We start from the raw sequence: 66,574 nt of genomic DNA, 5'->3' as shown, positions 1-66,574 counted from the left end.
TGCACGAAGAATTTGACTTTGGCGTACACATTGCACGAGTGTAAACCCGTGTTATTTGTACGCTTTTGAGTGAGACCGGGTTGGTCATTTAGCATACTGGAGGAGACTCATTGGCCCAATCCCAAAGTCCGGACTCACAGACTCACGGACTTTGGTGCGCGTTCTCGCGAAATTTGTAAGGGCTTAGGGTTGTCCCAATGTGGAATTTCAAAGGGCGTGAGGGTTTGAGTACACACTGACCGAGTCCTATCCGTGAGTCTGCATCGATGCAGACTTCACCAAAGGGAATTACCCACAGTTCAAAGCGTTGTGACGTTTACCGCGGAGACGATAGGGAAATCCGGAAATTACGAAGGTAAACAACAGCACGACACACGACCACGGAACGGACCAACCGGTTGTCCAGCTTGTAAAACAAGAGTTTGGAATCAGGTAGCTGTCTCCTGGGCCTTGGCCGTGTGGAAAGCAACAAACTTAAAATGAAAATTCCCAAACCGGCAAGTGTCAGCAACATCTTTGTTATTAAACGTCGCCAAGGTAACATGTGATCTGGTGAAGTGCTGTCCCGATCCCCTTTCTACCTATCTGAGCCCATGTGGCCTCACACACTCACTCACTTAGTACCTGAGATCAATTAAGTCTGTGAGTCCTTAGTCCTTAGTCCTCAGGGCTCACTTTGGGATTGGGCCATTGTATCCTCAGGAAAGGTAACTGTTGTCTCTGCTTTTTGGGGAACCATCCCCTGTTGGGCCAGACTTGATTAGAACAAAGGAAATGCATATCTCTGTAAACTTGAATAGAATCGGCACTACCATGATAAACGACCTTTGTCTGTGACCTGGAGTAAACCTGAAATTCAGAGGTGTGTCCTTAACCTGAGAGACAGGAATATAATTCGGAAACAGAGATGATTTCAGGACTGCGGACTGTGGCCTCACAAGGGAAGCATGTCTTGCAGTCCACTGCTGGCAGTGTTTTCATGTTTTATGTTTTGATTGTTTTTGTCATGTCGTTTTCATCATGCTGTTTTATTAAACCTTTTGCTTAACTTTCAATTCGACCCAAGCCTCTCCTTCCTCCTCAGAAATCAAACGAACACGTCTTTTAGATTTCTTAACAGTATTTCATGTATCAATATTACTACCAGAGCATTAACACAGGCTTGACTATATAGGCTCTAACACGCACTTGGCAGTCGTTAACTGTGATAAACTCTCAAGAGTTAAAAAAAATAAATAAATAAAAAATGACAGCTGACAGCTGAGATGTACAGATCTAAACAACAAAGCCAAAGGGGAAACCTACCAGACATAAACTAACACCATCAAGCAGTTAACCATTTCACATGTCCTCATGCAAGCAGATTAACTGAACCGCTCTTAATGCAAAGCCAACACATATGCTAGTGACAAATAATACAACAATATCATCTCTCAAGAGCCATTCACCGGCCATGGAGGGCATAGAATTAACGTTAGTGCTTTATCTTACCTTGGGTGGCTTGTGGGGAGACGCTGCCACATCGCAAGGCGCAGGCGGCGTGGCTTGGAGTTGAATATGGAGATGATTTCGGCCAGGTACATCAAGTTGTAAAAACGAGCGTTCGACATTGATGGCCGCTAGACGCCTGTCTCTCCACACTGCAAGATGTCATTGGAAGTTTGGCAATGACTATTATGAGTGAATTCGTATTATAACTGTCAAGTACATCCATGACCCAAGAACAGGTGAAATCTCCCTGGCGGTGAAGCCGAGTTTGCCTGAATTGTTGCGGGCGTGATGGTGGCAGTTTCTAGCCTGCTGTTTTTAGCTTCGTTTAAGCTAGCCAAATCCTCACCTGTTTCATGCAGTTCTTCCTCCTCCAACCGTGGTTTCTTTAAATATATTGCCATGGATATTTGCTTTAACATGTTATTTATATAACTTTTAAGCGGACTATTATTTATTTCACTCCAAAGCCTGAATATTTCCCAACAAAAGGCGAAGTACGCACACGGCACACAAACACAAACTTTTCCCACGCAACGGTCGGTCAAAGGTCAACCCCGCCCACGCTGGTATTACCATATGGGCAGAGCCATGTCTTTCTCTATCACTCTGTATATAGGTATTCCCTCTTATTATTACTTATTATTACCCCTTTTATATATGTCAATGGTATTACCATAGACAGTGTCGGTACACGATCCGTTCTGCACATGCGCAAGATAATACTGTTTAACCGAGGATACGACCTGCACGATCTGTTGCATTCTAGCCTATGGCTAGTCCTTATATGTCAATGGGCTAGCCTCCACCGGGAAGCTAACGTTAGTTTAGCTAACATCTAATTCGGCTAACCGCTAGCTGACTAGATTCTGTCTAAAAATAACGTTAATTCAAACTTAATGGGAGAAGCAGGCTACAGCTAAATTAAGACTTTACAGTAATAACAATAAAGACAAATATTGAGTGATTGTATTTTAAATGAGCACAAGTAAAGTAGAACTGACGTAACAGCTGTTATATATGTTAACGTTTATTTTCAAGTTTTATTTTGAGGGTCTTGTCGGTACACGATCCGTTCTGCCTGCACGATCCGTTCTGCACATGAGCGATCCATTCTGCACATGCGCAAAATGTTCGCGCATGCGCTGTTGTACGAGGATTTACGACACTGCACGATCTGTTCCAAATGTCTCAAAGAATTTCCATAGACCGGCTTTGAAATGTCTGTTCCACGCTTCCGGTCGACAGCCAAGCTAAAGTTAGTTTAGCTAACAGCTAATTTGGCTATCCGCTAGCTGAGACAGCATGTAATAACTTTAAAAGACCCTCAAAATAAAACTTGAAAATAAACGTTAACATATATAACAGCTGTTACGTCAGTTCTACTTTACTTGTGCTCATTTAAAATACAATCACTCAATATGTGTCTTTTTTGTTATTACTGTAAAGTCTTAATTTAGCTGTAGCCTGCTTTTCCCATTAAGTTTGACTTAACGTTATTTTAGACTGATCTAGCTGTCAGCTAGCGGTTAGCCGAATTAGCTGTTAGCTAAACTAACGTTAGCTTCCCGGTGGAGGCTAGCCATAGGCTAGCGTGGAACAGATCGTGCTGGTCGTATCCTCGGTAAAACAGTATTATCTCGCGCATGCGCAGAACGGATCGTTGTAAGAAATAAAAATAATCAGTCAAGCTGGCTGTTCTGTATGAGGATACAAATTATAGTTGAATAGTATTGTGTGTTTAGTGTGTTTAGTGGAAGAGCACTGTGATAGCTTAGTCATGCAAAATGAGAAAAGGATACTGTTGTACGTGCAGAAAGCAGCACTGTATGACGGTGGTCAGAAAGCAACAAGAGTGCAGCAACGAAGTTAATATCAGTTTGATATCAGTTTGACCATGAAAGTAAGTTACTTCTCAATCTGTGACGGACAACAGTGGCACATTGTTCTTTCTGACCATCAGCATAGTTAAAGTCTGCCTAACAACTGATGAAGAGGGCGTGTGCCAAAAGACTGGGACCAGTCTGTGCACCAACCAGGGGAGGCTAAATCTAAACCACGGTACTCCTCCAACTTTTAATAAACAAATCAAAATGCTCTTAGAGACTGATATATGAATTCATGTATAAGCCAGGAAGTTCAGTCTGATGAAAGAAGCCTGTGTGCCTGCTCAACTCAGACCCGTGTACACGTTTATGCTCTTATGATTTTACTTAAAAAAATACTTGTTAAACTTTTAAATCCTCTCCTTGCCTACTTAGTGGATTTTGAAACGCACAAATCGTGCAGGCAGAACGGATCGTGTACCGACAGGTCTTTTAAAGTTATTACATGCTGTCTCAGCTAGCTAGCGGTTAACCCAATTAGCTGTTAGCTAAACTAACGTTAGCTTGGCTGTCGACCGGAAGCGTGGAACAGATCGTGCAGTGTCGTAAGTCCTCGTACAACAGCACATGCGCGAACATTTTGCGTGTGCAGAACGGATCGTGCAGGCAGAACGGATCGTGTACCGACCTTATATACTGTCTGTGGTACCGACAGACAGTATATATTACAGACTTTTGATTAGCCGGAAGCGATATTATTTTCCCACTATGGCTACGCCAAGACCCGCCCTTCAATAGCATTCACACACTACTATTGGCCAGGCGTCCATGCTTTCATGTACAGGTCCTATCCCCTGACCAATCCCCTAACCCTAACCTTAACCACTCGAGGTGAAATGCCTAACCCCAACCAATCAAGCTGCTTTGTAGGGCGGGTCTTGGCGTGGCCATAGTGGGATTCGTAATTATGAATTTTGCTAGCCGGAATGTACTACTGACTTCACCAGAAAACAAACCAACATCTCAACAGTAATGGTTCCGGGCGCGCCTGGGTAATTCACCTAGTAGAGCTGTCGCCCATATGCAGAGGCTCAGACAGTTCTCGAAGCAGCGGCTAAGTCTAGGGTTCTAGTCCGACCTGTGACCATTTGCTGCATGTCTTCTCCATCTCTCTCCCCCCTTTTCTGTCTACAGTTGTCCTGTCTATTAGGCCTAAAGGCTAAAATGCCCCAAAATGTATCTTTAAAAAAAAAAAAACTGTGTGGTTCCGGAAGTAAAAATCCCATTGATTTTTCCCAAAGATTTTTGATTATCAGCCATAATGTCTAAACCATCCGAGGTAGACTGACCACGAGCTATGAGGTTGTGAAATGAAAGTTCCTGTTCCTGAAAAAACTAGAAGTCTGTAAGAAATCAACCTTGTTTTAAGAAAAACATGTTTTATCCATGGAAATGTTTACCGTACCCACAGAACTGGGAACACCGGCAAGAGCGAGCTTCTACCATTGAAGTCTATGATAGTTTCTGTACACAGTCTTGTACCTTTGCCTTTTCTGCCGTTTAAAAAATTATGTATATATATTTGTGCCAAACACATCAAATGTTTTATTTTTGATTCCTCTCGTAGCTGGTTGGTTTGGTTCCAGACATGAAACTCTTTATATAGGCTAAGCAATGGAACAAATGAATGGGGCAAAAGACTTTCAGACCAGAGCCATTTATACACACGCCCCATCATAGTTTATCTTTTGGTTTTGGTTTGTTCATGCTGTGCTGTTTACATACTGAATGGCCAGTAGGCCTAATATTTCCAGCAGATATTTCTCTACATTTATATGCACATAATATTCCGGTTTTTGCCCTTATTCCGAAAAAGACGATATTCCGACTAAGCTGTTTACATGGCTAATGAAAGTGAATATTCCACTAATATTTCCGTTTACATGTAGCCGTGCAAAAATACGATTTTACGAAAGTTTTCCAGCAGTGGCGGACTTGCTGTACCATGCAAACACAGCTTCCCCCTTTCACGCCTTCAACCAGCTTCTTGAAAAGGTCAGCTTATAGCGATGTGTGCGCAAAACCTGTTCATATCCAAGTCTTTGATAATGTTTAAAAGTAGCTGTGTTTCTCCTTCTTATCGGGTCTGCAGCCTTGCAAACTGTTGGCTGGTTGGTTTGTGTACAACAACCATAGCAACGCACAGAGCTGACCATAAGCCACAAACAGGCAAGAGGCCATAAACTGTGGTAAAAACCCTGATTGAAACGCATAATCCAAATGTGCTGTATACATGATCAAAAGAATGCCTCTAAAACCCAAATAATACCGGAATATCCCACGTCTTAATCGTAAAATGCTATATTCGGAAAAAGACCTTTTTCGGAATATCCAATCGGAATATGCTGTTTACATGACCTGTATCAAATTCGGAATATTGTCATATTAGGAATAATAGTGGAATATTGGTGTGCATATAAAGGTACTATTAATCTTGCCTCTGGGCCCCCTAGCAAATTAATGCAGCCATGGCAGACACATAGGGACACTCCTCCTGTTTGGTGTCTTCACCCCTTTTTCCACGACAATTTCTGTTTTCATATTAACTTGTCACTTTGCAATTATGTAAATAATTAATTATCCTACTGATCCCCTTTCTACGGCCCTATAGGTCAAGACACAACAGCATTTCACAACAGCAACAGCCGTGTAGGAGCCTGTTCCCACTTATTGCAACCGGTGCACATCAATTTCCCTCAGGAAAAATTACGTTTTTTTTTATTTTATCATATCATCCCTACCTGTGAGAGGCAGCAATGTGTTGCAAGGTATCCAGTCTGCCAAAAATCCAAAAGAAGGACTTCCGTTTGTCGCAGACTGACAGATGTGCATCCAATCAGCGACGAGGAATCATTGTCCAAAACATACGCAGGCCTACCTTTTCCAGTTTGAGTCTCACCAAATGTTGTTTTGTTTTCTACTTTTGCCAAATGTTGTGTTTTGTAAAATTATCTTGTGTTTTCTGAAATGTTGTGTTTTTTTTAAATGTCTTGTTTTCGGAATTGTTGTTGTGTTTTGCGAAATGTCAAGTTCTGTGTGAAATTTTGTTTTCCCTTTTGCTCTTGTGTTTGGTCCTTCAGGGCCACCGTACTTTATGGTTAGCTAGCCCCATTAATCGACTAACCCCTAACCATATGTCAATGCCCCGCACCCCAAGGTCAGTAGCTGGGGCCTTTTATCATATCAGCTGATGGGAGTATGCTCACTTGCCATGGAACTGTATACTGAAATTTCCAGTTTTTATGAGCACTTTTGCATTCAAGTTATGTGAGAAAAAAAATTTAATTTTAACATTTAAATTACAGTTTCATGACAACTCATATGATCGAAAGCTCCAGAGCTGCTGTTAAAGAGACCTTAGGTGGGATTGTTTAGTCAACTTCTGTTTCCAGGGTCAAGATTGAACTTTAAGACTCAATGAGTTGCAGCATCCAGTACAAATATGCGCAGCTGCGTTTGCAAAACGAACTTCCAAAGAACAGTTTGATTTAATTCAACTCGGAAGGAGCTGGTTTCCGTCATCTCACACAGTAGGATCGAGGAGGAGCAGAATTGAACTCGGTGCTGCGTCTGCTGTCAAAAGTAGTTGTAGCAGCGCATGCGCACAATCGCACCACTGCAGCAACAGAATGATGTCACCCATTCAAAACAAGCCCAGACACACACCGACCGATTGCTGGACAGGCGATGCACGGTGTACTCATCCGACCCACAGGACTGGACAAACTGACGAGCCGGGGACGGTTGAAGACCCACCGCCACACATCAACGACACAGCTGTATATTATTCGACACGCGCTCTTTGGTGTTTTTTGAGCCGTTCCTGTTCCTCCAGTAGTCATCATCAAGACTACCTGTCAAAACGACAAAAGTGACAGATTCACGATCGCTATCGCTGCAGATTTCTGGACACGACAATGACTCTGGAGGATGATCTGACAACAGCCGCAGCGATGGGAAACACGGCAGATGTGGAGTATCTCCTGCGGGCAGGAGCTGAAGTTAACGGCGTCAACTGTTTCGGTCGAACCGCTCTACAGGTCAGTCTATCTCCACAGATGAGCTTCGTCCGCAGATAGAAGCGCATTACCTTACTTAAATGTGTTTCCGTAACAGCATTTACATCATTAAGCTCCTCAAATGACAACCAGTTTAGCCAAGTCGGGAGACATTTTCATCCAGGCTATTTAAGATATTTTCTTTATTTAGGCTACCGAAAAAGCAACCCACCTAAATATGACGGGCAGTCGCGTGAGTCGTTCGTGGACTGTGATTAAACTTCGGCTATACTTTATTAATCAAAAACGCGTTCCTATCGAGGTAATAGCCTATGCCTAATATATATTTCCCATCTAGCTAAATAAAATGAAACTGTTTGTATGGAGCCTTTATACGGCTAGCCTACGAGTTACAAAAGACAGACTGTTGTTGCTTTGGATTATTCATTTTCGCACTGTATCAATCAGGCTAAAAACGAAACATTAGTGTAGGCCTATAGGACAAGCATAGTAGGGGCAGGCTATTATGGTTGCGTTAAAAGTAGAACATATAGCCTATAATATAGGGCCCTGTTCTTAATCTCTAAATAGGCTATTCCAGCAACAAGTGATCAGAATTATATACACCTTCTAATCTATCTAATAATAATAATCTAGTTTTTATTAGGCTATTTTATGGCCTAATTAAAACGGCCGATGCCTCTTTAGGATAGATGCAGTCGAAGTGCCTTCGTATCATAACATAGCCTAGTCACAGAGATTGTACTGAGGAAAAAAACAACTCTCCTGTCCTCAAGTCAGTTTCATATAGCGTAGCATCATAGCATTTCTCTTTAAGATGAAAGGAAAAGAAACTAAATTCGAGGAGCTTCTAAAAGGCTGCTGCTCAAATCACTCGCCTACAGACGGGTTTTTTAATCAGTTTATCGCATTGTTTTGGTGCGTTAAATGTGCTTACAGTGGCTCATCATTCTCCTATTTCGACTTAAAAATATGAGTGGAGATAAATTATATTGTAGTCCATGTGGGGCAATATCCTATGTCACCCTGCTGCATCTCTTTGCAAGTCTATTATCTCCAGCGTCAGTCGACAAGCTCATAATGGCGAGGTCCTTGTAATGTGGTTTCCCAAATATATTTCCAAATCCGATTGATGAAATATCTGGGTGAAAATTGAGTAATTATTTGGTCAGCGTTTTTTTTTAATTAAATTGCAGGTCAAACTCTATTCTTGTCCATGATGCTCTTCTAGTAAGCATATCCTAGGCCTAAATAATTGATAAAAAAATAAAAAATAATTATTTTTTTTACAGTAGTAATCGAACCCTATAGCCTATTCTAACTGCGGGTTCTATTCTTCTGAAGGTGATGATGATGGGGAGCACGCCGGTGGCTCAGCTGTTACTGAAGCACGGAGCGGATCCCAACGTGGCGGACACAAGCACCGGGACCACCCCGCTGCATGACGCGGCCAGGACGGGCTTTCTGGACACTGTGCGGTTGTTGGTGCAATTCCTGGCTGACCCGCAGACCAAAGACAATACAAACAATCGGGCTATCGATTTGGCCCGACAGAACGGCCATTTAGATGTGGTCGATTTTCTGCAGTCTCTGTAAAATACTCCGTGATATTTTTTGTTGCAAATGGGGGCTCTGAGAAACGGGGCATGACGAGGCCTGCAGCCAAAATTATGCATTAGAATGTTTTGCTGAAAAACATTTTTTTTTTTATTTATTTGTCAGATTATTTTATTTTTTTGCTGATAGGCATCTTTTTTGTTGTTTGAACGAAATCGGGGTTAGGCTCAGGGTCGTTTTTATAATATATATAATATAATTTAATATAATATAATAGCCAGGCTATTGGGCTACTGATATTATACAGCGACCTTAATTAACACAATTTGTTGTAGATTTATCTTCCGTGGTATAATTGAAATATAGGCTATCGATTAGCTTATAAGAAACCCCACTTTATATAGTGTACAGTTTTAATGTTTGTTAAGTAGCCTAAATTGTATTTTTAAAATAAAATTTAAAATATTTAACCAAATATTTAACCAAAGCCATTCAAAATGTTTTGCACATTGCACATTAGTGTCTAACGTATCCTGTGAGCATTATCTTTATTCTGCATAGACTTCGGGTCCCACTTGCTGTTTGTACAAATGCTATTTCCGGACTCGCATATATTATGCACTTTAATAAAATCGAGATTTAGGCCTATTTTAAGTGTTTTAAGATTAACAGATTAGAAACAGTAATAATATGGTTATGCTTTACACATGGTCTAAATGATGGATTAGGCTATGGTACCAGAGAATAAAATAACAATTAAAAATCAATCAAGCGATTATTATTTACCTGGCATTTAAATTCAGTAGGGAGTTTAACATTGCTGAATAACTAGACCGAACGATTAATAGGCTATATCGCCCCAGGGGGAACATTTCAAACGTTAGGACTTCTCCTTGGATGAACAGATTTTGATGAATATTTACAAAGAGAGATACAGAGCGAATGTTTTTCCTGACACCGCACGGTAAATATCAGGCTACAGGCTCATGATCAATTAGCTCTGGTCTCAGGTAAACACGCCAGTAAGCTCAATGCTGATGCAATAATTCATTGATTTATATTTCAATGAAAAGTTTTGACGCGATATTTTTTTTTGTTTTGGAATTGATATCCCTAGAACATTTGACAGAAGTTAGTTGACTTAAAGCACCACTAAAGTAAACGTGTATGTACATTATTTATGTTTAAAAGTGATGACTCATAAAATAGGCCATGCATCTACTTCTGGCGAGTTAAACATTAGCCTGGTTTAGTTTGAGCCTGGCTGTGTTTATGGCTTTATGAAACCAAAGTGAGGTTTGACAACACACAGAAAGTCCCCAAAACCACTACAGGTGTAAATCACACGGTGTTGTCTCTTCTGAAACGTCAACGGATGGGTCCAGTATACTTCCTGCCATGGTAAGCCATTTTTATCCCAACAATAAATTATGTTCATCACATGTCAAACAGGAGACCGTTTTTACATTTTTTTTTTAATTAGCATATTCAATGAAATCATTGGCAAAATTGCTTCAAGACCGGAAATTCTGAATTCAGAGGAATATATAAATACACAAGTGACTTTACCCTCCACATGTATTTTTAACTCGAATTCTTTTTCTGTAATGGACAATAGCCCTTTAAAAAGACAATCTTTGAAATTGAACTAAGATACATTTTAAAAGTAGTTTTGAGATTTTAATGTTTTATTAACAACTTTAAAGCATGATTTCAAATCTCCATAGGTTTTATTGAGCCAATGTATGCAGCATAATGCATTCATGTTTTTCAGACAAGGTAATATAGAGGAAATACAAGGTACCAAGTATTTTATTTTTTTTAGATACTGTGCAGCGTGAGGACAGTCAGATGCAGCAAATGCAGATAAGAAAAGGGAAATGGCAAACATGAGCGGTAACAGAAGGCCCAGCACTTCAACAAAATGACCAATTTTACAAGATGATGAATCTTACAGTGTCAAAGTTTAAAAGTGTGCAAAATGTCTGTCATCTCTAAGTGTCAATAAATGCAGTCATATTCTCAAAAGTACTCCAAATACGGTCAATTAGCTGTTTTAATAACTGGAAAACAATTTTCATGTACAGTGCAGATCCTATCCTATTATAATTGAATGCGGTCGGGGTCGTGAAGAGCAAATCAAAATATTTCAGAAAAAAAATAAAATGTGCATGTGAAAAGCAAAAGATTTATTCCCAGTATTAATAACCAGACATTTTTTTGTAGTATCCAGGTATTTAAAATATTTTACTTGAGTACATGCAATATATTCAAGACATCAGATTCTACTTTAAAAAAGGTTTAGATTACTTGTAACTAAGGCAGTAACAAAGTACTTATGTGCTAAACTTGCAAAGCATTTTTATTGCCATAACAGCAATAAAAAACCCAAAAGTTTACAGGCAAATATATACATTTTAAATGTTGACAGACCACATAAAATATAAACGCACAAAAAAACAAAAAAAACAAAACACATCTAGTATACTCCTTAGAAGACCTAAAATCTTTGTTGCTCTTTTGAGACAGAAAAACTGCTGCTGGAGTGACAATACTCATGGCTGTTCCAGAGAAAAACACTAACCTGAAGAGGCAGTTATATATATATATATATATATATATATATATATATATATATATATATATATATATATATATATATATATATATATAATTATTTTTATTTATATATATATATATATATATATATATATATATATATATATAAAATTTTGATGAAGACAGAGCACATGCATTATTTATGTGAGGCACTTTCTTGTGATTCACTGATGACAAATCCACAGGCAGAGTTGAGTCTAGTCGGTGGCGATACAGGTGGTGTCTGGTTTCCTTTTCTACTTCATATTGTTCTGCACGCTTAGTGTTTCGGTAACATGACTGAAGATTGGGCCATTGACTGTAACAGAAGGAACAAAATAGTTTTACACCCCCCCCCCGTGGATGTGTCAAAGACATACAGCAACAATAGCTACATTTAGATTGTGAACGTTGTCTAGTGTTTCAGTCTAGTCTGAGGCCAAAAGTGAATTACATTAGAAAGTTGAAGAGATAAACAGAGGACATAATGAATCAGGACGTTTTATTAAAACTGGTGTGCCGGTTATCATTACCATAATTCAGATAAATCATTTTATTTCAAAGTGTGAACCTTTCCAATAAACAAAGATACATTTTGAATAGAAATGTACCTACTTAACTTCCTGCAACCTTAACGTACTTCAAGCATATTAAAAAAGTATTGTTGCAAATGGATGTACCAAGTGTAAAAACACTTATGGGATTGTCTTAAGTGCAATTAATTATGATACAAAAATGTGTTTAACATTTGTATTAACATTTGTTAAACATGTGCACTGTTAATTATGCATTTCATATTTTTATTACCACATATATTGGGTTAAGACGGTAATACAGTATTACAGTCATGGTGTGTTTTCATGCTTAAATGTTTCCAATTTTTTTTTTCTCCATTAAAAGTTAAATCAGCTGACTTGGATTTTGTATAATAAAAAGCTGCAATACAACACAATGACAGTGTCTAAGTCAGCCTCGCAGACGGAGCGATCATTGCTTTTTTTTTTTTTCGGCACTTGGGCCTCATGGTGATAATCACGTTCATGAACGGCTAGTGTCTGGAGAGGTAATGCTCCAGATGGTTTGATTATTCCTTTGAAACACAGTTTAAGATGTGGCTCAGTGAGACGGGAGGCAGAATAAATGAGACCTCCGTTCAAGATAGCCAGCTATAAAAAGGTAAACAAACCCTCTTTCACAACCTCTTCAAACACTTAGTGAATGGAAATGAATCATCATAAAGTTGACAACTTACTTTCAAGGCCTTCATTGTCTGAGCCCAGTCCATCTGACTAATCTGAGGTATTGCAGTCAGCAAGATACTGCTGGCTTTGTTGGCGTTCTCCTTCATCGTCTTCAGTACGTTGTCAACACAGACCTAGGACAAGGGAAGAAAACAGCCGGCATGTGATAAGAATCACTTACAGAAATGCAAATTGCACTTCCTTTAAGTGTCTTGTCACTTTGTGTTTCCCTAAAAAAAAAAAAAAAAAAAAAAAAAAACAGATGTGAAGGTACCAGCTCGATACCGGACAGCAAGGTGAGCTGCTCAAAGAGAAATTTAGTTTGACCTCCAAGTTTATTCAAGTCACAACAGAACCTGCACGTCAGCCGCGGAAATAGCCAACAGTGCAGATGTGAAAATCAGTCGATACCAGCTGGGCCTTGTACGCCAATGAGTCATTACGTGGTATTCATAATACACTTAAGTCTTTGAGCAATTTCACCTGCCATGTCTATGACACTGGCAATCACAACATTATTCACCTGATGAACATCGCTACAAGAAGAGGGGAAATAAAAATCATAAGCATGCTTATTCATCAGCTGTATTCACGTAGAGAAACAAAGGCCTCAGTCACATGGTCAAGATAAATATTTAAGTATATCTGCATGAAATGATGTTGGTGATAATATTAACATTAATAACATTACTCAGCCACATGTACTGTACAGTGTACAGTAAGTTACATTATTTCCGTCCTGTGCTTGTGTTTTCTCCTTTAACCTCAATTAACCCCTCCCTTGAGTGCTTTGTTTTCATGTCACATTCAATGACTGGGTTCGTGTTTTTGTGGTGTTTGCCAGGATGAAGACAGTGAAGCTGATGACTCAGTGTGACTCAACCTCCTCTGGCAGGGCTTCCACCGGAGGCTGGCAGGCAAGCCGACTGGGGGGGAAGGATGTGGCGAGCCTTCTGCGACAGGAGGGGGAAGAGGTCAGCTGCAGGAACTCGGAAGTGGAGTTGTGAGTTTGGCTGGATCAGTGACAAATAAACTGAAACTCGCCCACACACAGTATATCAACTGCATTATCCAGAGTGTCTGACAGAGAGAAGGTCAATCGGAAGCCAAGAGAAGCCACAAATACTCTGTTCTGCTTACGGAGCACAGATGGCGAAAACCTTTGTTGAGAACCCATCATATGTTTAAGTTTATTTCATTTATAAGCAAACAAGTTTGTAACAAAGTGCTTCAGAAAGTTGAAAACATATGTATACAAGCATAAAACACACACATACATAGATATAGTGGAAATACAACACGATTCAAGTAGAAACAAGTTGAGACACAAATTGAAACCCTTGAAATCAGATAAACAGAAAACACACACATACATAAATACATACATACATAAAATAAAAAAAGGAAAGAAAATCAGATGAACAACTAAAATTAAAAGCTAGAGAATAAAAGTGAGTCTTAAAAACATTTTTAAGACATATGGTCTAGAAATGTTTTTCTTCTTAATGTAATGGTTCAGTGATGTGCCAACTTTAAACACTGCAGAAAAAAAGTCAATACGGTAATTGAAACTTTTATCATTATAAAAGCAAAGATTTGCTCTTTTGTTCCCACCTACAATTTAACACTCCTCTTAAAATCAGCTCCAAGAGGAAAGCATAAAGTTAACTTCTGACAGAACTGCCTTAAAAGTGACAGAGCTATTACCAAAAAAGTTAATTTATGCTATCCCTGGAAAAGTACACATTCACTTTTTTTAAGGAAGGAATTCCGAAGTTTGTGAGACAGTGAATGTGTGCCCCAAACAATATGTGCCCGTTTATATAAATCGATCAATTTCAAGTGATCAACACCTAGCGTGCTCAGTGACAAAAACTGAGGAGGACATCATGAACCCAAAGCTTGTTTCCTGCTACAAGAAGACACTGATCACCGCAGTTTACAGTAAACAATGTCCCTTTTGTTACAAGCACAACAAGAGTTGCAGGAAGTGAGGAGAAAAACAAGCTAGGGATTACTGTATTGCATCAAGTTAAATAAAAATTACTTGAATAACTTACCAGGCTGAGTAAATGAAAACTGAAATAATGAGTCCTGTTACAGAAACCACAGATGTCCAACTATTGTTTTGCTTATAGTAGAGAGACTGATACATATTTTTTTTTAAAGATTATTTTTTGGGCTTTTCCCCCTTTAATTGAGAGGACAGCTAGATGCGAAAGGGGAGAAAGAGAGGGGGAAGACATGCAGGAAATTGTCACAGGTCAGATTTTAACCCTGGACCTCTGCGTCGAGGCATAAACCTCTCAGTACATGTGCGCCTGCTCTACCCACTGAACCAACCCGGCCACCGTCTGGTACATCTTTTTATAGACGTGACCATCTGGCTGCCATCATCAACATTTTTCTTTGTGAGAGCAATGATTACTACCTTGATGATGTGTCACAATCGCACTTCTAGCTCAGAGCTAACGTGGAAAGATCCGATACAATTGTGCAATAATTGTTTTATAGCACACTTTGGCACAAGTGGTCCAGCAAGCAAGATGGATCTGGGTCAAGTGTAAATCACCAGCTTAGTAAAAGTAGAAAGGTTGAAAGTATATAACCTGATGACAAGTTAGATAATAAAATGCTACAGTATATTTTGTTATTAGCCTGCTGGGACCCAGCTCATAGCTTTTATCCAAAAGTTCTCCAGTGATGGTAAGCTGAATGCTAAGGAAAGAAATCTTAAACAACTAAAAGCAAACAGATAATAAAAAAGGTGATACTACTGGCTGCACAGACAACAAACACAAAAAGGAAGGAAGTGATGTCACCCAAAATGCACCAAACGTGCATCCCACTCTGCCGATACTGACTCACACAAGGCACAAACAAGGACAGAAGAGACATCAAAGTAAAAAAAATGCTTTTAGGATCTCCAGCCTGCCACTTACCGCCTCCTCATGCTCCTTCCAACAGTCATAGTCTGTTGCCATGGCGATGCTGGCATAGCACAGGCCGGCCTCCTTGGCGAGGACCACCTCTGGCACAGTGGTCATATTGATGACGTCAGCACCCCACTGGCGGAACATCAGGCTCTCGGCCCGCGAGGAAAAGCGGGGGCCCTCAATACTCAGCATAGTGCCTCGCACATGGCACTTGACCCCCAGGCTCCGCGCCACCTCCACCAGGACCTGCACCAGGACAGAGAGTTAGTAACCGTCTCCATACAGCTGATGGGATGGGAGAACAGGCGGGACCTGTTGACGTGGTTTTATTAGCTGCTCAGCTTGTTCTCTCCGCTGTAGTGTTGAGGAAATAAAACACTGCCCGCTATGCTCCGTTTCGGTCGGTTGGAGATCAGCTCTAGCGCTGTGGAGGTAGGTCTGGCCACGTGAGACTACGGATCAGAAAATATTTATTTTAAAAGTTAAAGCTGCCCTCAACACAAGATGTTTTTTTGGACCTACCATTTTTTGTGACTTATTATTTTCAATATAATAAATTATACATTTTGTTTATATAGCGCTTTACATAGTACTCAAGACACTTTACAGTACCAGCACATTAAAACAGATGAAGCAATAGAACCAGCAACTAACAGTGAATAATATGTGAAACTATAGTAAGTGGAAGGCTAATCTGAAGAGGTGTTTTTATGAAGGATTTAAAAGTGCTCAGGTCAGTACAGTCAATATAAACAAACAGGACATTTAAAGAAACTGCAGAACAGCAGCAAACTCACAGTTTGTACTATAAAAAATAAAAAAAACAAATCTTCTACAAATCATTTCCAAATAATTAGCAACAATATGGCAGCAATACAAGTAATATAATCTATATAATAATAACAACAACAACTTACATAGTCAGAAAAAACAAACCAAATTTGTTTTTCATAAATGTGTTTTATACCATGGAAAATACTTGACCTGTGCCTCATGCATTATATTTGTATATCACCGTTCATAGAGTTTTGTTTATGGATGCTTTTTTTTTTTTACATAGTTGCAAAGGCAGGGAGGGAATGAGTCCTTACCCCAAGTGAAGGAGTTCAAGTACCTTGGGGTTTTGTTCGCGAGTGAGGGGACAATGGAGCGGGAGATTGGTCGGAGAATCGGCGCAGCGGGTGCGGTATTACATTCAATCTATCGCACCGTTGTGACGAAAAGAGAGCTGAGCCAGAAGGCAAAGCTCTCGATCTACCGGTCAGTTTTCGTTCCTACCCTCACCTATGGTGATGAAGGCTGGGTCATGACCGAAAGAACGAGATCCAGGGTGCAAGCGGCCCGAAATGGGTTTCCTCAGGAGGGTGGCTGGCGTCTCCCTTAGAGATAGGGTGAGAAGCTCAGTCATCCGTGAGGAGCTCGGAGTAGAGCCGCTGCTCCTTCGCGTCGAAAGGAGCCAGTTGAGGTGGTTCGGGCATCTGGTGAGGATGCCCCCTGGGCGCCTCCCTAGGGAGGTGTTCCAGGCACGTCCAGCTGGGAGGAGGCCTCGGGGAAGACCCAGGACTAGGTGGAGGGATTATATCTCCAACCTGGCCTGGGAACGCCTTGGGATCCCCCAGTCGGAGCTGGTTAATGTTGCTCGGGAAAGGGAAGTTTGGGGTCCCCTGCTGGAGCTGCTCCCCCCGCGACCCGACACCGGATAAGCGGACGAAGATGGATGGATGGATGGATGGCAAAGGCAAGTGGGTAGAATAAAAGTGACTGTACAGACAAGTTTGCAGCTATGCCTATAAGTGTTTTAGGTTATAAAACTATTAAATAAATCTTGTTTGGATGCTTTTACATTTTGCTTGCTCAAAAGACAGATGTACCTAAATCTTAAACGCTAATCAAAAACTGTAGCTGCATCCTGAATATCAGATCCGAGCAATTTATGACCGATTGCATACTTTTTCCTCACACAATTAAGCCCCAATGACACATACTTTTGCCAAAAAATGTTTCATGTATGTAAACAATATTAATTTAACATCCTTAAAGCTATAGTGCGTAGTTTCTGCCGCCCCCATAAGGAACTCTACTGTAAGTAATGACAACAACACTGTCGGCGCATCCACATGACACAAGCCTTCCGTGACCGTGCACAGCCCCCACCCCTCCTCCACGCAGTTGCTAGTAACAAAAGAGGAGACGGAGGATTAAAAAAAAAACATGATGGAAGAGATCATTATCTTCACTCGAGCTTCTGCGCGGGAAAGTCACCGGACGCCACAATCTTCTGAACATAGCCATACTGAGAAATACAGAGAGAGTTGTGTGAAGCTGATAGTCTCGATTAGCTTTGTATCAACTCATTTGGCGATGGCTTCACACTTTTGGTCCATTTTGGCCGAGCCAACGCATATTATTGTACAGGAATTATTATTAATTATATCCTGACATATGTTATGTTAATGTAATATGTATGCACAATTTAAAAATAAATTGGGGTAAATGTGAAGTAAAAAAAAAAGAAAAAGAAAAGAAAATTACATAATTACATAAATGGTATGTACAGGTATTTGAGGACTCACCTCTCTGGTTCTGTTGCAGAAAGGCTCAGCCATGGGGATGTGACTCACTCCTGGAGGACTGGTTGGCTGCCCATCGTACAGCGTCTGAGCTCTCTTGGTAGTCCTGGCAAAAAGAACAGGAAGTACTGAAAGTTAGTATCAAAACACATATTTTAAGAAACACTGAACATGAACACATCAACCAAGCAGCAAGTAAAAGTTAATTGTCACAAGGACTATGCAAGCATTAACAGAACAGCAGCAGCCTGGTCTCCTGCACCATGCCGATAACTGTTGTTTAATTTCCAGCTCTGTGGAGTCAGCGGGGTTCCACCAGGCACAGCGCCAGCCTGCCTGCAGCTCTTTATGGAGCCGGGTCGGGAGTATACAAGAGGCTGACTTAGCCCAGTGGCCTGAGAACATTGGGGCTTTTGCGTATCCCTGTATGCCCTCAGCTTGTTTTGCAAGGACTGAATTATTTTTGAGCATTTGGTTATATCATGTGTAGATCATTATGTAATGGGGTACTAAAAAACAATTAATAAATAAAAGATTTCTCAGTGGTGCTGATTCATGGTATAACTTTGGTTCTCTTCTATTTTCCCAGGGATTGCTTAGTCATAACACAATTATCTCAGACATTCAAATTTCCAAAAGAGTGAACGTCGCATCGGCAGTATCTTTTAAGCTGATGCCCAACCCTATCTCTTACTCATAACTCTGGCATTGGAAGACTAGTCATTGCTTAAATAGACTGAGCCAGCTGCAGCTCCACCCTGCTGAAAATCCATAACAGTGGTGTGTGAGAAAAACTACGGGCTCAGTACAATGCCCGTTTATGTTATAGAAATCAAATTATCTGGGCCTGGCATTTCATTAGCGACGCCATTACAGGATCATTGTTGCAAAGCCTAAAATTAAATATTGAAAAATTCCTAAAATGCAAAAAAGATGAGCTATGGACTACTAAGCATTAGGTATTTACTGAAACACAGTTCCATCGTTGCAGGTCTGACGTACAGCTCGTCACTTGAAAGATCTAAAGCTTGGGGGAAAATCATAGCACTGTTCAGATTTTATTACCAATGATAGATGGTGCCACGAAAAACAGATCAGAAGTGAAAATCAAAACAAGAACATCTAAATCAAGGGTCAAAATAGGAGGATTTTCGACCAAGTGTTTGGTGTAGCCTTAAAAAAAACAAGGTTACGATTGTTGAATCAATAAAGTGGAGCCTTTACAAACATGCTGTCACATGCTGCAGGACAAGTCTGAACTAGTCCCAACAAGCAACTTCCTCATTTCTGATAAATAGATCTTGTCTGTGCTTGATGCTGGAACCTTTCACTTACATGGCAAAAACAAAGCCACGGGCAACGTGACGCAGTGGTATGCAAGTGTGCAGGAGAACACACTGACACGACTGTTGGCAGGCAGTTCAACTCACTGGAAACAAATAAGCGATCCTACTTAAACAGCACCTCTCACTGCACATATTGAGTTATTTAATGGAATTTGTGCAATCAGCTAACTGACAAACTCGCACACTCCCACAGGGTCAGGCTACACATAAAGTATATGTATATGCCTGGAGGTCAGACACTGCTGAGAGAGTATGCTTTCCCATCAGTCAATAAAGCAGAAAGATATTCTCAGGTTTACCAGCAAGTTTGTTTGACTCTTCAGGAAGACTAAGCATGGATTTCTAGTGATCAAAAAACAGAAATACAAGACTTTGTAAGGGTTTTGTTGCAACTGAAGACAAAATAAATATGGGTATTATAGATCCAAATAAACATGAATCAGTTAACCTAGTTTAACTATGGGCAACTTGCACCAAAAATCACTTCAAAACCATAACAGCACTGTCAATAATTGTCAATATCAACTCTTATTCCAATGAGGAAATGAAAGTATGTCTTCATGTAAAGAAGAGCTCTCCATTATAGCCATTAAAACATGATGGTGGCTATTAGCTCAGTAAATCAAATGAATGAGAACTGAAGGCTGAAGTTCTCACAACTCAAAGAGATTGATACACCAAAATGAAACCGACAGGAAGGAGCCTTGACGGCTTACAAATATATCTTTGCAATATCATATAGGTGTCAACCGTTTCCATGGCAGGAGCGTCACAGTGACAGTGGCATTTTTAATTCTCGCTAAAGCCGTTGGCCAACTATGACACTTGAGAGTTCAACCAAACCTCAGGCAGAGGTTAACAATTCTTCCCACTGAACGTGACAGTAAACAAATATTGGCTTTGACAAATGTGTCAAACGTGATAAGTCGAGTCCTTCGCCTCTCTCACTCAGCTATCTGGACACTTTTGTCCCACAGTAACGTGAATCCTGTCAGTGTGATGTGTGGGAAGAGGACTTGACTTGTTGTGCAAGAGACTTCGTGTACAGTCATAACAACCAACAACAAGCTTTGTCAGAAGGTCAAATTATTTAGAGGAACACATTAAGACGATTAATACATTCTTAATTGATGTTGTTTACTTTGTAAAACAATGAATGTAGCCACTTTACACATAAACCTCATACTGTGGCACTCTTTGTTGCTTTCTGGTCTGAATTAAAATCGGTTTAAATAAGCAGCAACACACTTCAGGGTGTGCAAGGTCATAGATTATGATATGACATGAATGCTGTATCTTATTAGCTGCGTTAATAAGACTAAGGCTGTTCTGTGAGAATGCCAGTCGTATATATTAAAGGAAGTGTGATTGGACAGTCTTAAAGTGCCTGGTATCTGTAGCGATTTCATGTTATCACTTTTATAAAATAACTTCCCCTCACTAAAATGACCGGCTTTTCACCCCACTTAGAAAAAAACTTTTTTTTCCCCCCCATGTTCAGTTTGAACACAGAAAACAACTAAATTCAAGAAAACGTACTCTGCTAAATCTATTCTAAGAATACAATTGAAATGCTCTGACATTCTCGGTTTTACTATACGTCCTGAGTGTATGTGGAAAGAAGAAACAAATAACTGAATCATAACCTGCTGTTGTAGTCAAATCCCACTTACCTGTCAATGAACTGATCTATGATGACAATGTCTCCTGGCTGAATCTCCTCCCGGAGTGAACCACAGGCCGTGGTAACCAACAGATGTGTGCAGCCCTCTTCTCTCAGTGCCCAGATGTTGGCCTGGTAGTTCACATTGGATGGCATAATGGTGTGCTGTCTCCCATGCCTAAAAGATGGGAACAAGCAGAACTCAAGATACACATCGTTTCATCATGTTCACTGAACTTTAGGTCAAGGGCAGAAACAAGATAATATAGCTCGGCACTTCATTGTTAGACGCCGTGAAATATTGAAGACATGCAGTACGAGTAAATATCCACTAGATGGTGCTAATAGAGAACAATAATTCACATTTTGACAGTACAGTAAAACACCCTTTCTTACCTTGCAAGGAGCACACATTCCACATTTTTTATTTTCCCAAGTATCAGAGCATCGGATGGCTGTTCAAGGAGAACAGAAATATCCAATTATAAATTAAAAACTCTACTGTAAGAAATAATTTACAAACAAAACAGGACAGAGTGTCAACAGAGCTTATCGTTTACACTGCTCTATTTGACAAGAAACAGGTTAAGGCCACAAAACACAACTAACCTTTCCATACGGTGTGTCAACATAACGCTCAGTCCTTCCCTCCAAGATATCTGGGTCATCAAGGCCTGAACCACCAATTATTCCAATCTAAACAAAAATTAGAAAGTCACACAACTACACCAGAATCAATAGCTGACCAAAACTCTTCCATTTGCATACACATTTAAAAAACACAAATACATAAAACTTTCCATAATTTGGTTAACATACAGGGTAGGGGAATTAGGAAATGGATAAAAACACGAAATAGAAAAGAAATGCAGTGTCTATTAACTACGAGGACACATTCAAAATCGGTCACTACTTGTTACCAACAGTATCCAAGACCCCAATGACAAGATGTGGTAATTTCCTCCTCGGGGAGAAAGCTGTCTGTGTTTGTACATACAATACTGCTTAGGGTAAGAATATGTCCTCAAGTACTGTACTTCTGCTGTAGCTTTACTAAATTTCAGAGGTAAATAAATTACTTTAATTTTTTTTAAAGATTTTTTTGGGGGCTTTTCCCTTTATTAGATAGTGACAGTGGATAGACAGGAAAGGGGGAGATGGGGGATGACACGCAGCAAAGGGCAGCAGGTCGGATTCGAACCCAGACAGCTGCAAAGGACTCAGCCTACATGGGGCGCACGCTCTTACTGGGTGAGCTAGAGGTCGCCCCAAGTACTTTTTTTTTAAACTCCACTACATTTATCTGACAGCTGTATTAGTAAGTAGTACTTTGCAAAAATAAAATGAACAATATATGATCAGATTCTAAAATATGATGCACAGTAATGGATTAAACTAACGATATGTTAAATTGTTAAAATTAAAATAATCAATGCATTAATAATAGCCTAACAGAGTTGCTGTTGTTCTATACAGTAGTACATTTTGATAATATTGTAGTTATGTAAAGTCTGCAGCATGGTATTGCTACTTTAAATCAAGGTAAGTGGTGAAGTATTCTGATCCTTTACTTAAAAGGTCCCATATGTTCACACTTAAACTTATAGCTGTATGTGTCTCACACTTTTCTGAGAGCCTTTTTTTTTCTCCCCTCCCACAAACGCTTGGATTCGCTGCTGGATGGAATGTTCGGCCCACAACTAATTAATATTCATGAGCAGAACGCTCTGATTGGCTAAGCACAGATCTACATAGAAGGCGGCCTGGAATCGATTTTGTTGGAAGCCTACCATAAACCGCCATAAACATGGCAGCGGGATATGCAAAAAGTACTATACCATTCTGTTACAAATAAAAGTCCTGCATTGGAAATGTCACATAAGTAAAATCAGGAAAAATGTACCTATTAAAAAGGTATAAGTACTCAATGAAAAAACTGGTCCATGTGTCTGTTAATATTATAACTCTAAGAGTAATATTACTCAAGCATTAGGCCTAATGTAAAAGCAGGTTTTTATTGTTGTAGTTGGTTAAAGTAAAGCTAATTTAACTATTTTGCACAGGACTGAAACGAATTATGTTGTGTAGTTTAACAATACATCATATGTTATGAGGTGTTTGTTTTATAAGCAAAACATTTAATCTTTAATGTAACAAGTAACTAAACGCGTCCAAGATTGTAGTAGTGAAGAAAAAAGTATTATACACTTCCCTCTGAAAGGTAACGTTAATGGACTAAAAGCAGGAAGTATATTGAAAAGAAAAGACTCAAGTGAACTACAAGTACCTAAAATTTGTACTTAAAGTACAATATTTGAGTAAATGTAGTGATTACCTCGTGCTGACAGCTGTCACGTAACGTTCCAATGAGTGAGGTGCACTCTGTCTGCAGTGGCCACGTGCTAAATCAACTACACCTGAGATGGTTCACCTTTAATGCTAGCTGTTATAAACCGTACCACGTACAGTTATAGAGCAACCTTGCAGTTAGCATGCAAAAGCTAGTGTTTTTTCGCCATGACCGTTTAAAACTGCAGACTATAAGTAACGTTACAGCTTTGCTAATACAGTACGATGCTAACAGATTCTTTACAGTCTCTGGTTTTAACCCACAATGTTCAGTTAGTAAGACTTTTAACGTGACATTACATTTTAGGTTATTACCTTAATGGGCACCGTGGAAGCCATGACGATAGTTTTCTTGCCTGTAAAAGTGAAGATTTTTAAAAAAGAAGTTGTGAGGAAGACTGTTTATAGCCACAAACTATGGCCACAACCGTTAACAACATCCGTCAGCACCACGGACATCAGACAATTCTCTTCCTGTTTGATTTGTTTGCCTTCAAAATAAAGGCGTGTCGAAACCAACATTTTAGATCAGATAAATGGCCTAGTGGTTTTAGGCTATTCTGGTGTATTTACTTTATCGTTTTTAAAGGCAATCAATGTGTTTAACTTTCTCCTTACCTTGCAGGAGGCCGCTGGTTTCCAGTCAGAACACACGCAGACACGTACGGATAATGCTTTTCCTAGCTTTATAGTTACTCGAAATTCACCATCTTGTTTCACTTCTTGTGGCCCTGGGTTTGAGAAAAACATGAAAGGCCTTTTCACACTTACAGAGCCTTCAGAAGTGTTCCCTCAACACTTAGAGATAAATATTACACCGTTTATTTTTGTCGACTGATTTTTAGAATTAAATACCATTTTTTTGCATCCTTCTACACTGAAGCAGACAATCAGCCCAGCACTTGGCATTATCTGTATTGTGGGAGGCAGAGAGCAAAGGGTATGTCTCATGAAATAGAAAGTGAACTCTATAGCTACAGAAGTAGGTTTATTTTAAGAGATACAGGAACCAGATTGGTTTGAATTTGCATGCAAAATTATGACTACTCCTCTTTTTGTGATGCTACAAATATGCAAATGAATTTACAGTACATTTTCAGCTTCTTACATTTTCTATCTTTCACCTCTTACCTCCAAATTACTTTAGACCTTTGATCTAGTTTGAAGCTCTAACACAAAACAAAATGTACACTAGTAAAGAGGTTGGTTACTCCCCCAACACAGTACATCTGTACATCAGATCTTCTTATCTTGGATATAGTGTTGTAAAATGTGACACGGAACGCAATTCTTTCACTCAATCTCCTTATCTCTATTAAAACCATTAATCAATGGTTGCAAACGTATGGCGAGTATGGCCCAGCTATTACTAACATGAACCCAACAATACTGCAACACATGGAAGAAACAGAAAACCAACAGCACACACAGTTGCTCATTACAATTTATTTTAAATAAAATTGAATACAAAAGAGCCAAGTCTGAAATCCATCATCCGCGGATAATAAGTACTATTCCATGTGCAAGGAGAAATTGTTTTGCATTAAGAATATAGCTGAATTGTGATGACGACAAAAAAAACAGAAAAATCACTGAAATCAATATTATCCCTGAGACCACCTTAAAATAAAATACATCCATTAAAGAAAATTAATATCTTGAATAAGTATTGACACTTAAAAAAGATGTGCGACTCCCAATGATTCCATTCTGCTTGTTCCTTGTTCAATGGCACTTTGCAAATAAAATAAGATTATTTTAGGTGTTAGCTAACCCAATCGTGTAAGCCAGTGTCCAATGAATTGTTGCAGTAGAAAACACTTGCGGTGGCATTTAAAGGGATATGTGTATTCACTATATCTGTCAAGGTCGGGTGACCTACAACATATTGAACATTGTTTTGATGTAAAAATACTGCTGGCAGGCATTAGCTGCTAACGGTGAAGCCATCTGAACCTCCATAAGGGGCGGGGTCATCTGTGGTACTGTCCCATGGTTGTCCTCGTTTAGTGCTGCTGGCCTGGGTGACACCGTCATTCGCAAAAAGAGTCGCTGTCACTATCAATGGTAATGACAGTGGGTAAGTGTTTCTCTGTGCGTTCGCTATTCTTGTGCCTTTTACTTTTCTTCTTGTGTTTCTTCTTCTTCTTATGGTGATGCTTGCTCCGCTCATTAGAGTTTTCCTCGTTGACGAGCTCCACACTGAGGCTCCTGCTGGTCTTTCTTGACCTGTCTTTGGATTTTTTACGATGCTTCTCTTTGCTCTTTTTCTTGTGTTTTGTCGGTAACGCGGGGGAGTCGCCGTTAGCATTTGAGTGGGGAGGTGTGCTTTTGGATGCCTCTTCCAAATGTCTTGTTTTGTATTTCCTCTTCCCACCAGGCTTACTGTTGTGAGATCTACTTTTTGTTGAAGGGGAGCGACTGCTGGAACAAGTCCTCGAACGAGAACGCCCCCTGTCCCGTCTCCGCGAATCTCGGCTGTGGCTCCTGGAGCAAGACTGCCGATCTGAGTAGTTGCGAATACTGTAATAGTAGGACCGCTTCTCTGTGTAATTCATCCCACTATTATTTCTCTCTTGGCTGTAATGCCTGTTTGATTGATAGCTGTAATCACGGTCTCTCCTTTTATAATTACGGTCACATTTTGAGTAGTCTTTGCTACTGGAGTAAGAAGAACCTCTTTCTCTGGATTGAGTTCTGCTGGGGGAGATCACCGGGCTCCTGCTAGAGTGCCTGCGCTCTGCACTTCTTGACCTCCTCTTTCTCCTATGGTCTCTGTCCTTAGACAAGTGCCTCTCCCTAGATCTATAATTACTGTCAAATCTTCTACCGGTGTCTTTTCTGTCTAACTTACCGGATGTGTTGTGTCTGCTAGATGTTGAAGAGCTGCACCTGTCTTTTGAATAAAACTGATGATAGTGGTCCGTTTCTGCATTTTCTGACTGTCCAGCACCACTTGGATCACTACTCTGTGAAGCTATGGGACTGAGACTGGAGAAGCGGATGTGTTGAGGTAGAAGAGGCACTGCTTTAATATCTTCACTGGCAGACTCATCAGAGTCAGAGGAGAGCTGAACCAGCTCAGGAGTCCTCTCTGCTGTTGGCTTAACGAAACTTATAATGACACAGTCGTCGCTGTCATGGGACAGACACTCTTCATCGTTAACGCCACCGTGTGCCACGTCCGTTTGGTTATGAGGAGTCATTTGCTGCGGAGAGGCCCCAAACTCCTGTGTCTCCTCCTCTAAACTGCTGTCTGAATCGGAGTCTAAGTCGAGGACCGACAGACACTCGGCCCTGCTCTGCTCCGCTGTCGTAGAATATGATGGCCCAGGCGTCTCATCATCCCACGCGGAGTGGCTCAGAGTAGACGCGGAGTCTCCTGGGGGGTCCAACTCCACTGAGTCTTCCTCATCCTCTGAGATAGCTATTACAGATGAATTGGAACTGCTGTCTTCATTTGAGGAAGGGGCGGGGCAGTCGTAGGCAGCGTGCTGGTCATAGGCCTCCATATTGAAGGGGGACTTTGCAAAGCTGATGAACTCATGCAAAAAGTGCTCCGTGCGCCCCTGGAGGAACGGCCTGAGCTCTTCCTGAATAGCTCCATCCTCCATATCATAACGTGTAATGCGTGACATGATGATGTGTTGAACTATGTTGACCAAAGAGCCATGGGCCCCATATAGCACAATGAGTTCTCTTTTTAGCCAGGGGATCAGTCTATGTAGGCAGGCAGGATTTCTCCTGAAGAACTCAGCGGAGGTGTCTCGGGAGCGGCCTCCATCCCGGATACTCCGAATCCTCACCCCCCGTCGGTACAGTTCCCTCCTGAAGTTTACCATTTCCTGCTCTCTGACACTGTTCACCGCCCTGCCTTCACTCGCAGCTCTCCTCTTGGCTGCCAACCTCTTCATCATCCGCCGGATGTAGCGGTCCTGGGGCTGTTGTGGAGGGTTTGCTGAGGCTTCAAACATTACTCCATTGTCTGGAGGTGGAGAGGTCCTTCCCCGCATCTGCCGATGGACGCCAGTAAGAGTTGTGCGGTATCTAAACCGCACTCCCCCAAAAGTCCCGAAAGAGCCATTATCCACCGGCTGCAGGTCATACTTCTTAAAGTCTTGATCTGATTTTATACTGTGATAGATTGAATTAAATGGCTGTTTGCATAGAGGGCACTCAGCTTTGTTCTTCGACCACTCCTGAATACAGCGGAAACAGAACTTGTGTAGGCAGACGTTCAGGTACGAAATGTTGTTAAATATGTCCAAACAGATGGGACACTTGGAGTCTGGGGACACCTCTCCAGACATTGCTTCCGAGGTTTTCCTTCTGCCCTTTTTCTGGCTCTGCTGCAGGGCAATCTTGATTGCTGACATGATCTAACAAGATAAGAAAAATAAGGTTTAAATTATTATAAAAATTGGGAATGTTTTGCCCTTACAAAATAAGAATGGTAAGGCAGTGATAGAGTAACCTGTAAAGTTTTACTGAGGTGCTGCAGTTAAGTCTAAAATCAGACCTGTAAACTTAAGTAGCATCATTTAAGAGTAAACCAAACAACTGCACAAAATACCTTCCTGTTTATTGAGAAAATATGCTCTTCAAGTAAATCTGACATCAGATTCATTAGGCAACTAAAGGTTTGCACACTGTGACTTGCACAGAAAATATTAATGTGCTAGATTAAGCACATGATGTAGCATAAAAAAGATATCAGTATTATTCCTCCTTCTCATCATAACAATTAAATATGACTCTGAACAATTACTTGTTTAACATTATACATTATTATGACATATCAGCTTACTTTCTATAATAAGAACAAGGCTGTCTCCACCATTTCAAATGCATATCTACATAAATAACCTTTACATACATTCAAGAACCATACACGTACATCATAGCATATAAGTATCTTGCAGTTACAAGAAAAAAACTATTTATAAAATCAAACATGTCTTGTATTAAAAAAAGAGAAGAATAAATGACAGAAATGGCGGCCTAACTCGGATGGAACATGGATAGTGTTATATGGTTATGACAGTCCGTGATACATAACTATTATTACAGTCCTAACGTTACATCGGATCTATTCGCGCTGTAACGTTACATATGCCTTTCATATGGAGAATCTTGATAAACATTAACGTTACCACTGAGAAGAACACGTCGGATTAATCCTACTATTAAATCTAGACTCGTTTTTGTCCTTCGGTTATGTTGTTGTTTTCTGTTAGTTAACCTAGCAGGTTTGGCTAGGACCGAGTCTAGCGCCGTCTGTTTGTAGGGTGAACACTCAATGAGTAACCTTACCGTTCTTGTCGGTAAACAGTTGGAAATACGTCGGATTGAAGTGCTGGTATTATCTCAACAATCCTGACATTCTTACAAACTATTCTGTCGAAGGTACATTGGCGCTACCACTGATCGAAACTGCGAACTCAGCCCACGAACTGACGAACATGGTTAGCTAAAGTTAGCACGCTAGCTAAGTAAGCTAGGGCGTTATAGCATGGATGTATTGCGTTATAGCTATCTAGCGTTAGCCAGCTAGCTAGTTAGGCTAGGACCTCTACAGTTAGTTGGGACGTTCGAGAAAAGTTGAACAATATTTACTTTTGGCTTCCTCGGACACGTTTGCAGTTGGAAACTGATTAGATCTCTTCGTCTTGAAGAAACCCATTCATTTCTACATAACTGTCAATCAGGAGCAAGTCTTTACAAGCCCAGCAGCCTAGCTTCATAACACTCCTTCCATATCCCTACCCAACATTCTGAGTATTTTTTTTAAATTCAAGCTAGTCAAGCCACTTCCGCCCTTCAGAATAAAAGTGCCATCTTTTCATTTTGAAGAACTACCAAAATAAGAGTTCGTACACACTAAATCAAATCAGGATAAACCCCATTGAAATTATTTCCTATTTACATTTTTATTGATTATAGCTATTCTACAGTGTACATACTGTAATGTAAACATCATGAAGCACACTGCCGGTTAATAGTTAACAGAAGAGTCTTTAAGGCCTTGTTTTTATGCTACATGATACCACATACTGTACAGCTAATAGTAGTCTGAAACACCACTGGAGTCATATAAGAGTAAAAGTAATATTTGCCTCAACTTCAACAATAGGTTCAAATTTGACAAACATTTTATGCTCATTAGGCTATGCTTGCCATTTGGAAATCCAGTGTATCTTAAGTGGTTACCTTGTGTTGTACCAGAGCTGGTATTAATCTAAACTTTTAAAACAACATAACATTTTCAATTTGGATCCCACCTATCTGCATTATATCCCCACCCCATTACCCTGCTCAGAATTTAAAAACATTAAATAAGTGGAGTAACATCTTATAAAAATGTAATTTACAGCCAACCGCTACACTAATAAGGTTGATTTTACTAACATTCGTTTTTTTTTGTTTTTTTAAACCATGATGATCTGGCAGTTAACTCGAAAAAATGTTTCTCTAAAAAAATACTAAAGCCTCTTACTGGAAACATTCATTAATAATCTCATCATTAAATAATGTCATTATTTACATTCATTTGTGAAATTATACATACTCATAAATAACTTTGTAATATTTTATTGGCATATACACAGTTTTTACAACAGAAAATGATTGAAACTTCAGTGATGACCATGGGTGTTGGGAAGATCTGGAACAACTTCACCCGTCTCCAGAATGGTGTCACCCTTAACAAAATGACAAGGACAAACTAATTAGAAATACTCTTTTCCTCCATGAAGACATCTCAAAGAACAGCTCTTTTATGCTTTTGTCAGAGCATCTCTGGACTGTGGCCTGTTTGTGTGCAATCAGACTGCAGGACAATCAGGTCTTACTATGGCTGGTAAAGCAAGCTGATATGCAGCTGTACATACAAAAAAATACAAATAACGATTATAGTGATTACAGGAAGAACAAAGGTGCAATGGTAGAATTAATAAATCATACTTACAGGGAACAGCTTGGGCTTCAAATCCACAATGCCATATGGCCTTTGCTGTAGGGGACAATGACATTGTCAATGCTGCATTCAAAGTACTCCTGCTTTCTTTGCAAGTGGCCCTACTTGTATGCTACCTAAAGAATACAATAACACTCTAAATAGTTAAACATGTATGTTATTATTCAGGAACTTACATGTGCAAATGCAAAAAAAAAGCTCATAGCGGTCATACACAACAGTAAAAAGAAAATAAACCAATCCGTGGCTCTTCAAAGACTTAAGCATTCACACAAGTGAAGGTCTAACTCCATTGCACATTACATGTAATAGTTACTTCTCATTTATTTCTTAGTATCCCAAATAATGTTTAAAATTTCGGTTGACTTACAGCAACATGGTATTTCACACAGTAGTGAACAATCCAAGCAGGTATCAACAGCCGTGTTAATGTAAAAACTCCACCTGTGTATGCTTTGTAGGTCTGTGAGGAGAAGCACATTAGAGACAGGTTATTGTATATAGAAGAGAAGTACATCATGAATCACAGAGTTTATTCTGACAGCCTCACAAAAGATAATACATACTACAACATAGGGATCATGCTCTTTTACTCTGAGCAGGTGAGGAGTTTATGCATGTAAAAAACTCAGCTGTAAAATACTCTTATGCTGAGACATAAAGTGGACCAAAGCAACTCAGAGACAAGAGAAGTTTCAAATTTACAATCTGTATGGCTGGGCAATATATCAATATTAAATCGATATTGTGACACAAGATTAGATATCATCTTAGATGTTGGATATTGTAATATGGCATAAATCTTTTCCTGGTTTTACAGGCTGTATTACAGTAAAGTGATGTAATTTTCTGAACTTACCAGACTGTTCTAGCTGTTCTATTATTTGCCTTTACCGACTTAGTCATTATATTCATATTACTGATGATTATTTTCTTAAAAATCTTATTGTGCAAATAGTTTGTGAAAGCACTATTTTTCACTAGGCCTACTATGAAATAGTCAACCCTACAATATTGTTGTGAACTCTATATCTAAGTATTTGGTTTAAAAAAACAAAAAACGTGATATTTGATTTTTTCCATATAGCCCAAACCTACAAACAAGTAAGATAAAGTCTGACTTAGGGCTGTGCAATTAATTGAAATTTAATCGTGATTATGATTTTGACTCCTAACGATCACAAAAACAGAATAATCGAGAAAAACAATTATTTAGCTCCTTACGTTTTGCAAGTAAACTCTTATTTTCTCATGTGTTCTGAATGAAAAAATAAAGTTTAAATAGGAAAAGTATTAAGGCAAATTTCACATATTACTGTTGATTTATTTAACTTTTTCCAGTTTTTTAAGTTCAATAATTGCAACATCTTTCCAGAAGTTAACGAGTAATCGTGTCAAATTATCGTGATTTCAATATTGACCGAAATAATCGTGATTATGTTTTTTTCCATAATCGAGCAGCCCTAGTATGACTGTTACAGTTCATAGAACAAATCATCACCACATGTAAAAGGACATAGCTAGAGTTCCATTATCTCAGTGAACAAATGTGAAGTCACTAGTGAAGTCACTGGAGAATATGACATATTGATAAGAACCTCCATATTATAGTCAAATGATACACGCACAACTATTATTTCAGCAAACGGTCGAAATAATTTAACAAACCTGTCATTTTGAGAAAGCAGTAGGTTAGGTTAACGTTACCGTTAGCAGTTTCACCACGTTGGAGGCGAGTGAACATTCAGCTGTGTCGTAGCTTAATATGTCAGTGGTCACACTATAGAAACCGTTCAGTTTGATATCTGATCGTTTCTGTTTGTAACCTAACCGTAATCACCAGTGGTTGTTTTGCTAGCTAGCGTTAGCTGTGTGTCGGCACTCACGTAAAGCCTCCACAGGCTCTTGGGCTCCAGAAAGCCAGCCCAGAACTTAGCGACAGCGCCGGGAGGTTTAGCTTGTACCACGGGCTCCCTCGGGCTGAGCTCCTGGTCCTTCAGCCACTGCCTCCGGAGCTTTGTTATCTGCTCGACACGGAGCTTCTCGTCTGGCGTGTACCCAGACATCGCTTGTTTCTGGATATTCAACCTCAAGAGACCTACAATGACACCATGGAGGACACTTCTCTTTGCAGAGAAATATACCAACCAACGAAGAAGAAGAAGAAGGAGCGGAAACGTGATTGATATGAGTTTGAACAGTTCAACAAATTCTACTGCGACACCTGCTGGATCGGAAGAGAATATAGCTAGTGACATGAAGTGATTTGTTTTTCTATTCCTTTCCTCTGCTACCATTTGTAATGCAATTAAAACGCATTGAATCATTCTGAGACTGACAGAACAATGCGGTGTGAGAAGAGTGTCAGAAGCAGCGAAGTCTCTCAGTCACTCAGGTTTATTCACAAGGTTCAAGGTTCTTTATTAATTAATCATGTGCACAACAATAAAAGCTGTGCTTGGCCGTGTATATATCTAAGGTGCTTGGCAATGACAATCTTAGGATTCATTCTATTTCAATGCTCCAGACTGCTAAACTCTCTGCACAAATCCATTGTTTTTATCAGCATATAGGGCTAAAATGTAAATACATAAAATATAAATTAAGTAGTCTATATACATTTGTGTAGACGGTATTGCAAATGAATAAAACTAAATGTAAAAACAGAACAGTTTGTGGCTGGGGTAATTTGCGTCTTAAATTTATAGTCTTTTTTGTCTTTCTTCCTGTAGGCCTACCGCTGGATGTAGAGGTCCCCCATGGATGCCAGCTCCTTTTATCAATGATGTTATGTTTCTGGTGTTTATGCCCAATTATGTCCACAAGATGGCAAAAACCACAAGGATGATAATGAACGTGTACATTTTCATTTTTTATTTATTTTGTTCGTCCATTCACTTAGTGTATTTCTATGGGCGCAGTGCCAATTTAAAGCAAGGAATATACAGTACCGCGGGTTACTTACATGCCAACCAGATTCTTCAAGAAGTCATGATGTTGCACACTCCGGTACAGTAGGTGGCGGCACGCACCTACAACGCTGGTTTGTAGCCCGCTATTAAACGATTAAGAAGACTAACGTTAGAACGAACCGAACGAACAGTGCCTCCGCTACTGACTGTTTTTTGTCACATGTATGGGTCGTGGATGCAATAAGCTGACGTTTGGGCTACAGTCACAACAAACAGGCACCCTGTGGATATTTATTAGCCTAATATTTCATTCGCAGTGACTTCCAGGTAAGACTTCTCTTGTTTCTCGATAGCCAGGAGCGGTTGAAAGTTCAGTTAACGTTCCCCTCCTCTAAGCGTTAAGGCTAGCTGGCTAGCTAAACTTAATTAACCGTGGTTGAGTTATGGTAAGCTAGCTGTCAAATCTTCAACACAGACTGTCATGATCGAGCTGTAAAATAACAAATATACGGACTGTCATTCAATCTCACTAGCACCGTTCGATATAAAACTACCATAAACTATAGTATTTTTAAATCAATATTTTGGTAGTTAGCTAACGTTAGCTTTTAGATGGCCAAGGAACTAACATGTTGTTAGCAGTCACATTAGCCTCCGAGCTGAGAACAAGCTATTACCTCAGCTACTGTACAGTGCAATGTAAAGCCATAAATCAAGGTGACATTTGTACAGATTACAGATGACGCAAAGGATGCTTATGTAATCTATTTTAAGTTAAAGGATATTTAACTCTACTTAACATAATAACAGATCCCCTTTTATTTAATTAGAAAAACTCACAGAACACTGTAGGAGCAAAATATATGATTGTGCAGGATACATAAAAAGATAACAAAAGAAACAAACATTTATTAATTTATTATATACAGACAAGTAGGTATGAAAAAATATGTATATAGACAACAATTGACAACAAACATGCAGCATCTACCATACAATTCAATCGTTACTGTATATACGGGTAGTAGTGTGGTTGGTACTGTATACAGTTAGTGCAAGACTGCATGGGTGTGTCGAGAATGCCAAAATAATTATGTATCGGTAATGTAATAAGTTATTCTGTATAGAGAGGTAGTTTTATACATCTATTGATGGATATGGAGCAGGAGTGTGAGATATGAATACAATCCTCTGTCATGGTATGAATCATTTATTACCTATTTCTGTTTCTGGCTAACCCAGCAAATTAGATGTATGCCAAATAAATGTACATAATGAAATTGAAACAAATCATATTAAAATCTAATACTGCTGTAAAGCAGTGCTGCTCATTGATATGCAACATTGACTACAGTAGCCTAATATACCAAGAGATACTGAGATAGCTATCACGGTAAAACAGAAATCTGACAATTGACTAATTTATATCAGCAATTACTAAACAATATCAAAACAGTATCCCTTTGTTGTCCAACAATTTTGTTTCTTTGCAGGACTGTGTCAGATTTTGGATGGAGTCAGCACCGACATTTTTATTGTCTTGTGTAGCAGCAGCCAGGGACCTCAGGGTTCTGTCCTGTACATCAGTGAGAGAAGAATGGTCAAGTATTTCTGTAATAACGCAGACATCAGGAGTACGTGGGACCATGTTGTCTCTGCTTTTTGGCAGAGGTACCCAAACCCATTCAGGTATTGTAATATTTTCATGGTCAGTATTTTCATCAGGGATGCTTATTGTGAAGCATGTGGTGGGTGTCAGAAGGCAACAACGCCTTTTTAAGATATTGTATTTTGTAGTGGCACAGTGCCTGGAATGAAAACAATAACCCACAGTCATACTTTGTTCAACTTTGTCTAGATATGAGTGACTAGAATAAAAAGACAAAACAAGACTACAGTACATTGTGAACGTTTTGTTTGTTTTTAGTAACTTGCTTACAATTAGATTTTTCACTAGCTACAGTAATTTGCAACCAACATCATGAGAAATATCATGGGAAGTTGAGAAAGGAGGTTGCGCTTCAACAATGGAGATTCTTGGTGGAGTGCTAAACCCACAAACCAATAGGCATGTTCCAAAAAGTAAAGAAGTAGGACAAAATACTGTCATTGCACTTTTTTAATTGGGCTCACATTGCAATAAATCAATGCTGAGATCACAAACATCATAATGTCATTTTGTGCTCAAAAAGATGCACCAGGACACACAGAAAACACACAGACATTTTCTTTTAATTGACTGTTTGGAAGTGGACCCCTATTTTATCCAGAACTGAAATTAACCACAAACAGATATGAAACCCTAAAGTTAAGGATAGGTTCCCATTTTTTTTTTTTAAAACAACACTCACTTACACACATGTACATTGACACAGCTGATACAGTTTTCGCTTGCTGTAAGGATTTTCGAATATTCATACTAGCCATTTAGAGATCCCTTTTATTAAAATGCTTCCAGTGGAAAAGATGGGTGACAAAATCCATAGCAAAAATATATTCCAATCTTAAACCTGGGAGTTGGCCAAACAAAATGAGTATCCTCCAAAATTGGTGTTTTTAAGTACAGAATTTCCTCCTTGTGTTTCCACAGTATTCCTTGCTGAGCTGCAGTGGATGTATAGTAACACAAAGATGGAATTTGGTACAAAAAAGACTAACTTTGAAAGATATCCACTTCATTTGTCTATCCCAGACTGCTGAGGCCTCATATTATAAACTAAACTTAAAAATGTATTTTTGCAGAAGATAAGGACAGCTGATTTTGTGTCCCATCACTTACACGGAGGGACGGGATCTCTTATTGGCCAGTATGAACAGGAGGAATGATTAATTCAGTGTTTATATGTGCACCTGACTATTTTAAGACAGACCTAATGACACACATGGCTGTATGTTTTTGTATCCTTCAGCACCCATGTTCTCACGGAGGACGTTGTGTACCGCGAAGTGACTGCGGACCACCGGCTCCTCTCCAGACGCCTCCTGACGAAGACCAATCGGCTGCCTCGCTGGGCGGAGCGGCTCTTCCCCACCGGCATGTCTCGCTTGGTGTACATCATCGAGGACTCCATCGTGGACCCTGTCAACAGGAGCCTGACCACCTACACCTGGAACCTCAACCACACAACTCTCATGGTGAGCTGTCTGATTCTCTGTGGTTGCTTTTTGTGTAGCATTTCCCTTTATTTGTTATGAACTTTTTTTACAGCGATTTTTCCCGTAAGTCTTTGAAAAATGTTAGCATGTTAGTAAGTTTTCATCTACCGGTATGTCTCACTGACCTTGTCTACTCGGCCTACATTACTGAGATAAATCTCTAATATTCACTTGCCTGGAGCATTTTTTGTCTGCCTTAGTATCTTAAGGTGGCTACAATGAATATTTTTATAATAACAATGTATCTCAATTTAAAGCTCCCCTTAGCCTTATGGAGCTTTATATTGAGTTTCAGGTAATTGTTTAGCTGTCCCGTCTGCAACTTTACTGCTTTGATTTACTCGCGCCGCTCTTATAGCTAAAAAGCTCTAATAAACCCACTGTACACTACTTGCTTAGCACCAAACGGGAGACGGACACAGTTGGCGCCGAGATGGGGAACATAGTGGAGCACTTAGCAGCTAAAGAGTCTATTATATATTCCCCTCAGGAGTTGGTAGAGACTAAGCTAAAAGAGAGAGAATATTGGTCAGAAACACAACTCCAAATGAATGATAATGTTGCTCCGTAATTGCTGGATGTGTAGATAAGCAACTGTTTGCTAACAATTTCATTATTTAAACGTAAAAGGTAATGATATATAAGGGTTGTGTTCACAACTGCCCCCGAGTGCCCAAAAACAAAAAATGTTTTTGCTGACCTCCAGTGGTTAAAGTTATCACATTGCTTCAGTGATATGGGAGAGTACTGACATCTGACATCACTGTTAGATGTCATTACAGGTGCAGTATTGTATACCTCTTACCACACTCAACAGTTATGCAGTGTGTTAAGTTCTAGCAAAAGCTGATTCATACAAGAATCCAGATTTGTGTTTTCTACAATTCAAAATCAATTCACATGTTAAAAAAAAAATAAGATCTTGTTCAGTGTTGCTGTTTCTCCTTGCTTGATACTGTAAACTATGTTGGCAGAGTAGAAGAGCCTGAACTCTGTGCCATGACTGCGCAGTGCAGTCAGGTGTAGCTGCTAACCCCAGAAGGGAGGAAGGAATATTAATTCAACCAGCCTTATCTTCAAAGGAGCCGAGCGTTTGAACGCATTTCCGATGTAATGATCTCCCAGGGAAGAAGGGCCTTGACACAACTTGTACATTATGCAGCTTTAATGTGTGCTTTTTTCCCCCACTCTCACTGCTGTACACTGTACGCTAATGCAGGATGGATTTATGCTACTCGTGTTTTTAATCTACTGCAGCATGAAACACAACCGGAAGTTAAGCTAACTAACTGGTTGTGATCAAAGAAATAGTCTGATCCGAGCATCCAATTCAAATTGTAAAATGTTTCATTATAAATCAGCTCTTAAGCCCCTGTGTGTTGAAAAGTAGATTTAAAAAAAAAAAAAAAGACAAATTAAAAGCGTTCCACAGCTTTGTCCTTTACCTCAACCTGCTGTCACTTTTCTCTTTCCCCATGTTAGTCGGTTGAAGAGCGTTGTATTTTCCAAGACTCTGTGGAGCAGCCATCCACCACCAAGCTGAAACGGGAGGCGTGGATATCCTCAAACATTTATGGCTTCTCCAGACCTGTTCAGGTACTTTTAACCTTTTTGCGCAATAAGTAGTTACCCATGCTTGAATCAACATGTTCAACTATTCTATATCCTATATCAATGTAATGTACATATTTTTTATCTTTTTTTTTTTTTTTTTTACATAAGACAGCTATGAATTCATCAGCATAGAGGTGTAATAGCAGTAATATAGCAGCAAAGCACACTATTTCCAAGGCCTTATTTTGGTTTGTAGGTCAGAGAATGGGCAGTAGAGGCCTGGGAGCCTGTGTGCAAATGCCAAAATAAAGAAGTGGGAGATGTGAGGGGAGAAGTGAAAACAGTGCCAAAAATATGTCAGCCTAAAATTGTTATTATTACTGTAGATGTGGAAGATGCCAGGCTTGCTTTGATATCCCCTGAGAAAATGAGAGAGGGGACTGTTAGCTAAGTGTTGTTTTTGAGCTGTCTCCCCCAATGTAAAGCCATTTCCTGTTCTGTCTTTTCCCAGGAGTTTGGATTGGCCCGATTCAAAAGTAACCAGGTGAAGGCCATGAAAGGGCTGGAATACGCACTGTCCAACTTAGAGGGTACGTACACTTCACCAGCAGAAACAGGAGAAAAGAGAAAGGGAAGAGGGAAACAGTTTATTTTTAACTGTTGCTATTTCTGGAGAGGAGAAACTTATATGAGAAGTAGGGCTTTCTTTCCTCAGAACATTAGATGCGACACATTGTACACTATCTAAAAAAACAACAACGTATTTATGTTTTTATTTATACTATTATTTATATTTATAATATCTATACTTTGGATACATGGATAAACATCCTCAGGATGTGTTTTAATGAAGCCGGTGAATGTAAAAACACGTGGCTTGCCCCTGACATTCAAATGTTAATGTTTACCCTTCCAAGTTTGAAGCAGTAATTTGTCAGAAGAATAGCATAGAAATAGAAAGATATAGAAATTTACCCCTTTACCCAACCAGCCCTTGTTGCTGCTTTAGAAATATACCGAATAAATACCGTGGCTGCAGAGGGATATGAAACCATGGCAACTACAGTGACAAACAGCTTGGACTTCTGAATTTAGACTCAGACCAAAGATTTCGGCAGTCACTGTTGCATAAACAAAATACTGTGGAGCAGGCCATATGAAAGACACTTAAAAAAGAGAGCCTGTCCCCCGAGAGACGAAAAGGGGAACGACTTCAATGACCCGATAACATAAACATGAAAAGACTTTAGGCCAATTAAAGGTGCGGTCTATAAAAAAAATATGGGTGTTCACTAACAAATACTGGCAGCTGTCTAAAACTACAGTATCTGCAAAAACGTGTGTCATCCATCACAACTAGGGCTGAAACTAACGATTCTTTTAATTATTGATTCATCGGTTAAATATGTTATTGATTTAATTGATTGTTTGGTACATTAAATGTAGAGATATGTATCTGATATGTAAAACAGATTCTCATTTGCAACGATGACCTGTCAAATTCACACAGTTCCACAAAAAATATATATATATTTTTTTTATTGTATAGAAGACAAATCAATGCAATACAAAACATGAATTTGTGAAAAGTACATTTTAATGATCAGAGAGGTTATTTTAAATGATTGGAAGCCATTAGATGGAGAGGTAGTGCCTTGTTTGGCACTAGGCTCTGATGAGTGAGGTTTGTATTGTGCTACAAACTGTGTGTTGTGCTGATGCAGCGTACTGTTGTCTGAAAGGGCATTCTCCCATTGTTGTGATTCTGTCCCACTGCCCCTTTGTTGATGGCACTGCAGGGATTGGGATCAGGCTAAACGTTATGGTAAGTATGTAAGCAGTGGGGCATCCACCTGCCATGCCAGGCCTTGCCCGCGGTTGTCACAGGATGCCATATATGAGCCTCACACAGTAGATAGTGTAGCTGAGGTAGTGACTCTCTCCCCTTGTGTTGTTTATGCACATGCGTAAAAGTGACTCAAAGGTTGATCTAGTATTGAAGTAGATAGTGTTTAGTTTAGTTGACCTTACTGTCAGATGTGAGACTGAACCCTATAATCGATATTGTGGTGTTTGTTGTTTTCCAGGGTTTTAAATCACAAACTCTAAACTTGACTTGATATTTGAAAAAAAAAAAAAGAAAAAGAATCTGTCCGTTCATTTAATATTGTAATATTGTTTTTTTTTTTTACATGCAGCTACTAGTATAATGTTTTGATTTGCTCTCTTGTTTTGCACTTTAGAGATAAAAATGTGTGGGAGATCCAGGTTCGATTCCCACTACGATACATGAACCAATGTGTCCCTGAGCAAGACACTTAACCCCTAGTTGCTCCAGAGGCGTGCGACCTCTGACATATATAGCAATTGTAAGTCGCTTTGGATAAAAAGCGTCAGGAGTAAAAAAGTCACAAATTACATTTACAATAAACAAATCATATGTTATACACATTGACTGTTTAAACGGTAGAGGCAAAATCTACGGAAGCCCTGGGAGGCAAGTGAGAAAAAAAAAAGAAACCCGCTGTTCCATTTTCTAAGTATGATTTTAAATTATTTTTTCTCCTGTGTTTATGACTTAGGACAGGTGGGGGAAAAAAACAACCGGTTTTGCTAGGATAATCTTTCTAAGTTCCTTGCATAACCTCGCATAATTTTGTGCTTCCTCGCCATACTTTTCTTCTTTCATTCCTTCCGAGCCATGTCTATTTTCGCTCAGCTGACAAGCGCAGCGCCTCAGTATGGATAAGCTCATTGATTTTTACTTTGAACTGGGCATTAAGCTGAAATACTGCTCAATGGACATATTCAAACTCTGTGTTTAAGTTCTATGATTTATATTTCTTATGTATGACAAGATAATGTGCAATGTCATGGTCATGTGGTGGTGAACCAACAGAGAATTATCAGAGAAGATAAATATATTATATATTATAAATATTAGACCGTAAACAAACGGCTATAACCTAATTATACATATAACATTTTTTTTTTTATGAAATGTTAATTAAAAAACACGCGACTTTTGCTAAAAGAAAGTTGGAAAAGAGGCTATGATGAGCCCTGATAACCGGACATCTCCTTCATAAAAAAAAAAAAGCAGAATATCGAGTTCTAACCGACCAGTCTGATGTGTGTAGGGGTCTGTATGGTTATACTGTAGCAGCTTGTGTCGTTTTCAGGCGATTTAAAGGAACACACCGACTTACTGGGACTTTAGCTTATTCACCGTATCCCCCAGAGTTAGATAGTCCCATACCTACCTTCTTCTCCGTCGCGTTCTAACTCTGTTCAAAGTAGTTAGTAAATCGCTCCAACTAGGCTACTGCTCTCAATAAGTGATAAATAACGCCAACATGTTCCTTTTACATGTTAGTGATTTCTTAGTTACAACGTACAAATAACAAGTATCATAGCCGTCTTCTAACCGTATATAAACTGGGAACTATATTCTCAGAAGGCGAAGCACTGCTACTTCTGCGAATAGTGATATGCTTGCAGCACCTGAGAAGCACCGAGCAGAGAGTTGCAATGCTTCGCCTTTCTGAGAATATAGTTCCCAGTTTGTATACGGTTAGAAGACGGCTGTGTCTCATGTGACCTTGTTATTTGTACGCGCTGTGACTATACAAATCGCAACATGTAAATAGGAAAATGTTGGCGTTATTTTGTCCCTTATTGGGAGCAGTAGGCTAGTTGGAGCCGGTTACCTCCAGGATCTGTGCTAGGCTAAGCTACTGGTGGGGCCGTCGGACAGAGTTACAACACGCACAGAGATGAGAAGGGTACGTATGGACTTGTCTAACTCTGGGGGTTACAGTGAATAAGCTAAAGTCCCAATAAGTCGGCATGTTCCTTTAATTCCAATGTAAGCATTGAAACAGATTAAAACTCCACAGGTCTGTCTTTTTTCTCCTTTGCCTCTTAGAGCTTCTGTAGAACCTTTTGTAACTTTGAAAATAGTGTCAATTACTGCAGTTTGCCATTGTATGGCAGTATAGTCAATGATAAATGCCAAAGAACAGAGAGGACCTGCAGTGTTGTTTTGCTGTTTTATTCAGTTTATTTTGAACTATCAATCAATAAATAAATAAATCTTCTCTGATTGGACAGAATAGAGAGAATGAGGGACAGGAAAGGTTGGAGAGAGCAGTGTCATGTGTGGGATGCAATGCACCTGGGTCTGTGTGCCTGCTTAATATTTGCCTTTATTGATTAGATTGACTGTCGGACACAATGCTAATCTCATAGGTCCACATGCATTGCTGCTCGCATCAACTGCATGAAGTCCTAACTTCAACAGACATTTTACTGTATTTATGTTTTGTCCGAATTTGATTTCTTCAACATCAGAATCGTTTTACATCCTGCAACACTAAAGTCAAATGAACACTAACCTTTATGCTGAACCTAATATACGTGCGTACCTGCTACACTTAAAGTACATTTGGGGGAAATGACAGCATTAAATAAACCCAGCTCTGTGCTTTAGACTGCTATACTGAGCTACTGAGAGAAATCCAAAACAATCCCAGTACCTCATTTTACAAAGCCTTTTGCAAAAGTGTGTCACCAATTTGCCATTTACTGTATGGTGCTGAACACTTCAACAATCTGAAATCTAAAATCATACAGTATTAGACCAGTTTAGACCAGTTGATGTGAAATATCAGACAATTTATATAAACCTGTTTATACTACCAAGTAAGACCAGTTGTATTTTTTTATACACTGTTATACAATGAATCACTTGAATAAAATCAGACTGATAGTGTCTGAGAAATCACCTGAGATACCACAGTACCGCCTCACTCTTGTAAGACTGCAGTGTCTGTTTTTTTCCAGACATTTCCTTCAGAGGAACATCCCTAAAACATCCTTAAACCTGTCACTTAACAGGCAAACGCAGACTATGGGAGTGCTGAGATATTCCTGATCATGTAAAAACCCCTGAGGGTGGACTTGGAACTTTTTTTTGAGTGAATTCAGTCGCCTTTCACTTTCAGCAGAGTTAGTGGAGCCTCTGCACCAGACTGTGCGACACAGACCGTGGATCAAAAACGCATAAGAACTCAACTCAACTTTAGTGAGGAACAGGAAACATGTTAAAACCAGTTGGGCAGCAATTTGCTGCCAGTATGACACCTCTCAGCCAAGGTAATTTTAGTAAGGGCTGACATTGATCACCTTCCACTAAAACACACACGGTGACCATAAGATGGGTGATGTCATAGAGGCATGCAGGGATTTTTTTTATTTTTTTATGTCGCTTATGCAATTAAAGCCAATTTGCTAAATTTTTTGTTTTGTCTTTGTTGTTGACAAGAATATAGGATAGCCTCTTGAAACTATACAATACTGTCGTGGAGAGTTATATATGGGCAGGCAAAAAACCAAGCTTTAACCGATCAAAATTATATGCGGCCAAAGAAAGTGGAGGCTTATCATTGTCTAAAATAGAGTGGTATCATTATGCCTTTTCACTGTCCCAGTTAGCTAAGATAAATAATTTGCGGGAGCAGGTGCCTTCCTAGGTTAAAATAGAAGAGGAACTGGTGGCTCCAACCTCCTTTGAGGCGTTTCTCAGTCAGATGGGAAGACCGGTACCCTTTTAAGGACCCAGTTTTGACCTTTGTACAGGAAACCTGGATGAGTGCTCATCAACATATAAAATGTAACCCGCATCTTACCCCTAAATCTTCTATTTGGTATAACAAGAAAATATTAATTGGCAAAAAATCTATTATGTGGGAGAAATGGGCAAAAGCTGGAATAAACTTGCTTTGTGACTTGCTTAGTGAAAATGGATTGAGGTCATTTGATGAAATTAAGCAAGAATATAACCTTACACAAAATTACTTTTGGAAATTCCTACAAATTAGGCACTGCATTAAAGCTACTCGGGGGAAGAACCCTGCCCCCGTGACCAGGAGTCCAGGTAACTAAATATAAAAAATGTGGAGCCTCTAAATTTTATGAGATTTTCAGGGAGGCTCGTCCACCCCACATGGAAGGGTTAAGACTGTGCTGGGAGAAAGATGTGGGCAAACAGATCTCAGCTGATAGATGGATGAAGTTGGTTGCGTCCTGGCATAACTGTTCTCGTGAAGCACAATCTCAGTTTATTCAGTACAAATCACTTAACCGAAACCACTGGACCCCCAGTAAAATGGCCAAACTAAAACTTAAGGACGGTAACACATATTGGAGGTGTGAGAAGGAAGTGGGTTCTCTGGTACACATGTTGTATTCTTGTGGAAAAGAAAATGCACATTTGTGAGATAGGGTTGTTACCCTCTTGAATGATCTATTCGGATTACAACTCACCAAGACCCCAGCTCTGTGTATTCTGGGTCTGCTGCCAGACAATAACACTCTGACCGGAAGACAAATACTGGATACGTCTGGCTACTACAACAGGATGTAGAATAATTCTGAGGCACTGGAAGTCATCTACTCTGTGCCGTTTTAGGGAATGGACTGAACAAATGACAAGAATGGCTACGTATGAGCGAGTCACTTACGGAGTAATGGGGAGAGAGGATATCTTTAATCAAGTCTGGGGCTCCTTCCTGATGGCAGTAGAGGGGTTGTCTGTCTGAATATAAGGCACCGGTTCTGATCCAATCCAATATAGCGTTTGACTGGTAGAATAATCTAATGTAATGTAAGGCACATGATGATGTTGTTTTTTTCTTTTCTTCTTTCTGTATTCTTAAAACGGGACAGTGGGTGATGTAGATGTCTTGTTAGTTGTGATGGTGACATAGGTTGTACTGTCTGTCAAAAATATTAATACAAAATAAATAAATAAAAGAATATAGGATGTAGAAATCAGCTGTTTAAGCAGTTTTCACATTAGTGAAACTGGCCCCTATAACTTCCCAAAATCCAGTTATCGTCAGTCTCCAAACGTGAAGAGGTTTCTCCCTCTGTCAGCACGCAGTCACCTCGCAGGACACACATCTGCCAATTTGTCTAAAGGAAGCAGCTCGTTTTTTGTGTACAAATATATACAATACAATATATTTGAGAACATAGCTGGAATACGAACAAACAAGAAAACAACACACAAACCCGCACAGAGCGTCCTGAGTGATAACAATTACCACAGTCATAATTAAATTGAATACAAAGTTGTTTTACAAAAGTCTGTATACATAGTCAAAATAAAGGAATATCCACAGCATGGTGCTTTACATTGGATACAAAACATTAGTCCTAACCCTGAAAAGAATGTCAGCACAGGGTCCCAGCCAGATCTTATCGAACACACCTATCTTCATTTTAAAATCTCAGTCTCTCCAGATGTTCTGTGTGTTTGCCATTTCTCTCAACCACAAATACTGTATGTGGGTACAGAGTCCATTTCTCACACACGCAAGATTAACTTCTTTGCAATCACCATTCCAAACAAAACAGCCATGTTTTCATACTTATTGGCTAAAGATAAGGAGCTTGTTGCTCCAAGGATGGCTATGAGCAGCTATGGCTACGAGCTATGATCTGGTTCCCACCAGTTCCCAAAAGCCTCCGAGAAACAATATAAGATGCTTTTCCAATATGTGTAAAGTTTGTAACACTATGGATCATAGACTTCTAAAAAAATAAAAAGCTGTGTAACTTTTCCCTGTAATAAGAGTCTGTGTAACGTCTTGTATAAGACTATGTCTGACGTTGACCGAACAATCTCTTTTATATACTCTTCAAACATTCGTCCCAGACTTCATCTTTTTAATTCTACATTCAGCTCGTCCGCCCACTCCTGTCAAAGTCCAGATGTGTTCAACAGAGCTCTGTCATGTAGGATCTGATTTAAACAAAAAAAAAAGAAACGCCCCACAAGTAACAGGATCAAATTCATTTATTGCTTCCAGACTCGTGCTCGTTCAAGATTTCACAGTTAGGCATATGCTTTCTGACATAATGTCGGATTTGTAAATATCTGAAAAAACTATACCCAGGGATATTGTTAACCGCTCATAACTGTGCAAGTGCCCCTTAATATATAGGTTGCTTATATTACAAATACCTCTCTGTTTCTCTTAGGGAAACGGCTCTGTTGTGTTGTGATTCTGGCTGTTGCTCTCACGTGTGGTACTTGAATTTTGAGTGTCAGGCACAAATAGACTGTGAGGCACAAATAGACTGTGCAGCCCATGGCACTGAATCCAGTATGAGGCCAATCCTAACCGAATACAAATGTGGGTGTGCTGCTCACATCAAGACTTTTTTCAAAAGCATTTTCTCTTTTAGAGGAAGTTCATAATAATTTAGGTTTTGTCACCTTTCCATCATCGTTTAGGCATGAACCTCTTTACATAAATGTGATGGTAACGTGACATGTAGGAACATTTCCATAACTCTTTCAACACCGCACAAGTCTGAATTGAATGGCATCAGATTACCGTAAAGGCTGCTCATCATGTTCACCCGGAGTAAGATCACTGTAAAACATTTACTATTCATCTGCTAAAATAAAAAATCATGAATACATTATGAAATACTGTAAATGAGCCAATTTTACATTGTTAGAGATGTCAGATTATGCCAGAGCACTCTCTAAAAAATAATTTTCCCGTCACTGTGCAACCGGGAAAACCTTGTACAACCACAGTAATAATCAGACCAGCTGTCTCCCTTCTTATATTTTCAACTTTCATTCATGCCAGACGCATCAATAAATAAATGAATATCCAGCAAATCACGATTCCAGCTTGATTTGCTGTCAGACACTATAGAATAGACCAGCTCGATGGCCATTAATTAAGCCTTCGATAGCAAAATACGTTTTACATTCCATTACTGATGCATCCTGTGGGGGGAAAAAAACAAACACGTAATTGTCCCTGTCATTATACTTTAAAACTTAGCACTGTTTTCTAGCAGTACGATGTTGCCTCTCACACACCAGGTGCCAGATATCTCGCTCCCACGGGGCCTTCTTTCTGAAAATGTTCTGTCATGTCTAAACAAAGCCGTAAGGAACATTTATGTTCAACAACTGGTAACAAAAACCGCTTGATAAAGCCAGCAGTGTTGCGTATTCCGTGTCTGAAAGGGGCAAAAGATAACACATTGTTGTTGTCCTGTCTGTCTGTCTCTGGACTCTTACAGGAGAGACGCCCCAGCGGCTGCTCAGGGACACAGTGAAGGATGCATCAGAGAAGGCCAAGGAGGCAGCCAAGAGCCTGGCGTCAGCCGCTAGCGCCCCAAAGAAACCGCAGCAGTACGTCTGACAGGACAGTGTGTAGGGCACCGTGCAGGTGACGCCAACTCAACACAATGCCTTTTGATCATCTCTATCATCTTGACTGGAATGACGTTTTCTGGGAACTCGCTGATTGCTGTTTATTCTCTGTTTTTCTTCCTTTGGTATGAAGCAGCCTCTCTTCTCTACGATTGGACTTTTTTTTATTTTTATCTTTCTCCATTCTTTCGCCTTCTGTCTTGGTTAAATCTCAGGTCCTGCGCTTTTGTCTGAAACACATTGCCTTTGTGGAAGCATTTAGATTGTGACCAGCAGCACCTTTTGATGCTGTAAATACTTCAGGTATAAATGCACATTTACATGTCTTGCCATATATGTAATGTATCTATTTTAATTTAGTAAGCTTATTTTCATACAAAATTATAAAACTCTTCTTGAACAGTTTGGCACTTTGGAATTTAAGTGTTATTATCACTACTATTATCATCATCATAATTGGTCCAGCCTAACGTTCACATTAGACCAAATCATAATACTGTGACTGTGTAGTTTTAACTAAGCTTAAGCAAGCAAGAACAAGGATTATGATTTGATGGTTGCACGCATATAAACGGTGAACCTTATTGTATTATGGTCGATTTCCTCATGCTTTCTTCCTTATTTGACATTTTCTGGGGTTGAGACTCTACTTCCCACTTTCAAACACATCAGTGCATAATCAGGCAAATTCACAAAAGGATTGCTCGGCTTTTAGGGCCACTAAACCTGCACAGATAAGACCGAAAAAAACAGTGTAATTCTCAAAGACCCCGAAAAGGGTGAAATGCTGTTCGCACATATGTAAATGAGGTAATATGCATACATTTTGAATGCATGCGTTTGAAAACAACAACAGCACTGACTGGGATATTAAATCCTAAATACAGTTTCTCTCTGGAATGGAATGCCTCGTCGGTCAGGACCTGTAGATCTCGGTCTGAAAATGTCATTTTTTTTCTCACTCTCTCTGCCGTTGTTCTGTCGTCTACGTTCTTGGTGCAAAAGCAACGTTTATTCTTCGCCACATGGATAATTGCCCTCATCTGCAAAACTTCATGCCCGTGTTTTGCGCTGTAATATCATTAGCGCCATATCCTTTGTGAATCGGCCCGAGTCTTTGTTACTAGTGTCAAGAATATAATGTATTCTGTAATACTGCGCACAATAACGGGACATTTGCTATAAATGCTACAGGTTAGACAATGCCACAACGGCCTGTAGTGAAACTTTGATGGTCACAGGAAGTAAATTGACTTGTATGAAACAAATCAGATTGAGCAAAGTTTTCACATCTCCGTGCTCAAAATGACTTTGTAATGTGAATACTCCTTTAACTGTGTGACTGCGTAACCGAGGTGCGTTGTTAAGACGGAATCATTTCAGCCTGCCTGTTGATATGAAGCTTAACGCTTGTGTTGACTTCGGGTCAAATTGACCCGTTTTCAATTTTTGTTTTATATCAGAAAACATGGGACGTAGAAAATGTGTAGAAAAATGTAACAATTTAAAATTTTGGAAGAAGCAAAAACACCTTTTTGGAAGAAAACACAAGGGTTATGTAGCGATGAAGATGATACACTGTTGTACAGATTTCAGTGATTGCATTCCCTTTTACAGTATATGGGTTTTTGCTGCTCTAAGACTTGAATTATATTTCAGAAATATATACATATATATTTTATAATATAATATACATTATATATTCACGTAATGAATATTCAATATATTCATGTAATGTATTTTGAAGGATTATTTAGCACAAAGCATTTGGGATATATGGTATATGTAGGATTATTTTAGCCAGGTAGTAAGATATGTAAAAACAGCATTGATTGGGCTTTTAATTGAAGAATTGAATTTTTTTTTTCTTTCTCACTCATTCAAAAACATTTTCAAGTTAAAGTCCAGTGTTTGTTGTCTTGTGTTTTCTCATTGTCAAACTAAGCTTTAATAAAATGTGATAAGTTATTTAATTAATTCTGCCTTCTTGTTGATTTCATCAGTTAACTTTTCTCTGCTGTAACGGAGACAAAAGATGATCTCTGACCTTTAAAAAAAACTAGTTAATATTCCAGACTACAGATCACAGTTTCACAGCTCCACAAGCCAAACAGGAAGCCCTTTAGCATCTGAACATGTTTATCTGCATATTCCTGCTGCTTTGTTCAGTTGAAGTTGTCACAGTGCACAATAAGCAGTGTGTAGTTCCATACTGTGTCATCATAAATCATTCAATAGGCAATGATGAGGTTGCGGCAACTTTCTGTATAAAACATTTTTTAATTATATTACAATGAGAGAATACACAATACCTTCAAGTGTTTGCTAAAATGTAGCCAGCACCAGATACGCCTGTGTACGCACACTCACACATACAAAACAAAAAAGGAACTTATATAACATCTTCTGAATGCATATTACACATTCGCTAAAAATGAACATATTCACAGGTCTCTGGCACAGAACTCTCCCTACTCTGCACAGTATGTCAGCCACTCCCCACCATCCTCCTCTCAACTATAAATCCCAGCCAGTTCACCCTCCTCTACAGCCTCTAGATTCTTGTTGGTTAAAAAAAGAAAGAAATGAACCACAATTCTGATGTGCGACACCCATTTGGCTCTGGAGCATCGCCCGGTACATAAAGATGCAAAATACGGAAAAAAAAAAAAAGACATAAAGGCTGGGGTTCCGGAAAGCGGGATGCTGACCTAAAGCCTACAAGTAGTTAAAGCTATTTGTCTGGAATCACATAAAGGAGCTCTTACAGTACTAATCATTCAGCATAGAATGTTTAAAAGTGACTATTTATTTGGCAGGAATAATATTTCATTGAAGTTGTGTAGATTTTATAGAAGAAGCACCCTTACTCAGCAGGCTCACCCTATAGGATCTGAGTGCGCAGACTTCTCGGCCTTCACCCTGCTCTCTGTGCAGACTGCCCTTGGTCTGTGCTTCACCCTGATTTCATCCCACCACCCACCCTTTTTTTTCCCCTCTGTCTCAGCCTGCTGACACCCCTAAATATCACACTGTGCTTTTGAGCTCTTAGAAAACTCAACACGCTGAAGTAAATCTCTGTGCAACGGCAACATGAAAGCAAATCTCAAACCTGGTCTGTGCTTGCTCTGATGACTCTTAAATTACGCTTTGATCTTCATAGGAGTTCAATGAAGCTTCTTGACATAAATGTTTGCCTTTTTGCAATGAAGAGAGAAGCCGTAACATCTCCTGTTGCCTCTCCAAGGGTTTGCAAATAAGAGCAGCTGTGACTAATTTAACAGTCTTCATTCATTTCTACAATCTCTGCTCTTTTTGTTGTTGTTTTGTTTAAGAAAATAACTTTTCCCAAGGCACATCATTAAAAGAATTTCCATAAACACTAACCATCCAGCATTCAAACTAAATGTTACCACGTCCAGTCAGCTGCTCGAAGCCACTTATTCTCAGTGTGTGCTATGTACATTTTCCATTGATGACACTGAATAATTATAATCTCACATCTGGCCCTTGTCCTATTCACTCCGCTGGGAGGTTCTGTGCAAGAGAATGACTTTATGCCATTAATATGGTTTGCTAAGTTGTTCGTTTGACCAACAAACAGTCATGTACAAATCCTTTGACAATAATGTAAACTCTTGATTTTTTTTTTTGCCCTCCTGCAGTGTATGGAGAGAGTGCAGATAGGAGGTCATCAAACAAAGTATAGAATTGGTCACAAAAAAAAGAAAAAAAAAATGCACCACAGAGTCAAAAGCAAAACCATTTGATTTTCTTAAAAACCCTGCCCGCCCCCCCTCCCTCAGAAAGCACATGATGGTAATATTGCTGTGTCTCAAGAGGTCCCCATGATCAATGGGTAACACTATGTTTGGGACGGACCACTGGGAGCACGGAGGCCTTTGAGCTGCCATCAATTGGATTATTCTTTTTATCGCTCCTCTCCCAGTGACTCCCATTGAACAAACACATAGTCGACATACATTAATAGTAACATGACAAAAAGAAAAGATAAACACGCTTCAAGCCCAGAAGTTTTGAGCCCTGTTGGTGACCATTCAGGGCGACTGGAAGCTGCCATGGGAGTTTACCAGTGTGAGGTTTTTTTAATTTATTTATTTTTCTGTGACAGAGGCAGCACTGGCAGAGCGGGCGTCAGGAGGGTGGGGAGTGCCTGGACTGGGTGTACAAGAACAGCGGCTGCTCAGCAGAGACAAAAGGGGCTTTTTATTTTTTTTTTTATAATGTATTTTTAATGAGGTCTTCTCTTCAAGTGCCCCTTGCTCATGTGTTTTGGCATGGTAAGGGTTGAAATCAAAGCTTTCAGCCCCGCCAGGGAGGATGAGATTAGGAGGAGGGGAGGGGAGTGTGACCTGAGTAGGGACCCGAGGACGAGGAGGTGGGGGGGGAGGAGGGGGGGGGGGAGGAGGGAGGTCGAACGCTCACCAAGGCACAGAATGACAGCAGGAGAGTCACCCAAGGGAGAGGGGCCAGTGTATCAGCTCCCCTGCCCCCACTCTTACTTCAACAAGCCTGACCTCATGTCTGTCTGTCTCTCATATATATATTTATATATAGATAGATATACTCACTCTTTTTTGTCTTTTCATTACAAGAGAACATTTAGGAAAATATAATACAAAATGTAATACAAGAAATATAGACTACACTGGCTAATATCACTTTTAGTGACAAGTAGCTTCTTTCGTATACGGGTTTTTTGTATTCTTTTAAGTCTTTTGTATTTTTTTGGTCAGACCTGCCATGGTGGACTGGCCCTTTTTTTATTTTTTTGTTTTTTTTTTTTTTTTTGAGGTGTTGGGACGCCAACCTCCAAAGACTGCCAGAGTCTGAAGCCTAATGATAATTAAATGGTCAGAGAGCGAATAGAACCGCCTCCTCCGTCAATAGTGACTATTGTGCAAAAAGTTACAGAAAAGTTAAAGAAGAAATGTCATCTACAGAAATAAGTAACAGATAGTAGAGAGCAAAGAATATTGGCCTTTGGGCCAGAAATTAAAAGTTCAACTGAATGTGATTAGTTTGCTAAGTTTGCTCTACAGAGAACAAATCATTAGAGCTGGCCCTTTTTTTTTTTTTTTCTTTGAATGTTTTTTTCTTCCACATTAACAGCTTTGACTTGTTAATCAGAACGACAACAGAAACCATCCAGACACACATGAACACTGCTTGAAAAAGTAACAAAGCTGTAGAGAAATGCAAATTATGGGTAAATGGCATTGTAAGCAAAGAGAAGGATCCAGTAGTGAAAAAGGAAGATCCACTCTCTGTCAGCACCCACTGGCCATCTACAGGGTTAAAATAAAAAGGAAAGGAAGTCTCCCGTGACACCTCATAGTCCACCAGAATCATTTAAACACTCAGAGGAAGCACCCGCCTCTCGTATTTATTGCTACATCAATTCGCTACTGAGAAGGATTTGAATCAATTTTTAAGGAATAGAGTTTTTAGTTATGAGGCAACTCCTTTTTTTAATTGACATAGTAGTCCATCCACACCGTAGGGTGGTATAGTGTAGTGGTCAGTAGTGTGGAGTAGTGGTTAGGCAACCCAACCAGAGGGAGACATGAGGGTTTGGACAGTAACTGTACATCTATATACATTTGTTCTTCTCTGCTACAGCTCTGTAACTTTTTTCAGTTTGTCTTTGACCAAAAAAAATTGGCCACATTTGGTAATGAAGATGTGACTTTGTGTGCAGAAGTAGCCACTGATAAAGTCCTGTTTTAGGCCACGCAGTTGCAGGAGCACCGCTGCACATTAACACAAACCTAAATAGTGGAAGCATTAAATGAATAGTTTAACATTTTGGGGAACAGAGCTTATTCGACACCATCATGTCTGTTTGCTAAATATCAACGTACAGCCAGCAGTCGGATTAGCTTAGTTTAGCTTAGCATAAAGACTGTGAAATAAATATGTTTCCCAAAATGTCAAAGTATTCCTTTAATCTCTGTCGTTATTTTCAACAGTCAAACGTTTTCGAGGAACGTGCAGGACGTCTGCAATAGCTACTCCTGTAAATCTTATTGCGTAAAGGGAAGATACTGTATGATGTAAATAACTTTCAATGTTGCAAATATTGCAGAAGTGCTTTACCTTTTACACCACAAGCTTGGTGCAAAGCTGTGTATTATTGCCTCATGGAGATGACATGAAGCTTGTACACACACACACACACACACACACACACACACACACACACACACACACACACACACACACACACACACACACACACACACACACACACACACACACACACACACACACACACACACACACACACACACACACACACACACACACACACACACACACACTTTACAGAATCCCGATTAACAAGTCAAAGCTATCTTATCACAAATTTTTAAACAATCTCTTGTTGTTTTTTTGGTTGTGGGTGGGGGGGAGGGGTGGGGGGGGGGGGGGGGGGGGGGGGGGGGGGGGGGGGGGGGGAGGGGTGAGAGGGTTGAGGGGGGGGGGGTGGGGGGGGGTGGTGTTTTTTTTTGGTTTTTTTTTTTTTTTTTTTTTTTTGGGGGGGGGGGGGGAGGGAAAGAGGGGGTTTTGGGTTTTTTTTGTTTTGTTTTTTTTGTGGGTTGGGGGTTGTTTTTGTTTTTTTTAAAAAAGGTGGTGGGGAGGGGGGGGGAAGGGGAGGAAAGTAGGGGGGTTGTTTTTGTTTTTTGTTTTTTGGGTTTTTTTTTTTAAAAAAAGTTGGTTTTTTTTTGGGAATTTTTTTTTTTTTTGTTGGTGTTACTGGGCTGCAAAAAAATTACAAAAAAAAAAAAAAAACATTAAAAAAAAAAAATGGGGGGTTGGTAGAAGGGGGGGGGTAAGGGGAGGGGGGGGGGGGGGGGGGGGGGAGGGGGGGGGAGGGAGAAGGGGGGAGGAGGGAAAAAAAAAGGAAAAGAAGGGGGGTGGGGGGGGTGGGGAAAGAAAGGTTTTTGGGCAGGCAGGTGTGGTGGGGGGGGGGGGGGGGGGGGGGAAAAAAAAAAGGGGGGGGGGGGGGGGGGGAGGGGGGGGGGGGTGTGGGAGGGGGGGGGGGGGGGGGGGGGGGAAAAAGGGGGGGGGGGGGGGGGGGAAAGGGGGGAAAAAGGGGGGGGGTTTGGTGGGTTGGGGGGTGGGGGGGGGGGGGGGGAAGAGGGGGGGGGGGGGTTTTGGGGTGTGTGGGTGTTTGGGTGGTGTCACTGGAGCTGCTCTGGAGGCTGTAGTGGTCCTCCTCCTCGCCGTCGCTGATGCTGCCCACGCTGTCCGCCTCGCCAGGAGTGAACTCCATCCCCTCGATGTCCACCTCTGCACGCAAAAAGAAAAGAAAAAACACAAGGGTTTTTTTCGGCACTGTTTAAAACAGAAGAAGTGAGGGAAAAGTGTTTATTTCCACCCAACTGCGGGCATATTTATTAAGGAGCCTGCAGAGCCTGTGGATTAAACCCAGATTTAGGCAGCCATTAACTCTGGGCAAAGAGGCAGATCTTTGTGCTCCCACAGCTAATCCCCATCCATTTCTAAACAACTGCATGTGTGTTTACCTCATCCAGGATTAATAAAGATACTGTACCAGTCCAAACTAATGCATTTCAGGGGAGTCTGTGACCCTGGTGAGCAGCAGATTGTGCCTTTAAACTCGGTGTTATGCTCGAAAAGAACTAGATCATACGACAAGTAGTCCAACCGCATCGAAAGGCACAAATATTTATAGGGGTAAAAGGCCTGCCATCACAGAGCGGGGTGAGACACAATGAATGGTCTAAATATGGGGAAAACTGCTCACATTTTCAAACAGTCTCTCCTAGAAGGCGATCATAGTGTTGCCAACTTCCTCATCTCTGCACACCTGGCCAGTCGCTGCAGAAATGGGCGAGCACTGAGACACCCCCCCCCCCCCACCCCCCCGAATTGTGACGTCAGAAAGGTGTGGGGGAGGGGGTTTGAGATGCCGTCTTACTATCCAACAAGCACTTCTAATGAAGGGTACAGCTAGCGCCTTAAGTCTCAAGAGATTGGCTGCGGTTTCAGGATCATGGCATTCAAACAGAACCAGAAAAATGCCTCTGGCCTCAGAGGACGGCAGATTACCGTTCGTATTTTTGTCATTTCGACAGGTGAAACGTGACAAAGCGGTTGAGCTGCTACAACCTGTACCAGTACATTACACAAAATCGTATCTACCACCATCAGTAGCTAAAAAGGAGTGCTAGATGGTGTTAACCTTTGACCCCAGAGGCATCACCTGCAAACAAGAGCGGGGCTAATCATCGGGTGGTTGTACACTTGCATCCCAGTGTGGCTCAGAGTTTATCAGTGGACAGCGAGAGGAATGCAAACAGCTGACTGGGTTTACATGTAGATGAAAGCACTAATAGCGTTGTGTGTGTTGTGAGCGAAATATACAAACTGAATATAGCTTCAGGGTATGCACAGTTTTTTATTTATTTTTATATATATATATATATATATATATATATATATATATATATATATATATATATATATATATATATATATATATATATATATATATATATATATATATAAATAAAAAACTGTGCATACCCTGAAGCTATATTCAGTTTGTATACACACACACACAGTTTGTGTGTGTGTCAACCTCAGTCTGAGCCATACCAAGGTCCTTATTGATTTGCATCAAACGTGGTGATCTGCATTGGATTTTTCATTAATGTCATAGTTACATAGAACTGTGACCACAATGGCCCGGACTGTCACACATACGATACAGAAAAGGAAGTCCTGAGAAATGTAAGATTCTCTAGAATTAATCTACATGTACATTTCCAGTAAAAGCATTTCACAATATGACACGCTATATCCGCTTGAGAAAAGTTATGTACGGATGAGCTCGTCGTCATCAAAAGTCAAATATTCCAGATATGGGACAAATAAGGTTCCATAGTGGACTGCTGGTTGGGCTTTTGAAAGCCAGCGTACCTTGCTCGGAGTCAGTGGAGATGGTGGAGCCCATGCTGTCGGTGCGGATGCGCTCAACAGATCCGGACACAGAAAGCTGCTCCAGGCGGCGTTTGAGGTAGCGGTGCTCTCTCTGCAGCTGCTCCTTCGTGTTTAAAGCCTTCCTGTCCTGCTCCTCCAGCTTCTGCAGAGACACATAAACGCAGAGAATCAATGACAATGTTCGCTGGACACAAACATTTCCATCATTACTCTCTCTCTTTTTTTACTGTATAACCCGTATACATTTTCTTTTCTTTTTTTTTTGTGTCGTACCATTCGATTTTCCAGACATTTTTTCTTTCCCTTGTCATACGTTGTGCGTTCCCTTGCAATAGGAAAACGTATTATGAAGGAACACAAAAGTTGGTCAGAAAAAAAAGAATCTGACTGAGGCCTTTCTGTGGCTATGTAGAAAAGGCACACAATACCCCATTTAAATTAATATTTCCAGCATTTGACATTCATATTCAAAAGAAAGAGAAGTCATTGCTGCACACCACATACCATGTATATTCGTAAATAAAATAAAGTAAAACATGTTTTACACACACAATTACTGGTAAAGCTACCAATGCAGTTTAAGATGACATAAGACTAAGTATACAATAGGGTTTCTTCCAATTGTGATCACCATGTTATTTTTCGATGTATTATTGATGTTGGGATATAGCTTATCTTTACAAGAATTTGAATTCATGCCATATCCTACAGATGCTGTTACTGATGTTATTGCATAAAATTGTGCACGCTTGTGAAACCAGCGTTTTCTTTCATCTCCTGCCAATCAGACCTCTGCCAAACTTACAAAAGAGATTATTAAACAACAACATTAAGGACGTGGCCGAACGACTGTGAGGTCTGTAGGTTAGAAAGTCAGAACGAACATAACCTCTAAAAGTTTGACTCAACCTGGGCTTCGATTTTGATGTGAAAGTTTTCGGTGGTTAATCAAAGCCGAGGCGAACACATGTGGCCCCTTGTGATATACGACTGACGAGAATTAGCGCAGATCGTCTGAGAAGAGAAGACATGCATGATAAACAGGAAATGAAGGGTTAAAACTTGCTGTGCCTGGATTTTCCACCAACCACAGTGTTGCTGCTTGTAAACAGCAAGCTCAGTGTAGCGTGTCCTAAACTGTACTTAGATGAACAGTTCATCCTCTGCATGGTAATAATCTAATAATATTATACAAGCACTCAAGTGTTGTTGAGGCCTTCTCTGTCACTGCCCCTGCTGCATACCTTTTATGTAAAGTATCTTACATGTCTCTGTGTGTGATCTGCAACAGTTAATGAACCATCGAGAAGGAGTTGACAAAGCCAACACTTTAACAAACCCAACATCCAATTATCTCCTTTCACATATCTAAAGATCAGCCACCAAATGTCCTGTATATCCTACTTTGTTGACTCATTTGTTTTCCTTTCAGACTTGGGAGCAGTTTTCTCCTGACAGGCCCTGAACCGCTCCGATTGAAAGATTAGAACACAAAATAACACTTAAAGAAGGCAAGAGAGTAAAACCAAACAGCTCAAAGACAAGGAAGGAGTAGAGCACGAGTTTGGTGCTCGTCAAGAAGAGGACAAACTGGACTTTTCGAGGAAAGTTTCATCCAGTTTTCCTCTGCGCCGGAGCTGCAACTAACAATTATTTGACTCCTTCAAATCTTGTTTGATTAATCGATTGTTTGTTTAGTTAATGTAAATGTCTGAAAATATTAGAACATGCCATTGGTAATTCCCTAACCCACTAGTGACGGCTTCAAATTGCTGTTTTTTGTCCGACCGTTCAGTTCAGTTCAGTTCGGTTCAGAAACCAAAGATTTTCATTTTAAAATGAATTTATTTTTTCCTTTTACTGAAATCGAAAACAGGCTAACTTGTCAAACTGATGCAAAAAAAAAACAATATGACATGTCCCGAGCATTTTATTTCTTAATGTGGCTGTTTCTTTAATACCTTGATGTGCATCTTGGCCCTTTTCAGCAAACTCAGTGTGGTGTGTCTCGTGCTGTCTGGACCCAAAGGCACCAGCTTCTTCAACTGCTCCAAGTACAGCCGTAGTTTGGCACGTCTGCAAACACACAAGCACAGGGTGAGTCAGCAGACATCCACCAGCAGAAAAGTGAGCAGGCACCTACACAAACATCCATGTCCATGCGTCCCCTGAAGGGCAGAAACAAATACTGTCCCTCCTATACTGCGACTGTCATGTTCGTCTCTTGTGCTGGGAAACGTACTAAAGCAACATGACATAATCCGGGTTGTTGATCTGCTCTGCTTTGGTTTCAGTTGTGTCTTTGGGATCGACCGTGGGACGTTTCATGTTCAAAGGGTGGAGGGGGGTGCTGCAGAGTCTCGCTGGTTACACACATGTTCAAAGCTTGCAGAGGCTCCAGCTAACCCCTTTCAAATCCCTGAGAGGAATCACGTCCTCCCGGCATGAGAAAGGAAATGTCACAGAGACTGATATAGTTAGAAAATACTTTTTCATATCATATCATACGGCCAGAGTAGGTACCTCGACAATTACATCCTATCCTCGTCAACAAGAGCTGTTTTCACAGTACACCCACGTGACACACATCCAAGGAGCCTTAGTTCCGAGACTTTTCTGTTTTTAGAAAAAGTGTACTATATTTATCGACCCCTGTAGGGTTTGGCCTGCCTGTGTGACTACATTTGGTTGCTTTAGTATGGTGGTGTATTCACACAAAAAATACTTGCATTGCACAAACCGACCACTCGCTATTTCTAATGTATGTATATGCAGAAGATAACATAACGTGCACTGTCTAGTGGTGCATTACCATTGTCCATCTCAGCTGTCTTTCGTTATTTTCCCAATCCCTGTATTTGATTGATCCCCCAAATGGAAACCCTGCTATACCCAAACGCTGTATCGGAGTCTTTAAACCCACAGTCACTGGGTGCAAAAACCATTATTGACCAAAATGACGGCCATGAGAGGTTTCTCATCTGTTCTGGTCATTCTGTCGGTTGAACTCAAGACACAAACTGTGGCCCTGGAAAACCTTGCATCCCCTGCCAAAGCCCTACAGGCCAACAACCCTGGATCCACAAGTAAATAGCTCCCTGGATGCAGCATTTGGACGTTTAATTCAGTGAAAGAGTCAGCAAGGCAGAGTTAATCTCTGTGTGGACGCCGACTGACTTTCTACAGATATTGTATATTATTTTCAAAGGACTGCTCTTATTCACAACATTTTATATCAGCAGATTACCTCCCCTGTCTGTCCTTGGTTCATTCAGATTTGTTCATAAAGGCCTTTCAATCCTCCATTAGTCAAGCTAGTCCATGAACCGTTTCTTTGTTCTGAGCTAGCCTTCCCCCTTTTCTCTCGTTCCTTTGGCTAACTTGGTGTCTCAACGGTAAACAAACTCCAACAATGCAAGGTCTCCACTGGCCATCGCTGCAACCACAATAAACCTAATCAGAGAAATGAAGCGCTCTCCGGCTGACTGCAGAGCCGAGCACACAGGAAGACACACTCTTTACACATGCTTTACACAGTCTTTTCCCTGTTATTTTCTTTTTTAGGAAGGGCGTCGCCTGTGTTTTTCCGCATAAAGTAAGACCCTCTCACTAGCCCCGTCTGTTTCATTTAGAGGTCAGCCAGAGGCGGCCTGTGGTGGACTACAAGAGTCTCAGGGGCGAAACGTTATAATCCAAAATCCTAAATGATAGTTGCATCTTTAGTGTTTAGGGATTTGATTGTAGCTTTAAAAAAAAAGCACTGGATTTAAATATCTAAAAAAGAAAAGAAAAAAAAGATTAGCAAATATGCCCTTTAAACCATCTCTACCTCTCTACAGGTGCATACAGGCATTCACCCCAAAAAAGGGCGTGTGAAAGTGCTCTCGTTCTTTTATTTCCTCCTCTCCCAGGGGGCAATTTCCCCCATCCGCCTCACCCCTCCACCCCTCTGCTCCACCCTGCCAACACCAACACACCCTCATCCCAGTGGAAAACAAGTGTCTTCTGAAGACAGGGGCGGGGGCCCACCTCCAACCTGCCCCGGTCGAGCCACATGAAGCACTTGGACTGCGGCCAGGGGAAGCAGGCAGGAAGGAGCTGGGGGTCTGCAGCAGGGGGTTTGGGGGGGGGTGGGGTGGGGTGTTTTTTTTGGAACGGAGTGGGGTCCGAGCTAGTGGGTGACTTTCTCTTGGGTTGAAAAAAGGGCTCTTTGAGTGCAGTTTGCTCAGCTGCACTAGGCAGTGCTCCACACACATCATAAAGGGTAACTTGAGCCAATGCGCCACCATCTTGCACCCCACTCTCCCTCTCTTGTAATGAAAAACAAAAACAAGGCGTTCCCCGAATACAACCGCCCCCATCACCCGCCCCAAAGAAAAGCCGTTTTTACTGACTTATTCATCACAGGCCACACGTATGCTCACCACATATTTTACCTGGCATGCAGAGGATAGAAAATGTGCACAGATGCACTTTCACCACCCAAATGTGTGAGGATTAGTCTGGGCTGACATCAGAGAGTGGTATCAATTTTCTCATCTAAAATATCAAACTTATCCTTTCAAAAATTTAAATAATTGGAAATGAGAATGTATGTACATGTGTGGATATTTGCCCTGTTAAGTTGTTTTTGTATTTTTTTTTTTTAAACGCAGTAAAATGTAGATAAAGAATATTGCTGAAGAGATTTTTTTTTTTTTTTTGTGTAAGACACTGCCGAGTGTGCCATTGTTCTTCTATGTTTGTAAAAAACAAAAGTCAATTAAGATGTGCATTTACTTAAATAAAAATTGAACCAATTTCAAATGTGAAAACTCAACCAAAGTGTAAGAAATACCACTTCTCTCCATACATCCAAACTGTAGCTGTTTTGAATTGACGTCCCCCTAGCTCTTACGTAATTGCTGATAATGATCCACTTCAACATTTCTGTCAGTTTCAACAAGTCTGGGCTGAGCCTCTCTTCGTCTTGAGCCGCGCATTAAATGCTACACTTCTTCGTTCTATCTGTCTAATTGTGACTGCCTACGGAAAAAAAAGCTTCACCTTTCTGATGCATATCAATAAGGCAAGACCTGGTTTAACCTGGCAGTGTGTCCCTGACCGCTCCCCCCCCCCCGTAGCACATGTTCCCCTGCCGCGAGACACACTTGCTATTTTCCTCCAAGAGCGCACAGACGATTTTAGAGCGGGGTTAGGACCCTCCCTCACTCACTCACCCACTCACTCACTCACTCACTCACTCACTCACTCACTCACTCACTCACTCACTCACTCACTCACTCACTCACTCACTCACTCACTCACTCACTCACTCACTCACTCACTCACTCACCCACTCACGTTTGTTATTCCTAAACCAAGCCCCCTGTCACGCTATGTTTATAAGATTGCCTCAAACAGCCATGCAAAGTGTGGCACCAGATGAACCTGAACGATGTGTCCATGAAGGAGAGCAGACAGTTTGCACCGCCTGTCTCCACGTGGTTCTGAATCACATCAAATTTTCCAATTTGTCTGGGTTGAAAATAGGACGGTCTTTGATATTCCAGTCATGTAACGTGTCAGAGTATTGGTGTGGTGTCCTACTTGTTTGTGTCGACAAGTTCAAACATGCAAAAGTCAGCGTTTCATCACATATCCCACAATACTGTGTGTGTGTGTGTGTGTGTGTGTGTGTGTGTGTGTGTGTGTGTGTGCGCACTGTGTTAAGTGCTATTGTTTTTCAAGCAAACTTCTCAACAACAACAAAACATTTGATACTGTGCATGATGATGGCATAACAGCAGCCTCTAAGGCTCTAAAACTTTTTTGTGACTTTGCTAAAAATGAAAATTGCTAAAACTACAAAAACAGCCTGCAACTTCTCTGCAGCTGAGGATTTAATAGTAAACCTGCAATTTGATTTGCTCTGAAGGCACGTCTGCAGGGAAATGACCACCTGACCGTTCTCACGTGCAGAGTACCACGGGACGATTTGTGTCTGATCTCTGATTCCTCCCCCCTGCTCCTCCTTCTCCACCTCTCAGTGCCAAAACAAAGCAAAGGCAGAGGAGAGAAAAAAAGGAACCTTTTGCTCAGAAAGCTGCACGCTGCTGAAACTGGAACAAGCTATACTGCTGACTTACGCTCCAAGGTTACGGAGTACAGACCAGGCCTTTATCACAGATCTGCTCACAATTTGGGCCTTGGAAGGAGAACAACAGTGAAATATCTTGTTTTGCTGCTCAACTCAAAGGCGAGCAGTGTATCTGTAGAAGCCTGTGTATGTCTGATGGATGCATAACAAAGTATATTTATGTATGCTGCACCAGTTTTCACATTGTCCACACATACACATAATGGTTCACACACACACACACACACACACACTGCACTGGTGACAGCAGTGTCCAAGGACCGCCCCGGGCTCTGGAACTGGAGCTCTATCAGTACACAAAGAGTTGCAGGGCCTGAGAAGGCACGCCAGTGCAAACAACGGGCCTTCACCCCTCACTCACTGCACTGTTTAATGAGCCTGCTGCAGCCCAGCGCATTCCTCAGCCCATACGCACAGGACTGAGTGGCTTGTCTGGCAAGGAGCCAAAGGCGCTAAACTGAGGTCAAAGGTCATCAGAAACACCGCTGCAATGTTTCCTCTCACTGTCAGAGCTTACTCGGTTTGTTCCCCGTTGGGTTTAAAGAAAAGAAAATGCGATACCTGGCCTCTGGTGTTGTTTTGACTTGAGCCCACTAGACACCAGCATGAAGGATTCACTGCCTTCTCTGCTCATCTTTAGGCAGGCACAATAAATCAGCTATATGCTATGTATCAGTTTGGAGGGTTTGTCATTTGACATTTTCAAAATAAAGAGGATCTAAATTCTTTTATAGTTTCGACCATCTTTTTTTTTTTATCAGTTGTTACTTGCTGCAATCTGGAAACATGGCAAGATCACTTAAATGAAGTCTGACCTACTGTATTTGCGATAGTGTACACAGTTTTCCTCTGCAATCAGGGAATATTACTGACATTTTGGACATGCTCACTTTAAGTTTCACCTCCAAATAAAGTACATTAGTTAATAATTTGCCTTTGTTTGTCCATTGAACCTGCAGGTCTTGTCTGTATGAACCTCTGGCTGCTTGATTTCCTGACCCCATAAGGCTTCTTTTTAATGATGTTACCGTGTTTCTCCATATCAGCAATTAACTTGGTGAGTAGAATTTTACTATTACTGATATAAATGATGGCCAAAACTACAAAAATGAGACTCAAGTTGTAACAAACTAGAATTATACTTTAGGTGTCTTCATATCCCTTAAAAAAAACACTATATTTGTTTGTTCATCCAGTACTGACAATCATTTAGTAACACTGGTGTTACCCTTTCATTAGTCTATATCCTTCCCATTCCATTTCCGGGATTGCTCCGGTTCTGCACGAAATTCCGCCGGATGCATGTATGTTGTGTTGGAATTTTAAATTCGGTGGATTTATGAGGTCTATTGTTGACTGCTCCTCAGATCTCTGCATGGTAAATTTAGACAGCTAGCTAGACTGTCTATTTCTCTCGCACGACTATTTTGCAGCGGCTCTGTGCGGAGTTTAGCACCGCCCATGACGATTCTGATTGGTTTAAAGAAATGCCATTAAACCAGAGCACGTTTTCCTCCCATCCCCGAATGCTATGTGGAGTAGCCAGACCCTCCTTCAGCGCGCTTTGGAGGAGGGTCTGGCGAAGCGAGACTACCCTTTCATATGTTAAATAGCTTATTTTGTAGAACACGTATTTAAAGCCTTGCTTTATTAGTGTTCTTCTTAAGTTTTGAGTAGAATACAGAAAATTAAACCAAAACTTTCCTAAAGCAACATTTTTTTGCATCAGGCCCCTTTTTTTTACAGCGTGGCTCTGCTATGTGAAGTGAAAGTAAGGGCTGCGTTGCGTGAGTGTGGATCACCCTGTTTAGGTGCTGGAATTTGGGGTTGCCAGTAGAGTGGCTCCACATCTGGCTGGCAGGTTCCTAGGGAGTACGAGGCCAGATGGAGGGATTCTTGAGGTGGTGAGGGACCCTAACCCTAATCTCAGCCGACACACACACACACACACACACACACACACACACACACACACACTGGGCCTTTCAGCTGCCCTTCATCAGTCTCCCCGTCACCCTCCAGGCCCTGCCCTTAGCATGTTTACATTTAACAGACATCTGATGTGCTGTCTCTGGAAAACAAGCAGAAATTAAGCAGCTCGTGTGAAACCGGCAGAGTGGCTGGCCACGCTGCCCACGTCAGCAAGACGAGAGACACCCAGGGAGAAACGAGAGGCTTTCATCACCCTGATATGAAATAGTTGTCCGGGTTGAGCTTTATTTGTTTTCTGTCATCGAAGCGCCACACCCACCCTCTGTGTGCAGTGACAACTGCCAGGCGGGACAGACGGATACAAGTCTACCATAAACACATTCTCCTGATGGCAGGAACATGGAGCTCGCTCTCACATGACTCTGCTCTCACACGCAAGCAGCAAACAGAAACTTAAATGCATCAGCAACAGCAGTGCAGACAGAGGGAGGGGCCAGGTTTCTTCACAACTCGTGGAATTACACTAAAGAAAGAGCTCTGCATGCTTTACGTTTGATTAAACAACAGGAAACAGAATTAGACAGTTTGTTGTTCACTCGTAGTATTTCCACAAAACAAACTGGAATTTCCACTGGGTGTGCTAGGGAATGCCTAGTAATTAGATTCATTTTTAGCGTGTACTGAAACAATCCCCTGTGCGAGCATGGATCATTACAAAATCCCTTCCTCAGCACAGCCAGCTTACACTGGTGTTAACAGAGAAACAGATGTCAAATAGAATTTAAAGAGGAGAGCATGTGAGCAAACAGAGCGAGGGGTCGGACTAGACGAGAACGAGTATCCTGTGCATCTCTGAATCATTTCAACACAATGTCAAATGACAGACCTGGACATTAATTGCCTTCCGCTGCGTGCGTTGAAAAGTACATCTGCAAATGTACGGACGGACTAGCAGAGACAAGTTCAGCGAGCTCAATCAACACATTCCCCTGACACGGGGAGAGCTCTGGTTTTATAATGAAGCCTCGTCAATGATCCACACACAGGAATCTAGTGGCATGAGAGACGATTCCAACTTCCATGTTTTCTGTAAAAGTTTGGCTGTTTACTTCTGGAACGAAGGTTGTAGATCAGTTGGGTGGGGTCCTGTTTGAGGGTCTGGGCCCACCTAAAAGGCCACAAGATAAATCTAAGGAGTTGCGGTTGACGAGTCATTTTTGGGGGCCACAAGCCAAGAGGGTTACAAACTGCTGTTGTAGAACATAAAAACAACTAAACTAGAGAGAATAGAGGAGAGTCGAAAGCAGATGAATGACAGACTGCCTGCGGCACTAATCCACTCTATCAATGCATTATCAAACAAATATTCGCTTGTGACTCCCTGCTTGCCAAAACAAACCGAGCAGCACCCAACGCAGATGCGGCAGCAGAGCATTCTAGTAATATTCGGCCTGCTGTGTTTTGTGACCCCCATCCACCGGCAGACTCCCCCGTTAACCGCCTCAGTTACTTAACTCCACATTCCAGCGTATGTGTGCACACTCTGCTGACCTAAATTTCAGGCTGCCTGCTCGACACACACACACACACACACACACACAAAGCAGCCACATCCTACGCTGCCTCCCATTCCTCCCTTCGGCAACGCTCAAGAATGTCTTCGCCTCGTCCTCTTCCTCATTGCTGACAAGGGCCTGGGACAAAACCATGAATGGTTCAGTCAACTCACTTTCCTCCCTTCTCTCCTCTTTTTCACTTCCTTCTTGAATTGTTTTTTTTTCTTTCTTGTCCTTGAAATCCCAAAGCTATGCACGCACCTTGTTAAAACGCGAGCTACACTGTTGTTTTCATGAGCATCAGCTGCTTTTGCGGCAGTGAACCAAGTTTACTGACACAGAAACGTGATGTACCCTGCAGCAACGACACCTGAGATGGAGCAGGGACGTTCTAACCTAAACGTAGGTCCGCGGCAGTCGCTGACACATACTCAAATATCTCTACGTCAGTGTAC

The 66,574-nt window shown here is 40.6% G+C and overlaps 6 protein-coding genes across 8 annotated transcripts in view; 2 read left to right on the top strand and 4 right to left on the bottom strand.

The window, feature by feature from the left end:
• The first annotated feature begins 7,010 nt into the window (after positions 1-7,010).
• cdkn2a/b (cyclin-dependent kinase inhibitor 2A/B (p15, inhibits CDK4)) lies at positions 7,011-9,598 on the top strand. Its single transcript, XM_039797793.1, has 2 exons — positions 7,011-7,414; positions 8,738-9,598. The coding sequence occupies exons 1-2, from the start codon at positions 7,292-7,294 to the stop codon at positions 8,987-8,989; spliced, it is 375 nt and encodes a 124-aa protein (XP_039653727.1). The 5' UTR covers positions 7,011-7,291; the 3' UTR covers positions 8,990-9,598.
• Positions 9,599-11,658: 2,060 nt separating this feature from the next.
• LOC120557452 (methylthioadenosine phosphorylase) lies at positions 11,659-24,117 on the bottom strand. Its single transcript, XM_039797781.1, has 8 exons — positions 23,969-24,117; positions 21,914-22,000; positions 21,701-21,759; positions 21,315-21,482; positions 18,299-18,401; positions 15,732-15,971; positions 12,801-12,923; positions 11,659-11,867 (listed from the first exon to the last, which is right to left on the bottom strand). Exons 1-8 carry the CDS (start codon positions 23,990-23,992, stop codon positions 11,829-11,831), a joined length of 843 nt encoding a protein of 280 aa, XP_039653715.1. The 5' UTR covers positions 23,993-24,117; the 3' UTR covers positions 11,659-11,828.
• Positions 24,118-25,084: 967 nt separating this feature from the next.
• Positions 25,085-29,434, bottom strand: toporsa (topoisomerase I binding, arginine/serine-rich a). Of its 2 annotated transcripts, none has more exons than XM_039797763.1 (2): positions 29,270-29,434; positions 25,085-28,032 (listed from the first exon to the last, which is right to left on the bottom strand). In XM_039797763.1, the coding sequence occupies exon 2, from the start codon at positions 28,027-28,029 to the stop codon at positions 25,687-25,689; it is 2,343 nt and encodes a 780-aa protein (XP_039653697.1). In that variant the 5' UTR covers positions 28,030-28,032; positions 29,270-29,434; the 3' UTR covers positions 25,085-25,686. The 2 variants fall into 2 exon arrangements, with proteins under 2 accessions (XP_039653697.1, XP_039653703.1); XM_039797769.1 differs by lacking the exon at positions 29,270-29,434 and adding an exon at positions 28,967-29,245.
• A 794-nt stretch (positions 29,435-30,228) lies between these two features.
• ndufb6 (NADH:ubiquinone oxidoreductase subunit B) lies at positions 30,229-32,789 on the bottom strand. The gene is made up of 4 exons (XM_039797730.1): positions 32,516-32,789; positions 31,000-31,092; positions 30,621-30,665; positions 30,229-30,354 (listed from the first exon to the last, which is right to left on the bottom strand). Exons 1-4 carry the CDS (start codon positions 32,693-32,695, stop codon positions 30,289-30,291), a joined length of 384 nt encoding a protein of 127 aa, XP_039653664.1. The 5' UTR covers positions 32,696-32,789; the 3' UTR covers positions 30,229-30,288.
• An 887-nt stretch (positions 32,790-33,676) lies between these two features.
• Positions 33,677-49,478, top strand: LOC120557425 (PRELI domain-containing protein 1, mitochondrial-like). 2 transcript variants are annotated; one of them, XM_039797752.1, is made up of 7 exons: positions 33,677-33,868; positions 35,035-35,230; positions 36,451-36,676; positions 38,180-38,293; positions 38,763-38,841; positions 40,051-40,076; positions 47,369-49,478. In XM_039797752.1, exons 2-7 carry the CDS (start codon positions 35,139-35,141, stop codon positions 47,402-47,404), a joined length of 573 nt encoding a protein of 190 aa, XP_039653686.1. In that variant the 5' UTR covers positions 33,677-33,868; positions 35,035-35,138; the 3' UTR covers positions 47,405-49,478. The 2 variants fall into 2 exon arrangements, with proteins under 2 accessions (XP_039653686.1, XP_039653677.1); XM_039797743.1 differs by lacking the exon at positions 40,051-40,076 and having other exon boundaries at positions 33,678-33,868.
• A 5,209-nt stretch (positions 49,479-54,687) lies between these two features.
• The window catches only part of mxd4 (MAX dimerization protein 4), a gene marked incomplete at its 3' end in the record, with an annotated part of 21,508 nt that continues 9,621 nt past the window's right edge, over positions 54,688-66,574 (bottom strand). The window contains exons 4-6 of the mRNA XM_039805096.1: positions 58,454-58,568; positions 56,472-56,634; positions 54,688-54,815 (exon numbers count right to left, since the gene is read on the bottom strand). Coding sequence (XP_039661030.1) covers positions 54,688-54,815; positions 56,472-56,634; positions 58,454-58,568 — 406 coding nt within the window. The remainder of the gene's footprint in view (positions 54,816-56,471; positions 56,635-58,453; positions 58,569-66,574) is intronic.

The sequence above is a fragment of the Perca fluviatilis genome, chromosome 1 (genome assembly GCF_010015445.1).
Source record: "Perca fluviatilis chromosome 1, GENO_Pfluv_1.0, whole genome shotgun sequence".
Lineage (NCBI taxonomy): Eukaryota > Metazoa > Chordata > Actinopteri > Perciformes > Percidae > Perca > Perca fluviatilis.
Note: the sequence above shows the minus strand (reverse complement) of the source record. Positions and strands in the feature narration are given on the sequence as shown.

Coding starts and splice junctions, on each gene's coding strand:
- cdkn2a/b (XM_039797793.1), top strand. CDS start 7,292: ATGACTCTGGAGGATGATCTGACAACAGCCGCAGCGATGGGAAACACG. Junction 7,415..8,737: donor TCGGTCGAACCGCTCTACAG/GTCAGTCTATCT, acceptor ATTCTTCTGAAG/GTGATGATGATGGGGAGCAC.
- LOC120557452 (XM_039797781.1), bottom strand. CDS start 23,992: ATGGCTTCCACGGTGCCCATTAAG. Junction 18,402..21,314: donor ATAGATCAGTTCATTGACAG/GTAAGTGGGATT, acceptor TCTTTTTGCCAG/GACTACCAAGAGAGCTCAGA. Junction 11,868..12,800: donor AGACAATGAAGGCCTTGAAA/GTAAGTTGTCAA, acceptor CTTCTGTTACAG/TCAATGGCCCAATCTTCAGT.
- toporsa (XM_039797763.1), bottom strand. CDS start 28,029: ATGTCAGCAATCAAGATTGCCCTGCAGCAGAGCCAGAAAAAGGGCAGA.
- ndufb6 (XM_039797730.1), bottom strand. CDS start 32,695: ATGTCTGGGTACACGCCAGACGAGAAGCTCCGTGTCGAGCAGATAACA. Junction 31,093..32,515: donor AGAGCCTGTGGAGGCTTTAC/GTGAGTGCCGAC, acceptor TTCTCCTCACAG/ACCTACAAAGCATACACAGG. Junction 30,355..30,620: donor TGAAGCCCAAGCTGTTCCCT/GTAAGTATGATT, acceptor CATTTTGTTAAG/GGTGACACCATTCTGGAGAC.
- LOC120557425 (XM_039797743.1), top strand. CDS start 35,139: ATGGTCAAGTATTTCTGTAATAACGCAGACATCAGGAGTACGTGGGAC. Junction 35,231..36,450: donor AGGTACCCAAACCCATTCAG/GTATTGTAATAT, acceptor TGTATCCTTCAG/CACCCATGTTCTCACGGAGG. Junction 38,294..38,762: donor GCTTCTCCAGACCTGTTCAG/GTACTTTTAACC, acceptor GTCTTTTCCCAG/GAGTTTGGATTGGCCCGATT.